The sequence below is a fragment of the Cucumis melo genome, chromosome 6 (genome assembly GCF_025177605.1).
Source record: "Cucumis melo cultivar AY chromosome 6, USDA_Cmelo_AY_1.0, whole genome shotgun sequence".
NCBI lineage: Eukaryota > Viridiplantae > Streptophyta > Magnoliopsida > Cucurbitales > Cucurbitaceae > Cucumis > Cucumis melo.
Window position 1 is genome coordinate 33,474,024 of NC_066862.1, and position 72,089 is coordinate 33,546,112.

Genomic DNA, 72,089 nt, shown 5'->3' on the forward strand with positions numbered 1-72,089 from the left:
TTAATGCACCAAACTCCTTATAAAAAAGGAATATGAGTTTGAAAAAACCGACACACCTTCAATAAAGAAAGTTCCTCTGAAGGTTAGGAGATTTTAGATCATTTTAGCCAACAAGAGCGTAGTGTAAAAGAAAGATCACCTTGAGAAAGTTTGAATCGTGTAAATAGTTAAACGATCGTGTAAGAATCTAAACAATTGTGTAGAAAATTTAAGAAGTCCTTGGGTTAATTACTAAATTAATGAGGTGGTTCCAGGTGTCATGGCATGCAAATATTTAGTACTTAATTAAGCAGGAGCTGACAAAATTAAATGTTTCTTATTGTTTACTTAAATATTTAATAACCAACGTAAACTCGCTTATTTTCATTAGTTACTTGCGATTTCCTTTTAGGTAAGTATTTTTTTAGAAAGAATTGAGTTCAGTATTAGCCTCGTGGGATGTGATATTTGGAATCCTAGTTTGCTACTTGTGACAATATATGCTTGCTCTAGACCTTACATGTCTATCACTGTTATCAATAATGCATATTTTGGCCATCAACAACCACGTCTAATAGCCAACTCCGACGATCATCTAGTCAACCGACACCAACGACCACCTCCATTAGCTATCTCTAATTCCATTAAAATTTTCGATGAAGATTATTTCCAATGATCAACTCTAGCGAGGACCATTTATAGTGGCCAACTTTGACCAATCACCTTAGGTGACTAACTCCGTCAATCATCTCTATTTGCATCAATTTCTTTTCTCTTTTATTTCATGTTTAAGTCTATATTAAATAGTCGTAGATCGAAATTATTGACAACGGTGTCCATGATAATATCAATAACTATCTCAATTTTACAGATATATTGTTAAATCATGAATATTTGTTGAAATTTAGTTAATTTCTTAATAAAATAACCAAACGTTATTGTCATACACTAACATTTTAAGCATACACCCACTAAAGAGAAAGTGAAAATTATTGAAGTAAAAGATAAAACTCAAATGACTTTAAAAGACCAAGAAAATAATAAAAATCAATTGAAACAACATGTTAAATATTTAATGTTGAAGGCCAATTAACTTGATTATTGAAGACATATATGCTCATATGGAAGTGAAGTAAAGAGGTTCAAAATATTCACAAGGGTAACTAAAAAACTTAAGGCTCATTATAGGTAATTAATAATACTTAATTGACAATGACAGATATTTAATACTCCTGACCTAAAATCAAGGAAAAAAAAAAGAAACTTTAATTATTAGATATAAAGTTAGGAAATATATTACTTTAAAAGAAAAAAAAAAGACCACTTTAGGTTAATATATATAAATATCCTTTTACTTTTTGTTTCCTTCCATTATATCCTACTTTTTTCATAAAATTTATATTTGTAAAGAATATTTGAAGCTTTCGATTTTGCATCTCAAATGAATGTTAAAAATATATTTGTAGAGTTGAATGTGAAACAAAAAAAAATTGGGAAAACAATTAATAAAAAATTCATAGCTTTTACACCGTAGAAGTTGGATTACATATTCCCTATCTAGGTTTAACTCAACCATTGCACTTATCACATATTTTTTTAAACCAATTCAACTCTTTTTTACATTACAAACACACCCATAATTATTACTAATTTAGTACTCACCCCCATACGTCAAACATATCTTTATGCTTTCAAGGAACATTATGATTAAATGAGTAGGAATCACAATATCATTCAATTTATTAGATTTTCTCTTACACAATTGTTGAAATTTAAGAAATGTAAGTATTTAAGAAATGTAAGTATTGAATTAAAAGGATTACTCGTAAGAGTGTATTTAGACATTACTACTGGATGAAACTTCACATATATTATAAGTGTTATGATTTATCACATAGATTGAAAAAGTATTAAAACTAAAAATAGTAAGAAGAATTTGAACTTACTGCCGATACGTATATTCTAACGATGAACGGAAAAAAATTATCTTCTAGCCTTTAATTCTGAAATTAAATATATATATATATAAAAGTAATGTAAATGTGAATTTAAAAATTACATAAAAAAAAAAAAGAATAATACTTTTTTTATGGAATATTGTTGAGAGAGTAAAAGTTTAGACTACCGATTTTGTTGTATTTTTTTCTAAATATTTGTTAGATAACAAATGACAGCGGCTAGAAAATAAGTTATGGTTTTATCTTAGTCAGGTTTTTTTCCTCTTACTAATATTGAAAATTATTGAGAATTGGAAAGATATTTGATATTTAAGGAAAGAAAATTAATGATGTTTGGAATAAAATATATTTTGTTATTGAAAATTATTGAGAATTGGAAAGATATTTGATATTTAGGAAACGAAAATTAATAATGTTTGGAATAAAATATATTTTGTGACAATTTAGAAAAAAATTTGATATTTGGGAAATAAAAGCACAACAACTACACTAAAACTAGAATTTTAAAAACATAAAGCATTATTTAATATATATTATAGTCTTACACTTCAAAATTAATATTAAAATAAAAAAATCGATAATGTGAGGAGGACACGTGCCCCCGCTGGCCCCTTAATAAATCTGCCTCTGCATGTATAATGCTTGAAGCATAATATAGTTTGAAAAAAAATATATTTGATAGCTTAAAAGATGAAAAACGTACGTATAAAAATTATTTACCATCGAAATTTTGGAATGTAGCCCTTACACGCTTAATATAAATGTCACATTATACAATCTAGCAACCACAAATAGGGTAATACTCAACAAACAGAGAAACAAAAATAACTTGTTGGAGTAGGTAACCCAATTCGGTAATACAACACCAACTTTTGGAGGCTAGTGTGCTTAGGAAAGATAATCCACTAATATAATAAAGTTCAGTGATTCCAACGTTGTATTTATCCGTAAACAATGAAGATTAGAGTGACATCCGTAGAGCCTAGATATGATAGCTCTAACTTTTTTTGGACTTAGGTTCCCTTAATTATATGAATATTAGTGATATAGAGCTTAGTGTCACGTGGTTATTTTTCTCATTTAACCAATGTGCGGCATAAAGGTTTTAGAAAGCACCAATATAAGCCTTAAAAGTTTTGAAGACTTAGGCAAAGAGTTGAGAAAGTTTGAAAGAATTGAGAATGCAAGTGTTTATTATGAATTCCCAAGGATTTCCAAGGATGCCTACAAATGGGACCCCTTAGGGGTATTTATACTAGTGAATGACTGACATTGTACCCCCGTTAACTGACTTAAAAGGTCGGCAAAATACATCTAGACATTTCTCGGGTTTTTATGACAGACAATGACCGACATAGTATTGTTCCTGACCGACATAGAAACTTTTAGAGGTGTCTAGGCATGTCTGGAGGGGGCTGGAGCGCACGTGAGGGTCTCTATCATGTCCATCAAGTGCGCACGTGTCCCGCTCGTTGTCGTGCCAAACGTCCGTTCTCGTAGCTTCTCGAATTTTCCAGAGGCATCTCGGGTCTTCCAGGCGCGTGTGCATCTGCTTGTGTCACGTGTGCACGCTCGCACCCATGCCATGTTAGGGTCGTGCACACTTAACCAATGCTCATGCGCCCATGGGTTCCAATTACCATATGTCACTTCCTTGGTGCATTCTTGTCTTATTTCCTTGGGCCTTCGAACTGTGTGGGACTTAATTGACTACCCTTGGGCAATGCTAAGGAGCCTTAGTCTCGAAAAATTTTGTGGGTCTATTTTTGGAGGTGACACCCTCCCCCATTCAATTCTGCAACGTCCCTGTTGCGACTTTTTTGAATTTCTTAATTTCTTCTTAGAATTGCCAAAGCATGTCTTCACGTTCCCAGCTAGCTTCTAACTCTGGCAGTCTTTCCCACACAATCAAATACTCAGTGTAGTTTAGAACTCCCATTTTTCTTATCTTCCTTAGGCTAAGATTTCCTTGATTTTTCTATCAAATTCTGTTACTACATCTGTGGGTGCTCGAGAGGTTTTGCTTTTGCTCGGATCCTCCTTGTCTTCATGAAATGATTTTAGCATACTTATGTGGAAGATGTTATGGATCTTCAGCTTCAGAGGTAGTTCCAATCTGTATGTTGCCCTACCTACTCTCTCTATGATTGATAATAGGCCTTCATACTATCGGACTAGTCCCTTATGAACCTTCTAAAGGGACTTAAATTAGTTTGGTAAAAGTTTTACCAAGACATTTTCTCCGACTTCATATTCTTTTGGCATTCTTCTTTTATCGATCCATTTTGTCATTCTTTAGATCGCTTTCTCGAGACATGCCCTTGATACATCCCGTTCCTCATGCCATTCCTTTGCGTAAGGGTTAGGTCCTTCATAAGGGACAACTAAGGTGCTTGGTGTGTTAAGCTATTCATTCATGATTATCTCAAAAGGACTATTGCCCGTTGACTCACTTTGCTGGAGATTATAAGAGAACTGGGCAATATCTAGGAAGGTTGCCTAATCCTTTTGATGTGCACTGACATAATGCCTTAGGTAGTGCTACAAAAAAGCATTTATTGATCTTTTCGTCTGGCCATCGCTTTGAGAGTGGAAGCTCGTGGAGAAATTCAAGTCTGTTCCCACCAATTTGAATAATTCGCGCTAGAATTTTCTAATAAAACATGGGTCTCGATCACTGTTGATGGTTTTCAGTATCCCTCATAGTTTTACCACGTTCTTGAAGAATAGCCTTGTTACTTCATCTACCTTTACATCTGGTGGGCATAGTATAAAGGTTGCGTATTTGCTAAATCTGTCAACGACCACCATAATGCTATTGAAGCCATGGGATTTAGGTAATGCAACAATAAAGTCCATTGTGACACTACCCATGGTTTTTTGGCAACTGACAAGGGCTCAAGTAATCCAGCGGGGAGTTGTTGTTTCCCCTTGTCTTGTTGACATATTAGACAGGTCTTGACATATGCTTCAATGTCATCCTGCATTTTTTGCCAATAGCATTTATCATGTACTAGGGCAAGTGTACGGTTCATACCTGGATGCCCAGCCCATAAGGAATCATGGCATTCCTTCAAGATATCCTTCCGTAGAGATCCTCATCTCGGTACGAATAGTCGATCGTCAATTGTAAGGAGGGTATTGTTATTCTTCCAAAAGCATCTAGTTTTTCCCTCCTTGGCTAACTTAAGTAAGTTCTTGGCCAACACATCGTGTTTCATACCTTCCTTGATCTGTTCAAGGAAGTTGCTTGTGGACATGCTCGTTGTAATGGCGCTTAGCTCGGCTTTACGACTTAGGGCATCAGCAACAACGTTTGCCCTTCTTAGTTTGTATTCTAGCTTGAAGTCAAATTCATCTAGAAAGTCTTGCCAGCAAGCTTGCTTTGGCGTCAGCTTCTTCTCGGTCTAGAAGTAGCTCGTGTCGACATTATCGGCCATGACTGTGAATCTACTACTTAACAGGTAGTGTCTCCAAGTCCTTAGGCAATGTACAATAGCTGTCAACTCCTTTTCCTGTACAGTGTAGCATCGTTCTGTGTCGTTGAGCTTACGACTTTCGAACGCTATAGGATGGCCTTCCTACATTAAGACTCCCCCGATTGTAAAGTCTGAAGCATCTGTATGCACTTCAAAGGATTTCATGTGGTCTGCCAACATCATCACAAGTTCTTTCGAGACAACTTATTTTAATCTGTCAAATGCTTGCAGACATTCCTTTGACCAATCCCACGTCTGATTATTCTTTAACAAGTTGGTGGGAGGGGCAATGATGTCAGAGTACCCCTTGATAAACCTTTGATAATAATTTACAAACCCTAAGAAAGATCGTAACTCAAGTACTTTAGTTGGGGCCTTCCATTCTTGTATCGCATGTACCTTGGCCTCATCCATCATCAATTTGCCTTCTTTAATTCAATGGCCAAGGAATTCGACCTCTTGTTTAGCAAATGAGCACTTCTTCAGCTTTATATATAGTTCATTGTCACGGAGTACCTGGAAAACTTGTTTCAAATGTTGGACATGTTCCTCCAATGTTCAACTGTAAACAACAATGTCATCCAGATACGCCACAACAAACTGGTTTAGAAAGGGCTGGAAGAGTTTGTTCATAAGTGTGCAAAATGTGGCTGGTGCATTGGTCAAGCCGAAAGGCATAACTAGGAATTCATAGACACCATACTTGATCACACATGCAGTCTTTGCTTCATCCCCTTGCTTAATTTTGACTTGGTAATACCAGGATTGCAGATCGATCTTATAAAACCATTAGGCATTTCCTAATTGATCAAAGAGGTCAGTAATGAGAGGAATGGGGTACCTTTTTTATGGTGATCTTGTTGAGGGCTCTGTAATATATGCAAAGCCTCAACAAACCGTCTTTCTTCTTTTGGAAGAGCATTGGAGCACCATAGGGGGCTTTTGACGGTTGTATGTATCCTGCATTTAGGAGTTCTTTTAATTGTCTTCGCAACTTCTCAAGTTTCGAAGGGGCCATCCAATAGGGAGCCATTGTAGGAGGTTTGGCTCCTGATTCCAGCTCAATCTTGTGGTCTACTTTCCTTCTTGAGGGAAATTTCTTAGGCTGCTCCACGGGCATGATGTCCTTATACTCATCAAGGACCTTCTGTACGCTATCTGGTACTAGGGACTTGTCAGGTTTGGCTTCTTTGGTTTCTATTACCCTCACGGTTGCTATATAGCACTCGTTCTTAGAGACTCCTCTTTTGAATTGCAACACTGACAATGTATTCACCGGCTTTCCTCTCTTTAGGGGAATTGTTGTCAATAATCCATCTATTATGGAAAGCGTGCATCGATCAAAGTCAAGAAGGGTCATAACCTTGTCCAAGAATCCTAAGCCAAGTACAATTTGAAAATCATCCATGGGCAGTACAATGAAGTCTAGTCTCTTCTGCCAATCACCGATCTTCACTAGAACTCCCTTGGCTACACCCCTAATGGCTTGTGCATCGGAGTTTAGTGCTTTAACAGTCCCAATCTCTTCGTTGTACTTGAGGACTTATCTCTTAGCCTCTTGAACATCCATATAGTTATGGGATGCCCTGTCACACCCCCTTCCGGACTACCTACTAGCTTAGACCGAAAGATGGCATGAAGCCGACGAACAACGCTTTTCTTTACTTGTATCTGTCGACTCTGCTTAAAACTTTAATGTGATGAACTTGTAAATCTAGTATATAAACTATTATACATGCAACAAAATACAGCGGATCCTAGACTAGTCAAACACATACATGAAGTGTACCTCAGAATTAACTGATTTTACGAGTAAACCTAAAGACACCTTAATCAAAATATAACCAACAAAAAAATTGACACCTTAATCAAAATATAACCAACAAAAAAATTTACACAACTGCAGCTTCTAAAGCTTATACAAACTGTAGAGTATCTATAACATACAAGGGTGTATATACATCATAACACAACAAACTCTATGCCCAACTCAAAACACGTACTGGCAATAGATAACGGAGCTTCAGTAGACTAAGGCAGTCTATCAGGCACTGGGAACTCGATCTCTACCTGGAAAATGGGTAAAACATTTTGGAAAGGGTGAGCTATGAAGCTCAGTGAGTGACTCAGTTTAAAACTATGAATTTAAAGATAAGAGCACATGAAAACTTTACACTTATAAATCTGTTTATACAAGTCGTAAATGTAAACGTGTAGTAGTAAGAATAGCTTCCTCAAATACTCAGCATGTTTGTCATTGAATTCTAGCAAGGCATATCAAGTATATCGAAGCATTTTAATTAACATGACAAATCTACGTTGTGTAAGGTACACCCAGTACAACATTTACAAGCTCTACGATGTAGTGGGGCCCACCCAGCACTCACGACAGCATCGTTGTTACGAAGTACACTCAACGTCAACAATGGAATCTAACCAGTGTGCACACAGTAATCTCTAGCCTGAGGCTCAAGATCTCAGTCATGTAGTTAATGAAAATTTCATAAATCATCTAAAAATATTAAAACATGCCTGCTTATAAATTTTACACAAAGCTCGAAATTTACTCAGCTCTTTCGTGGAAAACTGTAGTTCTTAAAACAAAACTTCTTACTAATTCATGCTTTTCTTAAAACATTGTGGTTTAAATACTTTCCAAACATTTAATATCTACGTGCTAGCATAAATTTCTTTAAGAAATCTAGTCTCCAAATGTATACTTGAAAATAGTCATGAAATTCAAATACCTTTCATGACTTCGTAAATAAACATTTATCGCATTCAATCATAATAACAGTTATGAAAAATATTTCAAAGTTGGTTTTGTCACTCACCGTCTTGGACTAGATCCTTGGTCTATAAGCTCAGTTTAATTCCTCTCGGCCTGTCAACAACCCTACCGAGTATTAGAACTCTAAACATTCTGGTTTTCTAAAGATATACATAACATGTCGCACTAAAGATGACGCTCACGAAAACAAAGCTTAAGAAATAAAATTCTATTTCAACAACTCTTTGAAATTTCCAGATTTCTAACATAAACTTCAAATGACTATAACTTTTTCAATACTTAACCACATTGAGTGTTCTTTATATCAAAATCTTCATTTTGAGGTCCTCTAAAACTTACCTGAAGATGTATAAATATGATTCCCTATGAATAAACTCAGATAACCTTCGAAATAGAACAACTTCCAGAATCGCGCGCACACAACCCCTTTAACTTGTCTCTACAATTTAACTTGTTTTTAGTCATTTTTGGTTTACAATTTCTTCATGAAAGTTGTATTAAATTGAATAAGCTTTCCAACCATACCAAATAGAGATCCTAACTCCACCGATACACTCTGAAATACAAGAAAAACCAGAGACCTCCTGAATTTGCGTGAAAACCAACTGCCATGTTTTCTTCATCAAAAAGCACCCAATGAATATTAGAATTTGCTCCAACTTCCTTCATAAAATTTGTTTGAAAATGAGTTGAATTTCATTAAATGTAAACCTCACCTCTTAATTCCTTTTGAAGAGTTCAAACCGAATAAAAAACCAGTGATGTGCAGAATGAACCAAGATTCAACCATGGATACACTTTGCTTGAGTTCTCCTTCTCTTCTTCATCCTCAAAATTCTAGTAAAATTCCTCTTCTTCTTCCAAACTCTCTCTTAAATGTTCTCTGCAAATTGAAGATGGAAAAGAATGGAAGATGGATGAGAACTTTTCTTTAAAAAATGTTTGGCAGTGAAGGGAAAAGAAGAAGAAAAGAAAAAGTGAATTTTCTTCTTATTTTATTTTTTCCTTTTATCCTTTCTTTTCTTTCTTTTCTTTATTTTACTTAACAAACCATTAAATATATAAATATATATATATATATATATATATATATATATATATATATATATATATATACACACTTAATTTCTATTTTCTTTTCTTTTTTTTTTCCACGTTTAAAGAAATTAAACCAAGAAAATATCGGGTTTACATGCCCCCATATCAAACATGGCTATGACCTCTTTTCCATCGATTTGGATGTTGTCGTACAAGAGACCTTTATTCTCAATAGCAGTCTCCTTTTTCATTACCCCGATCTATTGCAACGACCCAATTTGGGGTCCTGTTGCATCATCTACTTGCTTTGCCTTTTGGAATTTTGTAATGAGGGCATTCATTGCCTTTCGATTTGGACAATCTCTGATCCAATGAGGTCCGTTACAGATAAAACAAGGTTTAGAAGGTTTAGAGGACTCACCTCAGTATGCACCATCATTCTTGCCATGTTTCCACAAGAAGGTCTTAGCTTTTCCCTATCCTTATGGGCAAAGCTCTTGGTTTTATCATGTTTGCCTCCGTGTTTTTCTGAACTAGGCTTCTTCCCCTTAGATTGGGATGAATAGTCAACAAGCGTTTCTCCTGTGGCAATAGCTTCATCAAGGGTCTGGACATTGCGACGGTTTAATTCTATTTTTGTCCAATCTTTTAAGCCATCTTTGAACTGAAACAATGCTTCTTTTTCGGGTAGATCGTCTATCTCAAGCATTAGGATAGTAAATTCTTTTATATGATCAAGAATACTACCAGTGTGTCGGAGGTGGTGGAGCTTACCTCGTGTCTCTATTTCGGCATTATGAGCTAGGGACAAAATGCTTCCGCAAATTAGTCTTAAACTGCTCCCATAAGTGGATGGCATTTTGACTTTGATCAGTGTACTTACAACGCCACCATAGTTGTGCAACATCTCTTAAGAAGGTCAGGGCATTGTTTATCTTTGCCTCGTTGTCACGCACCCCCATCGTGATAAAGTATCTCTCGAGGCCAAATAGAAAGTTCTCTATGACAGTGGCATTTCTTACGACACTATAGACATCGGGTTTGGGCACCTTGATGTTAGGAGTGCCCAACACGGTGGGGTGTGTGCTCGTTGAGGGGTTATTACCAACAACATATTTGGAATGACATTCTACGCAAAGAGCATCTAACCTTATTTCAAAAGTGATAGATTTAGTGTGGAGTTCATGTAACTCACCTTCCACGAATGCCTTTAGGGTGGTCATCACGGATGCAAGCTCTTTCAACTCCTTTTGAAATGTTCGTCCCATGTCCTCAATGAGTTCCTTGACAACCGTGGTGATTTCCGCATTTTCTTGCACCAGTTCTTCAAAGTTGTCACTCAGCCTACCAACCGCAAGTTGAACATCCTCCATTCCTTGCTGAAGGTTGGTAAGGCGAGTGTCGACATGCTCCCTTACCGTCGGACCCTTTGATTTTGAGCATCGGGTAGGAGAATGTTGCTCCTTCCTTCCTCGAGTTGACCTGCTTAACGGACGAGGTATGTCCTTCTTCAACCGACATCTTACTATCAAGAAATATGAAGGTACTTTAGTTTGAACCTTTCCTCTGATACCACCTGTCACATGGTTATTTTTCTCAACTCTTTACCTACTTTTCCCTTTTCTTAAGCCCTTTTTCACTTCTAGCAAGTCTTCAAAACTTCTAAGGCTTACATTGGTGCTTTTTAACATCTTTTTGCCGCACGTTAGTTAAGTGAGAAAAATAACCATGTGACATGAGGCTCCTTCTAAGCTTATGAGACTCTCGCTCTCATTTGAAGTTATATTTTTTTCTTCTTGTGTATTCCTTTCACTTGAAAAAACACTTGAAACTTCCCTTAAGTGTACGATAACTCCCTTCCCAAATGATTGTACCTTAGGATCCCCCAAGATTGAGAAAATTCTATCAATGATAGACTAATATTTGGAAAATTTTAAAAATTAAGTATATAGAATTTTTTTAAAAAAATTATAAATATAACAAAGTCTATCAATGATAGAAGATAGATTCTTATGTTTATAAGTGATAGACCAATATTTGCAATAAGTTGATAAACTTCTTTCATTAATACACTTTGAGAGCTTTTTACTATATTTAGAATTTTTAATTTCTTTTTTACTATATACGTTAATATTTTGAATTTAATTACTATATTTGCAACTTTTTTTTTTATCCATAACTATCAACTATTATGCATTTTTTACTGAGGAACTTTGGAGTTATGTAATGATTGATAAAATTTATATTATGTGTGATGATGTAATACTTTTTATATTTTATGGATCAATTTGAACTTTTAGGTTACATTTTAATAATACCATCAATAATTAGATAATAATTATATTTACTATGAGAGAGTATTTTTATATCAATATATTGCTAAACTATTTTAAAAACTTAATTAAAACGTCACAAATATCATGAAAAATTAATAGTTTATATATAATAAAAAATTTCAATTTACATGAAGAAATTTAAAATTCACAAAAAAAATTTATATAGTAAATTTAACACAAATTTTGAGATAATAAAAAAAATATATCACTTAGAGAGAAGTTGATTATACAAGTTCATGTCAAAGAGATGTGAATTACATATATGTCATTTGAAGTATTACAAATAAAAGACAATGTTATTGCAGATGCAATAAATTTAGAAACCGAGCCTTCATACTATTAATAACTAGAAAATATTTTCTTTACTGTCATGTAAAAATATGCATTTGATTCTTCATTTATATTATTTATGAGATATTTTAAAAAATAATCAAATATTGAAACTATTAACGAAATATAACAAAATTCATTAAACTCTCTACGACTTATTAAATTTGTTGTTAATTTTATAAATAGTTTCAATATTTTACTATCCACAAAAATTTCCCTTTATTTGTATATCTTTTATAATTTCAAAATTGTGTTTAAGTGAAAATTTTCAAGGGTTTTTTTCAAAATAAAAAGACAAATTATTTACATTTTATAGAAAAAATCACTAAAAGACAAAAAGCGTAAAAATTTTGTTTATTTTCTTTTTACCATTTCCCAATTTTCAAAGAATACAGGAAGAATTGAATTTTTTTCTTTTAAAAAAGAATAAATTAGTAAAAAGTGGAGGATTGGTTTAAGAGAAAAAATGTTTTTCAGAATATTCATTTTTATTTAAATTCATTTTTGTAAAAATTATTTAAAATATATTTAAAAAATAATTTTATAGAACTTCTAAAAAAACTCTAATTTTTATTTTTCAAAACAACTTATCTTTAAAGTAACTAATCTCAAGCCATACTTAAAAATGTTGAATTTCATTTCCATTTGTGTGGTGGCCGGCACAATGAAACCACATATATACGTTAATTTAGCGGTTTTCTCATCACTATTCACTTCCAGGGTTTAACCTTCGCTTCAGTCTCTTCAGCACCCAACTATCTACACGCTGCCATGGGCGTGCTCTGTAGTGCTCCATTTTCAGACCCACTTGCCTGAATCGACATATAAAACAAACAAAGCCCTCAAAACTTTGGATTATCCCAAAAACCTTTCTAAACCTTTCAAAACGGCTCCTTCTAGCACCAAGTTGGGCAGAGTTGCAGGGAAGATGACTTTGGGAATCTCCACTTCCCAAGCCTCTTCGTTTAGAACTCATTGGCCTTCTTATTTCTTTCTAAGGCGGTTTAGCCCTGTTTCTAACTCTTCTATTTCCATTTGTGCCTCTTCCAAGGCTCTCTGCAGGTGACTCTTCTTTTGGGTTTTTTTTTTTTCCTTAATGGGAGGTTTTTGTGTTATCTTTTTGTTGTTAATGGGGGCGTGGAGAATATTTAGTCTTCTGTATGGGGGTATTGGCTGGATTTTTGTTCTCTGTGGGTTTCTGGGGTTGTTCATTCCGGACATTTGTCGAACGGTTTCATGTTTCAAATTGCGAAGTGAGTTTTTCCCCCCATATGCGAGATTGAGCTTGTGATATGAGTAAGAATATGTTTGGTGGGTGATTTCTAAGAATTTTTTTGGTTATTATGATAACGGTTTCTAAAAATATGAGCTCGTTGTTAACCTCCTATGCTGTTTATTTGTTGTTATTGTTGATAGAAGTCACTGTTTGAATACGGCTTTGCAACTAAAATGGGAATGATTCTTTCGTACGGGTTTTAAGGCATTTGAATTCACTTATGAAGATTATGGGTTGCCTTTCTGGGCTGTATTTTATCTGGAAGAACTTTAGCTCTTTCTCCTATATCGTTATCTAGCCCACAAAATTATTTGGTTTCCTCTATCAGGAGATTTTCTCTTCAATATGAGTGTGAGTCTATGATTGATGCTTAGGTAATAGAACTCACATTTAGCAGAAGTGACACTGGTAACTTTCTTGGGTCATCCATGTCCTTGTTTTAATTGTTTCTGCCTGTCATTGCACAGAAAATTGATCAAATATAGAGAGACTATGGTTGTGAAAAACTGTGATCTTAATGTTTCTGAATATATTCTTTTGCAGAACTGAATTTGCTTCCCTGAAGACTGTGGGTGGCGCTTCGCCAAATATGAATGTTAGTCATGCTTCCTTTCAGTTTAGACAATGTTCTTTCTTGAACACCACTTCATTTTCTGAAACTAGACAATGTAGCAAGGAGAGGCCATCTGTTCCTGTAATAACTTGGGGTGATTGTATTGTCAAGATAAGACAAGAGAAGCTCTTAGAATCTAGGTCTATGGGAACTGAGATCCTGACAAACAATGAGGAAGTAAAGCTAAGAAAAAGGGAAAATCTCACCGACTATGGGACTTCTCATTGTAATAACAATCCTCGTCCTCCATATTCTAAGGTCCCATCAAATTTGGGAATCAAACGTTCTAATACCAGTAATGTTTCTGATTGTATAAACCCTTCAACTAATATTTTATCAAATGGATTCAGAAAACAAGAACCTATAAATTCTAAACGAACTGAGAATGTTGTAACTATGGATAGGATGGAAAGTAGGGCACCTTTACTTAAGACAACTGAGGTTTCAAGTGGTCAATGTAATGGAGACATTAATTCTTCTGCGGGGAGACGGTCCATGACCAAGCCTGAAAACAATTATTTGCATAATCAGGATGTTCTTACGCAAAGTAAGAAAAAGTGTACCTCTTCTCAAATCAGAAAGGGATCAATTGTGCCTCGTGTACCAGATGTTTCACCTAATGGCAGAAACCAAAGTATCTCTTTGGGAAAGGCTGATAGTGTACTGAAAACTTTGAGATTTACTGAAGCTGCTAATGGGATAAAGGGGAGTGTAGATGTGGAAAAATTGTCTAAAGGGATCATCAATGGAAGTGGCACCAAGGTGACCGAAGCACCTGCAACTACATGCAAGCCAGATATAAAGGAGAGGCTTAATGGTGTATATGATAGTGTTCTTGTTGTTGATAGTGTGTCTGCTGCAACGGAAGTTGTTTCAATGCTTACTACTAAGTACAGGAATCTTGTGCATGCCTGCGATACTGAGGTGCTTAAATCTTACTTTATTTTTATTCTCTGCTCTATGTACCTTTATGGCCTTGGAATAGGCTTACCGACCACTAATTCCAACTTAACTGTATAATTACACCCAAAATCTGCCATGCCATGATGAGCACATGCCTGTGAAATTTTCTTCAATCTTTGTTCTGTTTTTCTATTTTCTTCAAGGTGGCCAGGATTGATGTGAAGCAAGAAACACCCATTGACCATGGTGAAGTAATATGCTTCAGTATCTATTCAGGACCAGGAGCAGATTTTGGGAATGGAAAGTCTTGCATTTGGGTTGATGTTCTTGATGGTGGCGGTAAGGAAATTTTGCTTCAATTTGCACCATTCTTTGAAGATCCTTTGATCAGAAAGGTATTTCCTTTTGTTCCTCTTGGACCCTTTTTGGAGATCATTGTAGGCCTTTTTTTTTTTCCTGGGACAAATTCACAGAGAACAAGAGTGCTTTTGCCTCTCTAAAATATGTAATATTCGGTAGCAAATATAAATCACGATTTTATTTTATTATTATTTCTTTAAAATAAAAATACTTTAAAGTTCATTTTCTAAAAGGTGATTTTCAATGGTTATGTAGTATAAAATTTGTAGAATTAATTTTAGTTGCAGTAAAAATGATGTTAAAGAAGGTATGCCAAAACGCAGCCTAAATACATTATCCTTGGACTCATAGTCAGCTAAATAGTCGTGAGACACAGGTAGATAGCTGAAGCTTAGTCTCCTAGACTTTGGCCTTTAAACATATTGTTGATAGATTGTATAACTGCTAATGCTTGGTATTCTCATACATATATTGAATGCATTATAATTTTATTTCTTGATAAGATTGGTTAAATATTCCTGAGTTGTAGGAAACAATTTTGTCCATTTGTTCACATGTATTAGTTAAATTATGAGAATGCAACATGTGCATGTGTGTGGTATGTTATAACTCAGATAGTTTGGCTTTGACCAAACCTGCCTTTCTATTAGGTCTGGCACAACTACAGTTTTGACAATCACATTATTGAAAACTATGGGATTAAGCTTTCTGGCTTCCATGCTGACACGATGCACATGGCACGGTTATGGGATTCATCGAGACGAGTGAGTGGGGGATATTCACTTGAAGCTCTTTCCAGTGATAGAAATGTCATGTCTGGTGCTGAATTGGGACAGGAAAAAGAGTTGATTGGTAAAGTATCCATGAAAACAATCTTTGGCCGGAAGAAGAAGAAAATGGATGGATCTGAAGGCAAACTTGTAGTCATTCCCCCTGTTGAAGAACTTCAACGAGAAGAACGGAAACCGTGGGTATCTTATTCTGCTTTAGATTCAATATGCACACTGAAGCTTTACAAGAGCTTGAAAAATAAACTGTCTAACATGCCTTGGGAGAGAAATGGAAAAGAGATTCCAGGTCAAACAATGTTCAACTTTTATGAAGAATATTGGAAACCATTTGGTGAACTTCTTGTCAAAATGGAAACTGAGGGAATGCTGGTTGATAGGTCATATCTTGCCGAGATAGAAAAATTGGCCATAGTGGAACAAGAGGTTGCTGCTAACAAATTTCGTAACTGGGCTTCAAAGTACTGCTCTGATGCCAAGTACATGAATGTAGGAAGTGATGCACAAGTGCGGCAATTGCTCTTTGGTGGCACCTGTAACAGGTGAATAGTCTATTTTAATAATTTTTTCGGTTCTTTTTTTCTTAAATGTAGATTCCGTTTACTTGTCTACTCAGATATCACATATGAAATTATGAACGTAAATGAAGCTTTGAGTCTACTATTTGTGGAAGTTGGCCTTAGCAAGTTGTTAAGCTCTTTACTGCATAATCTTATGCATTTTCCTCTTTTGATAACGGGCGTGTTTCTGATGCGTTGGCTTCAAACTTGTTGATTCTTTTAAGTTTTAAAAAGATGCCTCTTTTTGTTTTTTCCATTTTACAGGAAGAACCCTGAGGAGTTTCTTCCAATTGAAAGGACATTTAAAGTTCCAAACAGTGAAAAAGTCATTGAAGAAGGGAAAAAAACTCCCAGCAAGTTTCGGAATATCACTTTACATTGCATTAAGGGTAAGCCTTTTTCGACAGAAATTTACACAGCATCTGGTTGGCCTTCAGTGGGGGTGGATGCTCTGAAGATCTTAGCGGGCAAGGTCTCTGCAGAATTTGATGACATCACTGACGACTTGTGCTCTCACAATGAGGTTGACAATGATTTTGAAATGATGCCTCATGAAGAAAGCAAAGGGCATATGTCTGATAATGATACTGCTTTGAAAGAATTTAAATCATTGGAGGAGAGCAAGGAAGCCTGTCATGCCATTGCTGCTTTATGTGAAGTCTGCTCTATCGACACTTTGATTTCAAATTTTATCCTTCCCTTACAGGTGAAATTCTTTAACCAAGTCCCTTTCTATACCTGTTAATAATATCCTTTCAGAAGTCACTATAATTAATGGAACTTTACCTGATTTTGACCCTGGTGCTGGTGGAAGGAGAAGAATTTTAGAACGTAGGTGCAAATAACTTTGTTTGCCAATTATGAATATTATATGTTACCACCTATCCTCTTTAAAAAGTCGTCTTCTGGCTGATATCTTAGATTGGTCCGGGAGTTCCCTCATTTACATTTGAGTTTGTCATCCTTTGTGCAGTAAGGAAACAATAGACGTTATGATTTTTTTGTCTTTGATAGGGGAGGTTGATTTTAGGACTGAGAGGAGGAATTGGCATATTTGATGGCCTAACAGGCACCGGCGGATCTAGCATAGGCCCAGGGGGCTCGAGCCACCCCTCAACTTTATTGCCTTTATATAATATATATAAAGAAAGCTACTTAATTGTTAATATTTACCATTAGCTTAGTGTTTCTCTTTAGATGTCGTTGTGAAGATTTTTTGTAAATATCTAATAGGTGTTATTAGTGGTTTAAAAAGACCTCTTGTGTGTGTGCCTAGGATCGAGGTGCAGGTTTGGAATCTTGCCTTTAAGGCGAGGCTCACAAAAATAAGGCACACCTTAGGCGCACGCCTTTTGTTAAGCACCAAGGCTCAAATCCCTCCGCCTCGGAGCTTTTCTATTATAAAAAATAATTATGATTTTTTCTTTCTTCATTAACCAAAAAAAAAAAAGGAAAAAAAATCCTAAACCTAAATACAAAAATGCTTGTGTTTAGATGTCTGCTTTTTCATATTTTTCTTTCAACCATGCTTTCTCTTCTTAATATTGTACTTTTATATATAGTGTGCCTAAATAAACACCTGCACTTTTGTCTGCACCTTGCGCTTTTTAGAAAACTATTGCACTTTATTGCGCCTTGATGTTTAATAAACATATAAATATTAATTAAAGAAGAAAAAAGAATAACATTGGGTATACGTGAAAAACCCTAGATTAGGGAGAAAAAACCATGATACGGGTCTTTTGTATATAAGGGGATGAAATATTTATAAGCCATAAAGGGCCTTGACAAAAAAAGAAATAAACAAGGGTATAAAGATTACACAAATACCCTTGGTACAATTATTTTCAACAAAACACTCAATGTTATTTTACAGGATTGAAAAATCCTTTCTTTTGTGGTCCTCTTTTTGTGGAGTGTTTTCTTTATGACTATTATTATTTCTTACTTTTTTCTCCATGGTTGTTTCTTACATATGAAAAGAAGTGCATGTAGGTTTAAGAAGGAACTAATTCAGAGTATTGCATATTGCTGCTTCACTTGATTTAAGCACAATTATCTGAAGGCATGTTGATTTTGATCGATGAACACGCAGCTTTGAATTTCAAAGCATGAAGTCTCTTTCTTCTTTGATTGACTCTTATGATTTTCATTTGTTAGACTTTAAATTCTTGACATGATTTTTGACTTGTAGTGAATTGGTTGTTTCAATTACAGGGAAGCAATATATCTGGTAAGAATGGACGTGTGCACTGTTCTCTAAATATCAACACAGAAACTGGCCGCCTCTCAGCTCGGAGACCAAATTTGCAGGTTCATAGTTAACTTTTCTCACCATACTTGCATTTGGCACTGAAGAGCTTTGTGATGATTATCTGGAAAAGTTGGTTTGCTTCTTCACTTATATGGTATCACCTCATGGCTACTAGATGCTTAGAGCCTACTGGCTACCATTATCGCAGAGGACTAAATCCCACAACAGGCATGATGTAAAATATTAGGATTATTGCTAACTCTTCTTTGCATCGGTTCTCACTTAGCCTTCTGTGTATGAGTGAATCTTATGTTCATATATTGCTTTTAAACTATGACTTTAATGGGGACTTCAGTTGGCTATATTTTTTGTGCACTAGAATCAACCGGCTCTGGAAAAGGACCGGTATAAGATCCGTCAGGCATTTATAGCTGCTCCTGGAAATTCCCTCATTGTTGCTGATTATGGCCAGGTAATTTTGTTGATGATGAGAAAGGATTTGTATATGTAGTGTGTAATTTAGATTTGCCTCATCTTCCATCGCTTTCTTTTTTGTGATTCTTTGGCTTCAACTATATAATCCTATTTGAAAAGGGAACATTATTGATGGAAATGTAAATCAATTTTGCAGTTGGAACTTAGGATTCTTGCACATCTTGCCAATTGCAAGAGCATGCTGGAAGCCTTTAAAGCTGGGGGAGATTTCCATTCAAGGACCGCAATGAATATGTACCCTCATATTCGAAAAGCTGTTGAAGAAGGAAGCGTGCTTCTTGAGTGGGATCCTCAACCTGGGCAAGACAAACCTCCAGTTCCATTGTTGAAGGTAAACTGGTGTTTTAGCTAATTCCGTTGAATCTCCCGCTTCCAAATTCTTCACTATGTGTGTGTGTGTGTGGGGGGGGGGGGGTGGTTTGCTCTTTTGTTTCTCTCTGTATCAATCGATGTTTTTTCTTTTCTTCTCTTAAAATCATGTTTCTTCTTCAACACCAAGAACCAGAAATCTTAATTCACGAATTTCTGGATACTAGAACCACATATAATGGTTTTAAGAGCAAGCTAAACTACCCAACTATCAAACAAATAACAACCAGAACTAAAGGAGACCTACACCAGCCAGGTAAACATAATGAGTTAAAATACCCCGTGAACATTACAAGAAAACCCCTTTGGATATGACAACAGGGGACATCACCCACATATATTATTACCAAGGCATGCGTTCCACTAACTTACCATAGCCTAAGAATTGACGTTTTTGGCCTTCTTTGAATGGATATTCACAATTAGAGATCTCACATGCAGCTTAGCAAAATCATTACATTTACCATAGGTGATTGGAGTGGAAAAAAGAGGAGAAAAAAGACTCTTTAGTTAAATTTTGTTTGGCCATTCTTTTAGAACTAAAAACTTTGTGGTTGGAGTGGAAGTATTGAAAGCGATCAACAAACGAAAACACTAAATTACGTGGAAACCTGAGTATCGAGAGAAAAACCACGATTCTACTCTTCTTATTTTATGATCATTGTAAAAGATACGAGATGGGGAAATAAATAAAATTATACAGTGAGTCAAACAAGGAAGGAAATTTAGGGCAAATCTTCTTTATGGGCCAAGCCCACTAACTCTAACTTTATTATTATTTTAGGATATATGTAAATTTAGCACAAAATACCAATGTACTGCACAAAATAAATGCATAAATTGTCAAGTTAAAACTTAAACGGTTATGTTCCCACTCATGAAACTATAAATAAAAAAATAAAAATAAGAGAGAAATTTCAATGTCGGACAATTGTCCAGAATGTGTTCAAATGCATCCGTATCTGACTCGAACTCTCCTAAAATGGAGTGTCCAAGCTTCATAGATTGCAATGGCAGATGGATATATTTGCATTTTAAGATGTAGCAGTGTCTTATCCTTTTCTTTATTACAGGAAGTGTTCCAATCTATGTCTCTAGTTGTCTGAAACTATAAATAAATAAACAAAAATAGGAAACAAAACTTCAGATGTCAGACATGTGTCTGAATGCATCCGTGTCTGTCATAAAACACTTCTCCTAAAATGAAGTGTTCTTGTTTCATATATATGACAGATTGATGTATTTGCATTTTAAGATGTAGTAGTGTTTTTATCCTTTTCTTGGTCCAGCAAGAACAAGAAGCATTTAAATGATCTCGTACTGATTTTTCGACTTATTTATGTGAACATTTCTCTGACTTATTTTTGTGAACATTTCTCTGACTTATTTATGTGAACATTTCTCTGACTTATTTTTGTGAACATTTCTCTGACTTATTTATGTGAACATTTCTCTGTTTTTATGCAGGATGCCTTTGCTTCTGAAAGAAGGAAGGCTAAAATGCTTAATTTTTCCATTGCATATGGCAAGACTCCTGTTGGCCTTTCCAAAGATTGGAAGGTATTTTCCAAAACCTACTTCCTGTCCCAGTATCGTTAAGTTGCTAATGGCCATGGTTACCTCACCATACAGGTTTCCTTGGAGGAAGCAAAGAAGACAGTTAACTTGTGGTATAATGAAAGAAAAGAAGTTCGTGAGTGGCAAGATCTTCGAATGGCAGAGGCTGCGGAGGAATCATGCGTTCGTACATTGCTTGGACGAGCTCGTAGGTTTCCTTCAATGAAGCATGCTACTCGTTTCCAGAAAGGACATATAGAAAGAGCTGCTATCAATACTCCCGTGCAGGTATGTTCATAAACTTCCTTTCTCAGCTTTTTGTTATCCCACTCTCCAATATTTAATTTGGGCCACGAATGTCTCTGTTACAGGGTAGTGCTGCTGACGTTGCCATGTGTGCCATGTTGGAAATATCTAAAAATTCACGTTTGAGGGAACTTGGATGGAGGCTGCTTTTACAGGTTATTTGTCACCATCTTTAATCTTCCACTTTGGTAGTTGTTACGTTTCCTAATGCTAAAGGCTTGTTTCGGAGATTGTTTTCAAAATAACTTTCTGCTTTTGTTTCCAAAGCTGTTTGAAAGAATTCATAAAAGATTAGGATTTGACATTCAACTCATATTTACAAGCTGAAGCACTTTTAGGGCTATCATTAAGTGTAGCAACAGTTGTAAAATATTGCAAGTATACAAAATCTATCAATGATGGGCTCCTTAGGCTGTTAGTGATACTTCTTGGGGCCTAATTGCTATGTAATATTTATAACTGCTCCTTTTAATAAAAAAAAAACCAACTTCGGAAATAAAAGAGAAGACAACTTTTAAAACCATCGCCAAACGTGTTTCTGCTGAATTTAATTTTGTTATCTGAAATAGATTAAGAATCAGGTCCTAAACAAGGCCATAGGTTCTGATCGAGACAATAAGAGCTATTATAAATATTGTAAATAGTAAAAGACTTAAAAATAAATGAATTTAAGTCATAGTGACCTCCTATCTAAGATTTAATATCTCAAAAGTTTCATTGCTAATTGCATATAGTAAGGTAAAAATAGTTGTTCCATGAGAGTAGCCTAAAATGTGTGCAAGTCGGTGCAAAATAAAAGGCCACTCAAAGATATTTAAAAGAACTGAGCAGAGCTAACCTTTTGGTATGAGAAAAAACTGAAAACTGCCAAGACAAACCAACCAACAAAACAACTAAACCAAGATTAATATATTTTAAGTTTGAATATATATATTTTAATGGATTGGCTGACATATGTTAGTTTAACTGTTTCAATTAGTTGTTTTCCAATTTTAACTTGCATCCCTTCCCGCAACACCCAATTTTTCTGTTTTGCATGAATTAACACTTCTTCTGAAAGTCAGGTTCATGATGAAGTAATCTTGGAAGGACCAACCGAGTCTGCTGAGGTTGCTAAGGCCATTGTTGTCGAGTGCATGTCGAAACCCTTCAATGGAAAGAACATTCTTAATGTCGACCTTGCAGTGGATGCCAAGTGTGCACAAAACTGGTATTCTGCCAAATAGATTTTTAACAAAAGAATTTCTGACTAAACTAACAAACGTCAAATGCTCCATCAGTTCAACTTTTGGATGCCTTGTGAAGGTTGTTTATGCTAAGCTGATGTGAAATTTTCACCACCCTCCCTTCCTTGAGAATGATAATGCTGGTGATAATTGATCGTTGAAATGGGGTGGCTTGTGAGGAATGAATGAAGATTCCTATTTTTTCATCTGTGAGTGGCATTCTGTAATTTATATTTGTCTAAAGGTAGGCTTGTGCTTCAGTTTACAGCAAGGAATTTTTCTTTAGCTCGTTTTGGATGAAATTGTTCTGAACAGATGTCTATGTAACTCATCTCCAAGTGTAATATTAAGTAGTGATGAAATCCTTGTCTTGCGATAAAATGAAATATCATTTGATGTCTTGGTTAAAGACATGTCTTTAGGGATTGCTAAGGTGAGAAGAAAATATTTCAATAACATTTTTTGAAAAAGTGACGTGCAAGATGATACAACTTCGTTTGACCGTATTTAAGTTGGTATGCTTTTTAGTTTTTATGTTGGGGTTTAACGAAGAAATTAAGAAATGATAGGTTCTTAACGAGTTTAATGCAGTTAACTAAAATCAGGGTACTCCATTTTGTCTTTGTTATAAGTTTTAAGTCTAATGTTAAATTATTTTTTGTTTGGTAATCATTTTAATTTTATTTCTTTATGTCTTATAATGATTTGCATTTTTCTTAGATATAATGGTTGAATTCTTAACCGAATGAAAAAAGAAAAACAAATTTAAAAGCTATTTTTTTAGTTTTCAAACTTTGGCTTGGCTTTGAAGAAAGAAAAATGAAGGTGAAAGTAGTGTTTATTGATTTAGTTTTCAAAAATAAAATGGTTATCAAACGAAGTCTAGTATTAGAGTTAAGAAATCCTGGTTGACCGACCGTGAATTAATTTAATAGAAAAAATGACACAATAAACAAGTGATAATTATTTATATGAGCATGAAAGAAATAATATATATATATATATATATATATATATATATATATATATGAATATTATTGTAAAGAATAGAATTTCAATCATAGACTTTTATTATTGTCCACTTTTAGTAATAAACATAGACAGAGGTTATATATATTTTGCTCTCTGGCTTTTGTCCATACTTGTCTCTTGTTTGTGTTCCTTCTCCTTCAATAGTTTTTGTGGTTGGTGTTGGTGTTAGATGTAGATATGGAGAGCACCAACAATATTGATATGCTACAAAGCCTAAAGAGAAATGAGAGTAACAATATAATATGGTGTGCTCGGAGAGATCCTCACTCCACATCAACAACTAGCCTATTTTGTGCCACACATCGACAACAATATTTTAGCATATAAGGCAATATTATCTCTAAGCAATTTGTCTCTTAGATAAACTACATGCTCTACTCTACCAATATCTAAAATGGCTAGAAAATACTTTAGGTTCGGTTTTGGCCTTTTTGTTTTTTTGTTTTTTATTTTTAAAATTTTGGTCTCTAAATATTTTTTTCATCTTTAAATCTTAATATTGCTTTTATATCTAATGTTTACCCAATGTTACGAAAAAACTAAGTCAAATTTTGAAAACCAAAATAATAATGATAAATAATTTTTAAAAACTTGCTTTTGTTTTTAAAATTCGGTTAAGAATACAACTATTCTACTTAAATCCTAAACTCTAAATCATAAAATAATAATAATAATAATAATAACACAAGTAAAACAGATAACATAATATAAAATTATATTTTTTTCCATGTCATCTTGAAATAACACACGAGCATAAACCTCATCTTCAATTAAACTTGCATGTCATTTTTCCTTTACATCAACGAGTTGATTCTTAGGTAACCTAATGAAAAAATGACATTTTGTGGGAGATATAAATTTCAGTAGAAATGTTTGGATAAACTTTACTTGCTCCTTACTTGTTTTTCATATCTTTAGAGAAGTTGGAGCCCGTTGGAGGGCTTTGCAAGTTCTTTCTCTATTCTATCAAGCATTTGGAAGATGAGGAACGAAGTCTGGATGTCCAATGGTGTTGATGAGCCCAGGAAAAAGTTGTGTTTCGGATGTTCAGAGCACGAGACCGATGAGCATTTCAAGTTATGTTCGGTGGTGTCCTCTTCCTCATCAAAAGCTAAATTCAGACGTTTTCTAGAATTTAATCAATCAAAAGGGAGGCCTTGGGTGAATGGTGCATCACTCTATGGGATCTTTCATCGTCTGCATCTTGATATACCACTCAAAAGAGTAAAAAAAAAATGAAAAAATAGTGGGTAGATAACGAAAGTGCTTATGTGACACTCTCTCTAAGTTTTAGCTCCCCTCACTTCCACAATATGTTTCTTCTTGTATGAGATCCCCTCAATACACTATATTTAGGCTCCCTCTAAGATTGAGATCTCCTCACATTCACTATATAATTTGGGTTCTCCCTAAATACAATATCAATATTGAATTCCTCCCAAGTCTACAATGACTATCAAACCAACCATCTCAAGGACAAGCACAAAAATTTTCACTATAAATACATCAAGGTTGAGACTTAGACAATCCCTAAGCTCAAAATGTTCAAGCACACACTTTTCTAATGAGGCGGCTAACCCTAAAATGAATTAGCACACAATATAAATATGGCTAGCTAGAAATATATTTTTGGAGAAAATAAACATTATTTGCATGAGAATAAAGGCCGAAGATATGTAGGAGAATTAATGCTCCACGAAATTTGCAAATCAATCTTTCATATATGAAAATAATATTTTGTTGACGCAGTAGGCCCAATGTTTGTCGTTGAAATGTTTTTCAATATGTTGCTTAAATTTTGCCCTTAATAAAATCAGCCGACCAATGCATTAACTATCTCCTCCTTTGGCTATTTTTTAAGACAAAACAAACAAACCACTGAGAAACCAGATTAACACAAACCATACAACAAATCAATGGCTTTGACGTGGAAGCAAACCTAACCAAGCACGAGCAACCACAAATTAGCAAATGACAAACTAGCAACCACAAACCAAAGGCCAATAGGCACAACCACCTTCATTCTCCTCCTTTTGTTTGACTTACAAAAATAGCCAAAGTCAACAACAATTAACATCTCATCAAACCAAATGATGACAATCAAAAGTCAAAATCCTCCCATATAACACCGAGAAAGAACAATATTTAAAACAATCTTCTGAGATAGATCATCAACCTCTTTCTTAGCAGCAAGTCTTTTTCTAACAAAATATTCAACATCCATGTGACCAATAATAAGAATATAAGATAGACTAATTTCCATAAGTCCCTTAGAACATACATTTTTCATGCTCAAATCCAAAAATGTTTTATTGATAACAAAATCAACATCATCCTTTTTCATAATTGATATATTGGCACAAGCATTCAACACGGAAATATCTTCACACACATCATCATCTTGAATATCATATATAACATTTTTACCTACCAAAACACTATCAACAATCAACTTTTACGAACATCCCAAAATTAGAAGGGTAATATTTAAAAACAACACTAGCAGACACATCAAAATAAGCAATGTCATTTTTTAACAAGAAAAAAAACTAAGAAATGAAAAAAGTTTAAAATTTGGATTTATGTCTAGTGGATTACATGCACCAAGAAACTGTTTTTGTTCAACCTATTATCGTATATGAACTAGTTGACAATATATATTAAGTAACACTTTTTCCATGAGAACCCAGTTGTTCGAATTAGGATTAGAATAAACTTCTTTAGGGTATTTGGGTTAAGGAGTAAAATAATGAGGAGTAACGAGTTATAAAGTCTTGGAAGTCAGGAAACCTTGGAATCCATAGGCTAAGAAGTTGATAAGATATAAATTGACGTTTTTTTAGTAGCGAGACCCATCGATTTTTTGAACCAAACAAAAAGTGAAGTTCACAGCTTCTACTTCTCAACCCTCTCAACTCCATGAGCTAAACACACACCTAAATGTTAAGGTCGTTTGTGAATGGATTAAAGGCTTCTTTGAGTATTTGGCCCCCGTGTCATCCATAGTTTGTGGAGTTGGATACTCTTGAAGTTTTTTTCGTTGTTAATCAGCGTGTCTATTGACCTTACGAAGATCTAGAACATGGTTGACGAAATCAAAAGACTAGCACACCAGAGTGGGGAGCCATCTCATTCTCCTTTTGTCCGAGGTTGAACAATCTTAACTCATCGTATTATTTATAAAGGAGTGAGCTTTATTAATCTGAATCATTCTGTTTCTTCTGAGAGTTTTATTCCTTTTAAGATTCTAATTTTATTTTGGATAGTTGAATTTTGGTGTGCTCTCTTTGCCCCTTCTTTATTATACATTCCTTTATCTTAAAAAAGCCAAAAAGTTAAAAAACAAAAACTAATCAAAATTGTAACATTTACAATTTTATGAGCATGACATTTAAAATATCGATTTTGAAGTTAAGACGTTGTATTCTCACCATCGGTTTTTATCTCTTCCCATTCCATTAGAGTGATAGGCTTTATCTTTCATCACTGTCAAAATTCATCCAACGTCCAAGATCTCTTCTGCAAAGAGTTACCCACAATTCTCTCAGACTCATTGGCCCACCGGATACCGAGTGGATGGATAGAACCTCCAAGATTGCGAGAGCAAAAGCTCAGCCAAAACTTGCACAAACTCACCCATGGCTTCCCTCTCTTGTACTACCTCCATTAATCTCACCCCAAGATCCTTCAATTCTCGCCCCCCATTCAAATTAGCTTCCCATTTTCTTGGTCTTCAGTCCAACCTTCGATGGCTCTCACCCCTCTCCATTGGACCCTCCAATGGGTCTAGAGCAACTTGCTGGTTCAATTTAAGGCAAAATGCCGAGGGTGCAGGCATTTATGGCAGCCAGTCCCGAGATGATTTCAACAGAGATGATGTTGAGCAGGTTCTTTTACTAATTTCTCTCTTCTTTCTTTGTATTTTGTTTTGTGACTTTGATTGTTGAAGAGTGGTGTCTTTTGTTTAATTGCTGGTTTGGGCTGATTCTTATGGGTTTGGAGTTGAAATTGTTCTTACCCTCTGGCTGTTCTGTTTTCTTTTAAGTATTGTGAATTTTCAATGGCTCCTTTAGTGAAGATAGATGAAGAAATTTAAATTAGTAATTTTTCGTACCGATGACTCTCTTCCAGTGGTGTTAATGTCAAACTAACCTTTTCTTTACGTCATAAAGCACTTAATCGGTTGGAACTCAGTAGACGTCTCACTCATGTTTGTAGCCCTAACCTAATGCCATGGCAATCGAAATTTATATCGTATCCCTATTGCGATTATTAAACATCACCATAGGTGAGACATTCCTAACGTGATATACTGAGTTCTAGATGGTTAAGTGCTCTGACATTTCACATTAACGCCTCATCCGCACTGGTTAGTCGAAAGAAGAAGGTGTTTCTGTTATGAGATTGTGAGAAAGGACCTCCTTAAACATTATAACCAACCTCATAACTTGTGCATTTGTGTATCAAACTCTGCTTTCACATAAAGAAACTAAAACAAGGTATCACATTGCCGTTATGAAAAGTGCATAGAACTTCCTGCTTCCCTCAAACAAAACTTGCAAATATTACTGATTGGCCTTAGCCTTTAGGTAAGGGAAGAATCAAAAGTATTCCTTCATCCTTCTGCTTTAAAAATGTGCTAAATGACGTTGTCCATAGTTTAAAAACTCGACCAAATCGCATTTGTCTTACAGTCTCTCAACCCTTTTTAAGCACTCTCAGAGTCAATCCAAATAGATTCCTAGTTCCTAATATGTAACAAGAAGAGTGATACTATGAAAACCCACAAAAAACCCACAAACATGTGACTTGAGTTAAGATGACTCCCAATCCCACTGTATCAAGCTTTTCAAATAGAGGAATCACGATGAGATGAACAATAATATCCCAACGTGCTGCTATCCCAAATTAGATACAGAAGTCTACTTGTGGTGTTCTTAATCCAATAATTCATTATGAAATTCTTATATAATTTCTTAATGAGTATCTTAGAATTAATGTTACAACTTATCTCTTATTCTATATGATAGAATCTTAACATAAGTATTCATATTAAGAGCAAGATTATGTTGATACTTCTCGAATCATACCAAAAACTTGGAACCATGACATTAACTTCATTCGTGGAAACAAGTTTTGAAGGAAAAAGAAGGATTGACAAATGAACGTTATGGTTGTGCAGTATTTTAACTACATGGGAATGCTGGCTGTAGAAGGAACATATGACAAAATGGAAGCTCTTTTGAGCCAAGACATTCACCCAGTGGACATTTTGTTGATGCTGGCTGCCTCAGAAGGAGACAAACCAAAACTTGAGGAGCTATTGAGAGCTGGGGCTAGTTATGATGTGAAAGATGTAGATGGTCGAACTGCCATTGATAGAGCACTTAACGAAGAAATTAAGGATTTTATTCTCAAATTTTCTGCTAAAAAGGCATGATTTTGGTTGGAAGTTGCTCTGTTTTGATAGGTTCTAGAAAGAGGTTGTTTAAGATTTGTATTTTCACTGCCTTCTGATGTTAATTATATTGTGTTAAATATAAGCCTGTCTTTATCAATTAGGGAATGGCTTCGAGATGTAAAATCTTGGTTATAGATGTTAGGTGTTTTGATGTTCTCGTTAACTTTAAAATGGTGTTTAATCTTTTAAAAGCGATGGAAATTGAATTATCAAGCGTGTTTTGCAACTTTTTGTTTTTTGGTTTTTAGAAGTTAGGCCTACAATTTTTCTCAATTTTTGCCCATGATTTGTATTTTCTTATGTACTAGAATTGAGTTCTTAGTCAAAATTAAAAGTACATATATTTTAAAAATATATTTTTTTAGTTTTAAATTTTTGGTTTGATTTTTAAAAACATTGGACAAATAAAAATAGAAAACATATTAAGAAATCCTAAGATGAAAGGATTCTTTTTAAACTTTTAAAAACAACAAACCAAAATGAGGCTAAGCTGCTGTTTAATAATAATGACTTTGTTTTTAGTTTTTGAAATTTATATTTGTTTCTTCTCAATTATTCAACTATAGTTTTAGAAACACTTGAATTCATCAGCAAATTTTTTTTTTTTTTTTTTTTTTTTTTTTTATTAATTTGAGCAAATATCAATCTAAACATTAAGTTTGAAATTGTATCAGTTTATAAGTTTAATTGAAAAGAATTAACTGTGAAAACTTTGTAATTTTATCAATTATACTTAAATGAATTCAATTTAGGCTTTCAATTAAAATTTATCTAAAGATTGTCCATTCAAACTATAATTAACAATTTAAATTAACTTTTGTAGAAATCTATACATATATAAGAATTTATGCAGAGATGATTTTCAAATATATCATAATAAAGTATCATAATAAAGTTTTTTGATTAATTCACCGTAAAAGTTTATAAGTTTAATTGAAAGGAATCAAATATACGTTTTTAAAAATAGTAAAATAAATTAAAATATTTACAAGTTATAACAAAATTTTGGATTTTATCAATGATAGAAATTGATAGATTTCTATCACTGTCTATCAATACCACTAATAGAAACATATCAGTGTCTATCAATATTTATTATTGATATAATCTGAAATTTTGTTATATGTTGTAAATGTTGTCAAATTTGCTATTTTTGACAATTCTCCAAACACAAAGTTAGAGTTTAAATTAATATCATTATTATTTTGGAGTTTAAATGATACAACATCAAAATTTGTAATTTAAATTTACAATAATTATTAGTTAAGAGTTTAATTGTATACAACTACCAAAATTCAAGATAAGTCGATATTTGTCATTTTAATTTTAAAAAACTTGGTTTGGTTTTTGAAATCATCACTAGAAAGTAAATAACAATTCGTAATTGTTATAAAAGTTTATATGTGGAAATAATATTTATGGGATTAATTTTTGAAATTTCTTCGAGGAGTTGTGAATTTGTTCTCCAAGAAATTAAGATATGTATTTCTTTAAAAGAAAACTTAACGAGAAAGTTTTCAAGATAAAAAACGTCCAAATATGATCAAGAATGTTAATAAAACCATCGACAAGTTTAGAAAATGTGAACGCTATATATAATTCATATAATAAAAATGATAACTATGTTAAAATTATAGAATGCTCATTTTCATAGAGAATTCTAATCATATCATATGCGGGTTTAAGAAATATCAATTAAGTCGATTCTCGGCATTTCAAGATCATTTAGGGGCTGTTTAGAGAAAGGGTAGAGTTATGGGGGATAATGGTTATGATAATCCTAGGGTTATGATAAAACTAATGTTATGATAGTTTTTGTTTGAGGGAAGAGTTATTATTGGTAGTGTTATGATAATATATGTTTGGGAGAAGGATTGTGAATAGCAGTGTTATGATACTATGTGTTTGAGGGAAGAATTTTAACAGGTAGTGTTATGATAATTCTTGTTTGGAGGAAGGATTATGATAGTAGTGTTTTGATATTATTCGTTTGGGGGAAGAATTATGATTGTAGTGTTATGATAATACTTGTTTGGGGGAAGGATTATGGTAGTAGTGTTATGTTAATTTTTTTTAATTGAAAATAAATAATATTAATTTATATAATTATAATAAAGCATAATAATTATTGTAAATATGATTTTAATTATTTTCTCTATAGATCCCGTTCATTTCATAAAGTCGAGTTTTAAATCGTTATGTTGCAACTTCTTTCTTTCTTTCATCCTTGTGACGTTCACACATATAGTCTCACCTCGTTAAACAAATGGAAATAGAAATTTCAATACGACGTGCATGGATGAACAAGATTACTTCAAATATGGTTCACATAACAACAACATTAAAAAACACATGAAAAGTAAGAAAAACAGTAAACGTAGTAGACAGACAACAACACTATCAACACAGACAAATTAACGTAGCCAAGCACTCATGGATTTTCGCAGAGAATCACGGTGCAGTAGTCGAACTTCAGCTCATCAGGTACGTCAAGAAATGCTTTCATGTCGTCGACATTATGCATCAAGACACGCATACAGCGACACCTCTCGATTCTACTAAGTTTAGGGATGACCTGTAATTGTCGAATGACCTCCTGCCGTGTTGCGCTTGCATCCTAATTCCTTAAGATCGGCCAGTCTGCGATGTGGTTGAGCTGGTCATTAGCGTACTGCATGGCATTTTGAATTATGTTTGTGGTCTCTACATGCTGACCGACCCTCTTCCACTTTTACCCGCTTGAACCACTAGCCACAAATTTATTAGGTGACATGTTTAATCTCTGACTAAACATGGTAGGGATCTCCATATCATTGCCATCACCAGCACCAAATCCCTTGTACCCGAAAGGGACATTCTATCCCATATCCGAAAATGTCTCAAAGCACCCTCCCGTCGCATGATCTCTCCTAAAGATGTAGAAAAAGTCATCATAATGGGGAAAGGATCTATTTAGTAGGCCTTTTGCAGCAGGATGACTTTGTTCAAGTGTTAAAGTGGATGGAGTTAGTTTATCGTCGATTATAAATGAGCGAAGGAAAAGATAAGTAATAGCGTACCTTCATCCAATCGTTGAATGCATCCTTTTCGGTAATGATGCACTTTAATTCATCGTCCAACGAAACCACTGCAGGACGGGCCCCGCATCTCAGATATAGTATGGAACATTTTCTTTATCGTTTTGATACGACTATCAATAGTCGTGGTCTGGATGTTATGACACTGGCATCTTCTAAGCCATCATTCTTCAAAGCTGACTATGGTACCTGGGTCGAAAGGTGCCATTGTCGGACCGCCAACTACCAATGTTCACCAACTCCACAAGGCATTCCCACGAGGGTTGCGTCCTCCTCTATTGTCTACAAGTGCTTGGGGGCCCTTGAAAAACTTGCCTTACTAACAAAAAACATAATCATATTAGTCAATAAAGTAAATCTACGAATAAGCTACATAATAACATAAAAGAGTGTGCTTCCAATGAATTTCCAGTGTGTCATTCATATTAATGGTCAATAAGTACATTTGATATAACAAACACTGAATTGCTCAGACAAACATATTTTCAACGCTTTCACACGACCAATAAAGAAAACGTAAACAACGAACTACTAATTCAACTAGCCTTGCTACTGATCACGCAACTCCCAATCACTGAACATTTCTTCGGCTATCTCGTCCCTCCAGGCACTCCATTCGTTTGATGTCTCAATGTACTATATATCATCTCCTACCGTAGTCACGTATGTTGAATCACCCTCATCTACATCGAGTGCTATGTCGACGTTCGTCATTTCTTTGTTTATGAGGTTATGAAGAAGACAACATGCTGGTATCGTTCGACATTGGACTTGTACATGATAGTACGACTTTCCTCAAAGGATTGCCCACTAACCCTTTAACAGACTAAAAGCTCATTCAATTACATTTCGTGTAGACAAATGTTTCATGTTAAAGAACTCTTTTGCTTTTGATGATGGATTTTTCGCTCCACGCCACTCCTGGAGGTGGTATCTTTGCCCTCTGTATGGAGCTAGGAAACCTTCAGCATTAGGGTACCCAACATCGCATACCCTGTTGGAATAAGCTTGGAACATATATTTTTTTAAAAACAAAATCAAAGACATATCATTACAAGAAACAAGGGATGAAAGTACATGAATGCATGAGTTTTTATTACCAAGTATTAGGTGTGACGGAAATACCAGAGATACTATTGAAGTTATTATGTTTCTTAAATACACATTTTTATGATTATGAATTTCTAATGCTTCAAAACTAACGATGCATGTTTAATGGTATCATTTATTCATCTATAGCTTTATTTCACGAGTCAAAGATATTTTGAGATGCATTTTAAGTCGAAAAATGTATGCCACTTTTGCTTAAGTAACCAAAATTTTGTAGAAACACTAGTATATCTAGTATGCTTCCAAACATTATTTTCCAATGATTGTAGTAAAATTTGAGTAAAATTTTTTGGTTTTTATAAAGTTTTGTAAATTACATATTTAGAATATCGACACAATATTTAAAAAAATAGTTGTTACATCGCTAAATGGAGAATGTTTTTATTGTGTTTAGAAGCTTAAGTTTGGCAAATGAAGCATTTGTTTTATGTTAAATTTCAAATGTCAGTCTTATCTAATTGTCAGGTACTTTTTTCATGTCAATTCATAATTTTTACGGTGTTCAATGCGAGTTTGGTATTTGAGAAATTGATATTAATTTTTATTTTTCAGAAATTAAAGTGATTGGAAAATACAATTCTTCTTCAACACGACTACTTTGAATTTCGTAAGTACATGTTTTAATATATTTACGTTCATTAAATAAATTTATTCATAAGGTACGTGAACATGTGAAGTGAGACAAACATATTTTAAAAAATGAAGCAATTACATAAACAGAAATATAGTGCTAAGTATTGAATTGGTTGAAAAAAGAATAAATAATTAATGTTCATAAAATTACACATATGCAAATTTCCTTGTTTGACAGCAAAATGAAACCCAAAGTTTGTATTAATACAAACAATTTACAAAAAGAAGAGAGACTTAAAAATAATAAATAATCAATGTCCATAAAATTCCACATATGCAAATTGCTCTGTTTATGAGCAAAATGAAATCCAAATTTTGCATTAATACAAACAATTTTATTTACAAAAAGGAAAGTGGCTTAAAAATAATAAATAATCAATGTCTATAAAATTACACAAATTGCTTTGTTTGGGAGCAAAATGAAACCCAAATTTTGCATTAATACAAACAAATTTATTTACAAAAAGAAGGGAGGCTTAAAAATAATAAATAATCAATGTCCATAAAATTACACATGCAAATTCCCTTGTCTAGCAGCAAAACGAAATCCAAATTTTGCATTAATACAAATAATTTTATTTATAAAAGAAGGAAAAGTTTTTGTTATAAATGTATACAAGGAAGAAATTGGAAAATGGCATATGGGGAGCCAACAATGTTACCTCACACACAACAATGGAGTTAGTGAATTAATCTCTAAAAATAATGGAGATAAAAAAAAAAAAAAAAAGTTAGGCCGTACAACATATATGTGTAAGTAGGAAGGAAAGCAAAAGTTTGGGAGACGTACAATTTTAATAACCGAAGTACACACACAAGCATATACTAAAAAATGAAGGACGAACACATAGCTAAAAAAAGTTAAGTAAGGGAATGGGGAAGCCTCAGAGTAGGTAAGTTCGCTATTGTAGTTGAACTTCATTTTTAGTATCATGTAGAAGACAAATTATGCATTTAAATGGGCCGCACACTTAGAAAGAAAAATAGAACATTGTTTCCTAAGTCTGAGTGTCAATGTGAAATGTGTATGGAAATGCAAGAGAGAAGTAATAAAACAAAATTTGAATAATAGGCTAGGCCAAAGGCAGTAGGAAATATGCATACAGAAAAAGAGGGTCATCAATGTTATTACTAAAATTTATGTCTAAGTTGATGTATGTAGAGCAATAGAGGACAACAAGCAAATTAAGAACCAAAATAAGGAAATATAGTGCACATACCAATGAAGTGAAGTTGTGCAAAGAAGAAGTGAGGATGCAACAATTACAAATGTGAGACAACAATTATAATGCAGGAAAGTAGCAATTAATGATGCAAGATATATTTTTCAACCAACAAGATCCCAGAAAAAATGGTAAGATATCAAATCAGGCAAGGGAGAAAAGACAGTCAAATATATAGTACAACCAAAGAGTGCAGCATAAATGTTGAAAAAAATTGTAGTAGGGGTCAAAGTAATCAATGGCCAACACAAACAAATTATAGGCATCAGATGGACTTGAGAGAGGGGAGGCATTGACACTCCATTCATGCAAACAATACATGATAATGTTTTGTTCGGAACAACATGGAGAGGATGGAAATGACCAAATACATACAGAACACACAAAATTAATCGTAAGAACACATAGAACAAATAATTATTCATTATGTTATACACACATAAATGACTTCATAAGAACACACAAATGATTTTGAAAAAACAATTGCATTACAATACATATAGTTTGCAAATAAGTAAAGAGAAATGCATAAAAAAAAGGATTCAAACAGGGACCTCATTATCAGCTTAAATGGGAATTTTACAAACCGAATTGAAGACTGGTCACCCTGCCATGCTCCACCGTTGCCGTTACCCCTACCAAACTCACGTGTAGCAAGTGTTCTTTGAGGACTAGATCGGTGTAGGTTATCTGCTTCGAAGGTCGTTCGATCCAAATGAAAATCGATAACAAGGACATTGGAGTAGCAAGGCGACTTTAGAGCGTAAGGGAGAAATCGAATCGACATGAAAATAGCAAAGCCATGCAACAAATGCGAGAAAGGAAGGAAAATTTTTTTGGAGGCTACGCGTTTCACATAACCATTCAATGAAACTTCTTAAATTGAAACCCAAAAGCCTTTCGAAGGCAGCAATCGCAACCATCAACAAAGGTCTTTGGGTTTTCAAGATCTGAGAAGTCGAAAAGGAAAAGAAGGTTAGAGACGAAGATATAGAAAACAGAAGCCTATTAAAAGAGAAAAAAATTGGGGAAAACATTGATATAAACTTTTTACCGAGAAGAAGAGAACGATGAGACGAAAGGACAACGAAGACGAGGAAAGAAGAAGGTTTGACCATGGAGTACAAGAGGGATTGAGACGAGTTATGGCCTACAAGAACTGAGGGGTAACAGTTAGCTTTGTCTGTGGGGTAGTATACCTTGTAGGCACGATGTCCTACAGGATCACCACATGTTGTGTATCCTTCGAGATGACTAGACTGATATGTGTATCCGATGGAATCACTAGACTGATTGACATGTGCGTCCTACGAGACTACTAGACTGTTATGTTGCAGGGTATCCCTTAGTATGAAGCTAATTGTTATTACCATAACAAGACCAGTAGTAGGTCTCTTACTGGGTATATTACTCACCCTTTTATGTTTAACTTTTTCAGGTAAGGGTAATGTACGAGGCAGATCAGTGAGGGGCAAGAAGGATGCGTGAAGGCCATATGGGAATGTCTAGTTTTAATGCTTCCACTCAATGTCTTTGTTATTTTCGTTTTGAGGATTTTAATTTGAGTTCTGGTTAGAATATTTGTTCGTTTGTTTTGTTTAAAGATTTCATAAACTATGTTTTGAAACTTTTGAAATTGATTTGAAATAGGGCCCGTAGACGATTTTATTACATCTTGAATTTTAATTGAATTTTGAACAGGTTCTTTATTGAGTTTTTATGTTTTGATATTGTGCTTAGCAGTAAGTAATGACCTTAACTTAGACTAAAAATAAAGGGTTGGGTCGTTACATGAGTACAATAAAGTTGAGGTTATTACTACTTAAAGAAAAAAAAAATTCTTAAAACAAATTAGAAATAAAACAAATTTTCATAATCAAACCTCAAGTACTCATTTAAATCATAAATAAACTAATGCATGTAAAAACAAATCTCTAAAATAAAATCCTAGCTCGGCCCCTATCTAATTTTAAAAGAGTAATAGTGAAAACACAAAAATATTGGAATTTAAACTTATAACATAACGACGGAAACAAAACGTTTCCCTATGGCATGCCACGGTCACTTCTTGTCGTTCATCAGCTTTCCTCTACCTCTATCTCTACCTTTGCATGAAAAATTAAAGTTTAATGGTGAGTATAAAAATATACTCAATAAGGGACCTACTACTAGTCCCGTTAGGTGTTCGTTAGCTTCCTATTAGAGTCCTGTAAAGTAGTACGCCTAAACTGACACGTTCTCGAACACGTGTAATCTGTGATCCCATAGGAACATCTCTCATCTTCGATGAATCCAAAGGAACACCTAAGACAAAACTGGTCTTCGGTAAACACAAAGGAACACCTAGGACAAACTGGTTTTTAGTGCACTCGAAGGAAACGCTAAGATAATTGGGACGTGAGTGACCCCGTCGAGTCACTCATAAACATATTATCTCATACTTTACTGGTGATCCCATCGGACTACGCAGTCATAAAAAGGTGGTGATCTTGAGGGACATCCATGTGGGGAATGACTATAATAGATAAAACTAACAGTACATCTTATCCATACCATGTAGCATAACATAACATCATAAGCATGATATTAATATTAATCATAGCATTCTTAATCATGAGATTAATATTTCATGCATTAACATTAACATCATCAATCATCATTATCAACAATATAAACCCAGTCATAACTATCAGTCATCATCATCAACATAAACTCAGTCATAACTATCAGTCATCATCATCAACATCAATACATTATGCATTTTAGCTACATCAATGCATAACCAGAAAATCACATGCAAACTCTTAGCTTAATCCAAAAATATAATCCTGACAGTAAGGTCAAGCTTCCCAAGAGAAATCCTAAACAGTAAGGGTAAAATATACTAAGTTCAATAACTTAATTAATAGTTGCTTAAAGACCCAAGAATCCTATTAATTCAACTTACTCAAAGTTGAGGTTGAATTCTAATTTAACCTTGATTTAGAAAATTTCATAGCACAAATTCCCACTTGATCTAACTAGCCCTTTAAGAAAAATAATTCAGTTTAAACAAAAACTAAACTAAACAAATAAGAAGATGATGAATAGTGAGATTTCACATTTTTCGAAGAGGTTATTTAATAAAAATAATAATAATTAAAATTATTATTATTTTTTTCTTTTCTTATTTTCCTTGATGCAAAACAAAATTCAACTATTTTCTCTCTTCACACACACACGCACGCACCACGCACGCACGCAAATGGTTAGTGAAAACCATGATTAGATCATGCTACTCAAATGGTGAGTTATATCAAGACATTTGCATCACTATCTTTGGGTGCAAATTTTTTGGTGAGTGTTATGACTTATTTTATGTTTTAATAATTAAATATATTAATGCATCGTTGACTAGTGTTATATGTGTGTGATATAGAAACGTAGTAATATGCAAAAAGAGTGAGGCAAAAATTACAAATATAATCATATAAAGTCTTGCAAAGGTTACGTAAATTTAGGGGAAGAGTTGGTAAGTTTATATTACTATGCTCAATATTATTCCATGTTTATCAATTTAACGTTTAATTTATTTGTATAAAAAAAATAAGGAAAATTACCATCGATGGTCGATTGAGTTACCATTTGAAAACATGTCTGACTACTAGTGGGTAAAGATTGAGAATTCATGAAAAAAGAGGGTGAAGAAATTGTAGTGAAAATCGTAAGTAAATTTTATTACTAGCATTTCAAAGGTGTGAGACATACTTACAACTTATAACAATTTTTTTTAATGATTTGTTCAAATTATAGGATGAACTCCAGAAAGATGTTGATAAAACATATAATGTTTTAGATAATATTTTAACTTAAGCATTGGGAACACCTGTACCTCAAGGACGTGTGAGAGGTGTAAGCGAATTAATTACACATTTGTCCTATTTTCATCACAAACACATTTCATCAGAAACCAGAGAAATTAAAATTATTATTGATATAGATACCAACTAGAAAAAATAGAAATCACAGATTTTATCAAAATACAGTTAAATGGCCAAAAAGATGCTTAGTTGAAATCTCATAAAAAAATTAGAAACAAGCTTAGATGCATACTCTAGTGCAATCAGAATATTGGTGAGAAACAATTGTTCTTAACGTCCATCCACTACACGAAAAAAATCGATTTGGTAAATATTATTTTAATTCAATTTTTTATATTGTTTTTCATGATTTATTCGACATTAGTTATAAATTAAGCATGTGAAAGTAATTTTTTAAAGGAGACCATGTAGTCTTGCTGTTAAAAAGGTTGATAACATTGTTGCGGCAGAAACTGTTTTCGAAAGAATAAGTGCAAATAAAGTAGTCTATGGAGTACAACTTGGAGTGGGGTGATATGCGAGTTCTCGTTGAATTTTCAAATGACTTCAGTTCTCTGCTACCGATATCGATTGTTGGAAGCATTTATTATATATATGATGCAATTGGCTCACATGTCCCACGGCCAAAGCATCTTATAACTATAAATTTTTTTTAAAAAAAGTAAATTTTAATATTGAAATTTGAAATTTCGCATTAACATGTTTTCATTTTAATTTTCAACACTTTTTATAGACATCTGGCAAAAGAATTTCATGAGTTAGAATCAATGAATTAAAATTGCAAATAGAGCATGTAGGGAAGGAAATGTAAGATAGAATATCAATTGGGAAAGTAAGATATTCTATCTTACATTTCCCAATTGACATTAAGGAGATTTTTTGGTATAGATTTAATATATAAACGTGATGAAAGAAAACATTAAACAACTTCTTCTGATGGAGGAATTAGTCCAATTGATATTTAGTGATCTTGGGTTATATGATGTAAGTGCAACGTCTTAAATTTATTTTCATTATTTTTTTAGGTGCATATTTTGAATGTTGTAAGTTTTTTTTTTTTTTTTTTTTTTTTATGGTAGATACTTCTATGAATCTAACCCAAGTATTCTTGAGAAATATGCATTCATGAATCTTGGACAAATTACAAGTGATTCAGGTAGTATTGAAATATATGGCTCGATACCTATGCAATAGTTTGGTATCAATCATGAATAAACTATTGATACGTCAGTTTAATTGTAGATAAGTAAGAAAGCAAGTATTATTATTTTTCTTTTGTTTTTAAATTGTAAATATTTTTTATTAACTTGATTAAAATATATGTTTGTTATTTAGATATCATTGGATATTATTTATTATATCATCGAGAATGAACACTCGATTCATTAAAATATGGTGTGTAAAACGAGTTTAAATCTATAGTCACAACACGTATTATTTAAGGGGATGTTTAGCCCATGGATTTGGAATTAGGAGGGTTTGGCATTTGAAGCCAAACCCATGTTTGGACCACGAGAATAAAATTCCTGGGATTAAGAAACTAAACCCATGGGTTTGGAATATGTTCTTTTTTAAAAAAAAAAATTGAATGTCATATGTGTTTTAGAAAAATTTTCACTTCAACCTCCTACCATTAATCATTGAAAACTGTTGATAACAAATGTTAGCCAACTTGACGATCAACCATCATGACCGATCATGGACCGATCGATGGTCACGAAGATCGGTCATGACTGATCAACGATCACGATGATCGATCATCTTAACTATCGACTCCAGATCATCTTGATTATCGCTTTTGGATCGTATTGACTATCGATTATCGACTGTCGGTGACAAATCATTTTAATTGTTGGTGACTTACAACTTTGGACGTTTCTATCGTCAGGTGAACATCTTGATCGACGATGATCAATCGTTATCGTTAATTATCGATGTCATCCCTCTTGTCATGATGGTCAATGACCAATAACCATGACCCTTGGTGATTGATTGTCATGATGATTGACGACCAACCAATTGTCTTAATTAAACATTGGCAATCGTTGAACGTCTTCACCATTGATCAACGACCACTTCACCAAGGCTTCTTACACTCTTTGCCATGCGTTTGAATAGTAAACAATATTCAAGTCCATAGAATACCTTTTTCTTTTTCTAATTCAATCTAGAATATTCGTCGGCCAACTCCGAACACCACCCTTGGTGATCATTGTCGACTAAATATTGGGTGTCATTTCTGACAACTCCGTCGGTAAGCTTTCGACCACCAACTTTGACAACTGCTGCAAACCTTAAAAAATTAATAAAATGAATTTTTGAAATTTTTTTCTCTGAATCATTTTCCAAATACGCCTTTGATTTAATCACAATAACATTTTTTAAAATACATATTTTTCATACTTCAATTTTCTTTTCTTCTTGAGTTTTTTTTAAAATTATTATTATTATTATTAAATCATCTTTTTTAATTATCTATTTTCTTTTCCTTGTTTAAAGCTAATATGTTTTCATTTTAGAAGATTTTGTTTATTTTGTCATATTTTTTTAAGTGAAAATAGATGAACTATCTATTGTGATCTCAAGTATATATAAATCAAATATTAATATATTGGTAACATGATAGAAATTTTAAATATATATCACATGTACCATGATTTATTTTTTAGTTTAATAAAATTTTTCAAACTATAACTAAAGGTAACTCTATTTGATTTTCGCTTTTGTGTGATCCTTTTGATTATGTTTATTTTGAAACCTATTAAACCCTTTTAATGTTGCTTAACTGAAATTTTCGTAAACACCATTTGTAATATTCATAATTAGATCATTCATATTAATGCAAGTGTAATCCAAATTATTGTTATTGAATATTAAAAATTTTCATTTTTACATTATTATCATGAAAAATTAATATAATTAAGAAATTGAATTAAAAGTACTAAAATATGAAAAAAAAAGTCAAGTACAATTAAAAAAAAAAAACTAAATTAAACAAAACAGATTAACTAAACATAGGAATTTAAAACCAAAACCTAAGTATAGACATCATAAATCCAAATTTCCAAATCCTGCACCCCAAACACAGACATTTATAATTTTCAGGCTTCAGAACCCCATCAAATAAGCCCACAGTCATTCAATTCCCAGGAATTTCATTTCGAATTTGCGCACAAAATGCCTTCTAATGGTTATGTCACATTAAGTGTATATTTATTATACAAATTACAGTTTGTTATATTTTCTTTGTTTCTTGTATGCATATAGTGTGTTCGACAATTGAACAATACAGAATATGGATATTATGTTAAGAAGTTCATGCAAGACATAGTAAGTAAAATAGCGTTGCAATTACATATGAGACAACAACCTTACACTAAATCTGAATTGGATGGGTTGATAGTTGATTATTGTGACTTTCTAGGATACTACATATGATACATGTTCTTTTATTGCAATAAACCGATAGTTTTTATATTTATAGGTTTAGGTATATTGTGATACGATAAATAATTTATGCATGATCCTACTTATCAGATACGATTTTTTTTGTAGAAACACTGGTCTATAGTTGATCAATGAAAATTAATTAGTTTATTCAATAGATGTCTAGTAAGTTTCATGAAATACATGTTGTGTTTCAATTATATGGTCTAATGGTATGAATTATAAATTTGTGATTGATGATATTTTGTATTAATTTTTAGAAGTTGTGAAGTTAGAAGTTTCGAATTATTGAAGTTATTGAGTTGTGTGAGTTCTATAGTTTTAGAGTGTGGCAGAGTTGTGCATGTTATGTAGTTAAATCGAATCTGGAGTAGTTGTTTAAAGTTGAGTTTGTTTGAACCAATTAAAAGTAATTTCAAGTTGTTAGAACCAATTAAAGTAATTTAGGTTTTCCTCGAGATTGAAAGATTAGGAAATTTTGGTGTGCAACAACAATTCTATCATTGAGTTTAAAAAAGAAAATTTCAACAATTGTGACCCTCGATCAATTAATTTAAGAATAAAATAAGATTTAAGAATCAAAAGCCATATTTGATTATTGGATTAATCGATTCAATTTATTGATCAAAATGTAAGACTTACAATAAAAAACTATTTCTTGTTAAATGACAGAAAGATGTAAGAAGCAATTTCACACAAAAGAAACTTAGAAAAGATTTATCAACAATGGTGTTAAACCACAATAGTAATTAAAAGTTAATAGCAATCAATTGGGTGATCAAGACTAATTAAAATTTATTTTCTTTCTAAAAAAATCAAGTAAGCATGCGTCAAGATCACAATTAAGCAATTGAAATTAGACAACTCTCAAGAATTGAAGCATTGTTTAGGATTTGTATATATTTGTATATATATTATATATATACAAATATTTAATTTATATCATATATATACATAGTATAGTATATATATACGGATGTGTATGTATGTTTTAATATTTTAGATGATATATGAAATTTTTCATTAACTACATGATTGAGATCTTGAGCTTGAAGCTAGAGGATACCGTGTGCACACAACTATCGTGAGTGCTTGATGAGCCTCACTACGAAAAAGACGATGGGAGTGCTAGGCGAGCCTCATTATATTGTAGAGTTAATAAACAATTTTAATACTGGGTGTTCCTTATACAATGTAATGATGTCATGTTGGTTGTAAATGCCTTGCTAGCTTTTATAAATATACATTTTGAATATTTGAAAAAGTTATTCTCTTAAAATATATATATGATTAACGCTTTATTTATGTATTTGTTTATTTAATGCTGATTTATCACATGCTCAGATTTGTGAAATAATAATTTAATAACCAGTCACTCACGAGGCTTATTAGCTCACTTTTAAAATATTTTCTCACTTTTCAGGTAGGGTGGAGCTCCTGATGCTCGAAACTTTACTATAGTCTACTACTAGTTTCACATCTGCTTTCATGCCTCCCACATCAAACTCGAGATCTTTACATTATTCATCAGTGCAACTCTTTTGTTTGCTCTACGTTGTCAACATACAAGCTCTAATCCTTTGTATGGCTGCATTAGTGGTTGAACGAGCTCAGGGCCTAACATTCTCTGCTCACCAACCTTGCTCCAAAAAAGAGAAGATATACAACACCTACCATACAGAACTCCTTACAAACTCTAGCACACAAGCTCGCAACATATCCTCTAAAATTTGGTTTAAACACTCTATTTGACCATCGGTCTGAGGGTGAAAGGCTGTGCTGAAAGTTAATCTCGTGCCCAAGGCAATTTGAAGTCCTTTTCAGAATTTTGAAGTGAAATAAGCATCTCTATAAAAAATAATTGATACACACTCCATGCAGTCTTACTATCTTGGTCATATATAGGTCCCTACTTACTATCAGTGTAAGTGGATTTCCCTGAGATAAAATGAGTTGACTTCGTGAGCCTGCCAACAACAACCCAAATCACTGTATAACCCTTCAGAGTCTTAAATAGTCCTATGATGAAGTCCATAAACACATTCTCCCACTTCCATTCTAGCACACCCAAGGGTTTCAACAAACCTATTCGCTTTTGTCTTAGTGCCTTAACCTACTGGCACACCAAACATCTACAAACGAAGTCTGCCACTTCTCTCTTCATATTTTGCCACCAATGAACTCGCTTTAAGTCCTAATACATCTTTGTACTGCGAGGATGCATAGAAAATGGAGAACTATGAGCTTTAGTCAAAAGCTTTGTCTTAATTGAACTGTCTGCTGGCACGCACAACCGTCTCTTAAACAGTCCATCATTAGAGGATATGGAGAACTCCTCATCTTCCCTGCTTCTAATAGGCGACACTTCTCAACCAAATATGGATCATTTAACTAAGCAACAATAATCCTTTATCTCAAAGCTGACTGCACTGACAACTAAGCCAAGTGTGAGGTGACTTCTCTTACTGAAACTACAATCTCAACTCTTTCAAAGTCTCTATGCAATGGAACTTGCTCAGTGATGAGTGTTGCTGAATGTGATACCTTCCTACTAAGAGCATCAGCTACCACATTTGCCTTACTTGGGTGGTACAAAATCTCACAATCATAGTCCTTTACTAACTCAAGCCATCTTCTTTGTCTCATTTTTAACTCTTTTTGAGTGAAGAAAGCATTTCAAGCTCTTATGGTTAGTAAAGATTTGTATCTTCTCGCCATACAAATAATGTCTCCATATCTTTAGTACAAAGACCATTGTTGCCAATTCTAAATCATAGGTAGGGTAGTTTTGCTTACGACTCTTTAATTGATGAGAGACATTAGCAACTACCTTACCATGCTGCATCAACACACAACCTAGTCCTTTCTTAGAGGTGTCATTGTAAATCACAAAGCTTCCAGATTCATCTGGCACTATAAGGACCGGTGCAGTAACAAGCTTATACTGAAGATTCTGAAAACTACTCTCACATTTTGGGCTCTAAACAAAATGAGTCCCTTTTCTAGCTAATCCTTTGATTCAGTTGGCTAGAAAACTATAATAATAACCTGGTAAACCTAGAAAACTATGAATCTCACTGATTATAAAAGGTCAAGGCCAACTAATAATAACTTCAATCTTTATTGGGTCTACAGAAACTCCCTCAATAGATACTACATGACCAAGAAAAAACACCACCTTCAACTAAAACTCACACTTAGAAAACTTAGCATATAGCTTATTGGCTCGAAGAGTCTCTAAAACCTGATGTAAATGCTTCTCATGCTTAGCCTTTGTCTTGGAGTAAACTAAGATATCATTAATAAAAATTATAACAAAAGTGTCTAATGTTCATCATATCCATAGTTACAGCAAGAGCATTTGTGAAACCAAAAGACATTACAATGAACTCGTAATGCCCATATCTGGAACGAAAAGCAGTCTTAGGAATATTACTGTCTTTAATCCTCAATTGGTGATAGCCTGAACGTAAATCAATCTCAGAGAATACCATGGCTCCTTGTAACTAATTAAATAAATCGTCAATTCTGGGTAGCGGATATCTGTTCTTAACTGTCACCTTATTCAACTCTTTGTAATCAATGCAAAGATGTATCGACCCATCTTTCTTCTTCACAAACAGTACTGGTGCTCTCCAAGATGACACACTAAGTCAAATAAAACCCTTGTCCAGCAACTCTTGCAACTAGACCTTCAACTCTTTCAACTCAGCTAGGGTCATTCTATAAGGAGCTTTAGATATGGAAATAATGTTTGGTTCTAACTCAATAGCAAAATCGATCTCCTTGTGAGGTGAAAATCCTGGAAGCTTATCGGTGACTGTAAAGGAGACGTGACCGACAACATTGTCGCAGAAAAAGTGGCGGTCGACAGACAAATAGAGAGATTGGCTTGGATTGGTTTCAGCGGGCGACATGAATGGATGGAGACGGGATGATGAAAAAGATGGAGGTGGCAGTGGATCTTGATTTGCAGTTGAAGGTTTGGTAAAGGTAAAAATTAGGGTTTTTCAATGAAAAAGAAAATGAATAGTAATGCACTCCTCGAGGTCTATTTAAGAAAAATAATAATAATATTTTATAATTATTATTTTTCTTTTCGTTTTTCTTATTCTTTTTCAAAAATAAATCTAAAAAATAATATCAATCCAATTTAATACCAATCCAATCTCCTTTTTATCCTCTTTTTCTTTTCTCCAAAAAATAATATCAAATATTTCTCTCTCCTCAATCACATCCACTTTTATCTTCCCAAAATAATATATATTTCCTTAAATAATTATATTATCTTCACAATATAATTATATTATACTTCATAACTTAATTAATTATATAATCATATATATATAATTACATATAATCTCACCAATTTAAAATCGATCAATAACATTCAACTTAAATCAAATCTTTCAAAACTAAAAGTTCCAAATTTCAAAGATATTTTTTCCCAAAAATATCTAATTAGTTCTAATATCTACCAAATCAAACAATTTTTAATAATATCTCAAATTATCTCCAATTAACACCTCAATAAATCTAAATTAACTAAAATTATTCCAAGATAATTAAAAAATTAAAAATTACCTTATTTTGGGGCGTTACATGAAGAATTTAATTGTGTTGTTTTCTTATCTTTTAAAATTCGTCCACGATTTGTAGGGATGTATCTTTAACATAATTTTAATCACGACCATCTAACCAAATGAGGAAACTACTTTATGGAGGTTACTTGAGTTATTATGTATTTTAAGATAGTCTTATATTTGAGCAGAAACCACTTGCTGTATGAATGTATATTAACTATTGTGAATCAAAATAATATAAATCATCTGAGCTGTAGGCAGCTCTTTAGACGTAGGTGATATTTGCCGAACTGGGTTACCAAAGTTTTCTGTGTTATTTTCTTTTGTTGTCCCTCTAACTATTACAATGGTTAGATACTTTAGAATTAACTAAAGGTTTATTTGATTATCTCACACCGTTTTCATATTGTATATTAAAATATTATTAGATTGTTTAATTTAATATTCATCTTTAGTTTTACTTTAAAACTCGAAATAGACATATGGGGAACAATAAAATGATACAATGTTAGTTTTACGAAGTCAAGCTTACATCCTACAAGTAATAATAGAGTATGAATTTGTAAAAAATGTCACAAAATATTAAAGGTGGTGGTTACATAAACGTACAATTATGTGGTATAGTTTTTACATTTATATAGAAATTAATTAATCGTTGTCATACTCTTTTATATATTGATTAACCCAATTACATAATTTAACTTTTATCTTTGATTAAGAAAAAAGTTGGGATTGAAAATTGTTGTTGTTTATATATTTTAAATTAAAAAAATGATATTTAAACACTGTAAAGCTAATAATTGAGTTAAAATACATACATATGTCGAGCGTCACAGGGGGAGAGTCATTTTTGGATGATTCTATCACTTGCTAAATTTTAAAATTACAATATTACCCTACATATTAATGTCAATTTTAAGTTATTGTTTTTAATTTATAAAAAAGTGTCACACCCCGGTCTAAGTTTTCCCCTCTAACCTAGAACGTGGTGTGAATCTACTCCTTAAACTCATTCCTTTCATATATAGGATTTATAAAACCTTTTTCAAGAAAATTCTATAAAAATTTCGGCAGAACCTCCCCTAAAATATGGATTAACCAAACCTGTAAAAGGGAAGAAATTTTTACACTTCCATATAATTTTATATAACTTCAAAACTCCACAACACAAAACAAGTGTCTCACCACACACTTATCCAGACAGTTTCAAGGTTTCAGTAAAGTTCAGAATTTGACTAAAAAAAATTTCATACAAAATGATTTCGTTCTAAAGAGGGATCTCCTATATAAATTGTTGGCCTCACTCTCGCTACATCTAATCACTCCATGATGCATTACAAAAAAAAAAAAAACTACAAACATACAAAAGAATAATGGAGATCTACGACTGATGACGAGAGATCAATCAACACTCGGCCTTTGTTCACTACCTGAGGGGGGAAAAAACATTTAAATGTAAGTTGAATACTTAGTGAGTGACAAGTTGAATGTCGAATACTTAGTGAGTGACAAGTTTCTTAAATATAAAGCTCATAAAACATGCTTAAAGAGAAAAATTATAAATATGAAAAGCGATATTAACTCATACCCATTAGTCCATCAACAAACCTATAATCCATACAACCATGGCAAGGCATCTAAGGATACGACCAAAAATAGCTCACACATGATAAAGCATCATGCGGCCAAAACTAGCTCACGCATCCGTAGTACCCACTATGATATCAACCGTCAACCAATCGAACCAACCATGATAACATACTAAGTATACGATCCAGGAATAGCTCACACGTGCTCCATATCCACAAGGAAACACGCGGCCAAACGGAGCTCACGCACACTTAGCACCTACCATAGTAACTACATATCGCTCCTATGTGCACATAGAGCCACACCCAACCATGGGGTAAGCTAGGCCCGAAGCCATATCACAATCCTCCATCCATGTCCTCACCTAGGCTCAGGTTCTTGGATCTTCGGTCACGGTCTCTTCAACTCCGGAATCCCCTGACAACCGTAGGTGGCGCTATGGAAACACATTCGCGTAGCCTTTAGGGTAATCGCCAACATTTACCATAAGCATCGGTTTAGTATGATTCAAAACAAAGTATAAACTAAAAACTTGAAACATGATTTTATAAAAATCAAGGCATACACATTCTCAATGTATAAACACATTGTTTAAACAACAACAAAAATGTGGTCATGTTTTAGATCATGGTAGTTTCCAAGCAATGTCAAGAGATAACGTGTATATGTATAAAGAAAGCTTAAAAAATAAACCACTCACAGTCAGTAACTCGATCCCCCAGGGTTATACGCTTTCCCCACTTCAATTTGGCATGAAACAACGATTAGGGTCTATTAATTATCTTCAAAAGGGAGACGACACAACAATCTTCAACATACTTTATAAGGCCAAAATCAACTTGTTTTAGTTCCTAAGGTTCTTAAATTCTCAAAATTTTCCAGATTCGCAACATGAACTTCAAATGATCATAACTCTTTCAATACTTAACCAAAATGAGTGTTCTTTATGTCAAACTCTTCATTTTGATGTCCTCTATAATTTACATGAAGGAAGAAAAATATGATTCCCAATAGATTGCTACAGAATTGGCCCGAAACAGAGAGTGTTCAAAAACGGAGTCTTCTGCTATCCCCTAACTTGTTTATAAAATTAAGCTACTTCCAATCATATTTAGCTCACAATTTCTTCATAAAAGTCTTAGTACATTGAATAAGCTTTCCAACCATACTAAATAGAGATCCTAACTCCATTTCTACACTTCTAACTACTCAACACAACAGCGTCTTCGCAAATTCACGCACGAAACCTGAAATCTGTCTTCTCTTTCTATTTTCAACCTTTAACCTTCAACTCTAGGAAAAATCCAATGAAATTATTCCAAAACTTTCCAAAGACTTAACAAAGCACCCATAACTTCAACGGAGAGCACTCTAACTACCTTCAAATTTCAAATTAAGCATCCAACATCACGGCTATTCAAGAACTTAACAAAGTAATCTAACTTCAATGAAATCGCTCCAAGAACATTCAACTATTGAATCCTAGAATCCATAAACCATGGTTTGCTTAATATTGGCACAAAAAATCAGTGGAGTCTAAAGACCCATTCAATAAAGTTTAAGATCTTACCTGAAATGTGCCAAAGCGTCCGATTTTGAGCTTCCGAATGGCTAGACTGCAGTTTAAACTCTTCCAAAATTTAATCTAGCATCAAAATGTAGTGGGTATGATGAAAACCAAGTCTAAACTTATTGGGTATCAACATTTACTCAAAAAGACAACTCAAACCACAAAATTCTTACTCTAAAAGGATTGATATGAAAGAAAAATAGACGCCAGCGGCTAAATGATCTCCGGTGGGTTACCACGCATAGCGGCCGAAGGAGAAATGTGGTGTAGCAGCTGGCTTGGTCGAGTAGCACATACGGAAAAAGAGGCGACAACTTCAGGAGGCAGCGACGAGCGGCTGAACTGCAAGGGGAGTCGTTCTGTCGCGGTGGTGTGGACGAAAATAACGGGCGACAGCTTCGGAAGGAGAAGATCGGGAACGAAAAGGGCGACGCTGGTCGGAGCTTGGGAAGAAGAAGAAGAAAATATCAAGAGGGGGAGGGTGTCATTTTGTCTAGAAGAATCAAGAAAAAAAAAAAGAATAAGAAGAAAAAGAAGAAGAAGACGAAGAAGAAGAAGAAAAAGTTATTTTCCTTTTTAAAAAAAAAAAACTTAAAAATAACAATGGAATGACAAAAATGCCCATTTCTTTAAATTTAAACTTCCTTTTTACCCTCCTCCATTCTATTCAATACCCATACAGAACCAATTATGCTTTAAAACTCCAGTAATGTAGTTCTAAAATTTCCTTATTACACGAATTAATCTTAAGGAGTATAAAAGTATTCCAACTTATTTTTTACCATTAAAGAAATCTAAAATATATAGATAAAATAAAAGAGAATGGAACGAGGGCTTACAAAAAGTCACCCACATGTATTGTCATTTTATTCTATTAATACTAATTTTAAGTTATTTTCATTTAATTTACCTTTTTTTAAAAAATAATGAATGTAAACGCCTAACCTCTTTTTATGTTGTTCGTAATAAATAATCATTCTAATTTCTTATTTGGTCTGTAATAAATAATCATTTTAATTGTGCTTTCAATATTTGTTCCATTATAATATAATAATAAACAAATATAAATTTTATAATGAATAGAGAAGGGAGAAAGTCGCCCATATATGGGAAAGTAAAGAATCATTATGTGGGTGATTATAGTGTTTTTAGAAATCATTTAAAATGTCATTTCCCATTCCAAATGTCAGTTTATGCGACCAAGTGGAAGCGTGCCACCTAGACATTCAACGCATAACTCCCTTGAGATAAAACGTTGAACGCCTACTAAGCAAAAATAAATGTAACTGTAACGATTCAATTTCTCATACTAAGCTAAGATCATCACTATTAATATCTAAAATAAAAGAGAAACCTGAATTTGTAAATGAATAATTTCAATTACTCATTAATGAATCATAACTTGAAAAAATAGAAATGAATACTAAAAAATTTAGTCCTAGTTTGGGCCCTATCTAACTTTTAAAGAAAAATAACATAGAAATAAATCATGAGTTCGATAAATTCAATAAAAGTACTAAAAATTCAAATACTGTAAACATAAAGGTAGAAACATAAAAATTTTCCATATAGCAAGTCACAGTCACTTCTTGTCATTCGTCAACTTTCCTCTACCTCTACCTCAACCTGAAAAATTAAACATAGAAAAAGTGAGTATAAACATTAGTAAGAAACCCACTACTAGTCCCACTAGGTGTTTGTTACTTCTTATTAGTATCCCGTAAGGAGGTACCCAAAACTATTGTGCTCTCGAACCCACAAAATCTAGTAATTCTATAGGAACATATCTGGTTTGTCGGTAAACCTGTAAAAACACCTAAGCATCGAGTTGTAAGTGATCTCGTAGGACCACTCATAAACATGACATGACAGACTAGTGGTCCCATCAAACTCACACTCTAAAAGGTAGTGATCCTGATGGATACCCATATAGGTACAACCATAACAACCAAAGTTAACAAAACTTCACGACCTTAGCATGTAGCATATCATAAATATCATAACATGACAGAAATATTAATCATACAGTCCTAAATCATGTGGTTAATATATCATGATTCATAAACATAACAATCATCAATATCAATCCCCAATATCAATAATTCATATCAATCGTCAATATCAATAATTCATAACAGTCCTCAACATCAACACATTATGCATCTTACCAACATCAACACATTATGCATCTTACCTACATCAATGCATAATGATAAATACATACAAGCTTTTAATTCTATTTTCGAGGTCTAATAGTAAAATCTCTTACCTGAGATTAGCTAAAACAATAATTCCTTGGTTGATAGTTAATCCCCAATTTACTCAGTCCTAAACAACAAGTGAAATTAATAGCTAAATTAATGAATTTAATAGTTGATTATTGACCTAAAAATCATCTCAATTCAATTTACCCAAATATGAGATTGAAACCAATTCAACCTTGATTGGAAAAACTTCACAACTCTAAACCTCAAACTAAAGTTTAGGAAAACGAATCTAAGAAAAAATAATCTAACTTTAATATAATTCAACTTAATCCAAAAATAAATATTCTTAAACCAAAAATCAAAATTTGATGGGTATATCTAAAACGCAATTAAAACTCATTAAGAATTTACCCAAGTGCCTCAATGGGAGAAAATATCTGATGGCTTAGCTTGAAAGGAAGGAGAACAGATCAGCTTAGGCGGCTTTGGCAAAGAGCTTTGACTCAGTTTAGGGGAGATTTGGCTTGGATGGTAGAGAGACAACTTGAGTTTCAAAGAAGGTGGCTCGAATATGGAATCGATCGACATAGATAGCTCAGATAGAGGAGAAATGTGGCCAGACGGTTTACATGAAGGCGAATAGCATCCGACGATATAAAGAGACGGTAGAATGCAAATGACAGGGTTGGAGATAGTGGACGACAGTGGCACCTGGGGTTTACTAAGGAAGAAGTTGAAGAGATGGGAAAGAAGGAGAGGCATATAGTCCAATGCCATTTTAAAATAATAACAATACTTTGTTATTACTATTATACTTTTCTTTTTCCAATTCATTTTCAAAATAAGTACAATAAACTTCTCTTTCATCATTAACTCCCAAATATCCTCCACATATATATATTCATTCTCCTTCATTTAACTCTTTCTATCACATCACCCCTTGTAATTTCCACATATATATATATATACACACTATATTATGTATATAATTATATGCATCTCTTTGTATGTATATAATATATGTACAAATATATACAAGTGCAAAAGATTGCTTTAGCCCCTTAGGCTTGGACTTAGATCAAGTTGCGACCTTCACTTCTTATGATCGTTTTAAGCCTAGCAAGCTCAATGATGATGACGAAGTATCTAGATCTTTTTCCTATATTCTTTAAATAAATTGGAAAAGAGAATCAAAATCTCTTTAATCTTTTTTGCTGCAACACTTCAATGTATTATAGAGACGAAATTTCAAATATAATCTACCCTTTAAGAAGCTCTATGTGTGTTAAACGAAAAAATGTGAAGATAATTTTCTTTAAGTGAGAAGTAAGTTACCATATTTTAAATTAAAAAATGAAATATTTTGGATGTAACAAAAAATTTTGAGTCTGGTCACTAAACCTCGTTAGGTGACCAAATTGATTAAAGAAAACTTCTTTATTCCTCTAGACCATCAATTGGCAGATGATGGTTACAACACTATATATGTGTGTGTATGAAAGAAGAGCATGTGGTGTACAAGAGGAGACATTGAGGTGCACAAGGGATGTGCTATGAGACATAAGGTCAATAACACCTTTTTCGTTGAGGAATTGGGTTGAAAGTTTCTCTTATTTTAGGCTATTTAAGGAGTTAGTGATATGGATTAAAGATAAAGTGATATGGATTGAAACCTACAAGTTGCATTAGTGAACATTAATTATTTCTAATTAATTTACAACAATTTTATTTTATAGTTATTTGAACTTTTTTAAAAATAATGTGGTTTATAAAAATATTGTCGAAAATAGGGTCATCCGAAAAATATTGTCAAAAATGGGGTAGTGAAGTCGTGTACCCGGTACATGACTTCCATAAAATCGTGGAACAAGTGTACGATTTGGGCCGGCTTCGTGTACCTGGTCCACGACAAATGACTGGTGTCGTGTACCCGATACACGACTTCTGACTGTACTCGTGTACCGTGTACACGATTTTTGTACAGGTGGCAGTCAACAGTCACGTTGACTGCCATTTTGTCGGGTAATGGGAAAATCGTGTACCACGTACATGATTTCCGTACGTGTCAGATTGACAAATGGCAGTCAACAGTAACGTTGACTGCCGTTTTGTTCGGTAGTGCGAAAGTCGTGTACCGCGACACGACTTCCTTCACGTGAACCGTCAGGTGTCCTTCATGCAGAAAGTCGTGTAGCACTTCCACGCCTATAAATACCCCCTCACCCATTGTTATTTCCTCATCCTTCCTTCAATTCTCCAAAATTTCCCCCTCACTTTTTCTTTTTTCCCTCTCTTCCGAAATTATTCTCCATTTTCCACTTCTCCTTTGCTCTTCAACTATCTCCTCTATCTCCTTTACCTTTCTTCTCCATCCAACTCCATCAAATTGTGAGGTAAGTTTTATTATGTTTTATATATTTATTTATTAATTATATATTATTTTTAGATATTTATATATTTGTATTTATTAGTTATATATTAGTTTTAGGTTGTTGTATATTTTTAGAATATTATTGGAATAATTATTATTAGTTATGTATTGTTATTAGGTTGTTAAATATATATTTTTCTTTATTAGTTGTATATTATTTTTAGGTTGTTATATATTTTAGAAATATTATTGAAATAGTTATGTATTGTTTTTAGTTTGTTATATATTAAATAGTTATTATTAGGTTGTTTTTATGTTGTTATAATAACGGTAATGATGATAATAATAATAGTAATATAATAATAATAATAATAACAACAATAATTAAAATGATAATAATAATAATAATAATAATAATAATAATAATAATAATAATAATAATAATAATAATAATAATAATAATAATAATAATCAACGTGCATCTTCTTCTTCAAGACACTAATTTTGGGATGTATTATAGGATTTTATGATGTAATTGTTTAATGATGCAATTGTTTGATGTAAATGCTTCTATGTAATTTTAGAAAGCTTTAATGAACTACTTCTGTATTTTTATATATACGTTTGGGTATACTTTCATAATAAATGTAAATTAGGGTTTAATGTATACTTTTGTTTTAGTGCAATTATATAATGGTCTTGCTTTTCTTCTTCAAGTAATTAATGACATTATTTTTTATATTATTTGCAGAATGGATCTTGGTCCAGTTGATGATAGCCATCTATATCTATAGGCGACCCATAGATCACAAAGCATATGGGATACCTCCTCCACCGTCGTGTTGAGTTGTCGGAGGAGAGAGGCAGCGTCTCAGTGCACCATCCCCTTCGACCAGCGTATTGCACCCTACTTAGAGGCTGCTGGATTCCTCAGGGTTTCCCAGGTTAGGTTCATGCAGTTAGATTGGCATTTAATTACTGCATTGGTCGAGCGTTAGAGACCAGAGACCCACACATTTCACATGCCATGTGGGAAGTGCACGATCACCCTGCAGGATGTTGCAGTACAGTTGAGGTTGCCAGTGGATGGGGAGCCTTTGACAGGATCATTAAGGTATAATTGGATGCTTATCTGCAATGATTACTTGGGAGTCGTACCGCCTGACATGAAAGGTCAGCGACTGAGTCTTCCGTGGTTGGTAGAACAGTTCGAAGAATTGCCACCAGATGCTGATATTGTGAGCGTTCAGAGATATGCTCGTGCATACATCATGCAGTTGATTGGGGGCTTTCTTTTTGCTGATAAGTCAAACACCCTGGTCCACTGTATGTTTCTTCAATTCTTATTTGATTTCGACCAGGCTGGTACGTATGCGTGGGGCGCTACGACCCTCGCATGGTTATATAGGGAACTCTGCCGAGCGAGTAATGCACAGTCTTTAGAGATCGTTGGCCCATTGATGTTGCTTCAAGTATGGGCATACGATAGATTCTCCATTATAGCTCCACAGAGAACGTTGCAGCATTCAGATGGTCAACCTTTGAGTTTCAGGTACTATTTAATATACATGTTTTTTTAATAGAATTTGCACTATCTATAATTTATTAATGGTTTATTTCACAAATTAGATAGAGCGGTCTTCAAGCTGCATCTGAACAGTCAGAGAATATGTTGCTCATATATCAATGGACATTTGATCGGCTGAGTTGGTCTCAGGTTAAATATAATACAAATGTTCTATCACTACAAGAAAATGGAGCATTTCTGATGCCGAAAAGGGCGTCGGCATAAAGAACGTCGGGAATAATGGCTTTTCCGACGTCGTCAACAACGCGTCGGAAGATGCGTCGGGAAAAAAAATCTTTTCCGACTCACCACGAAAGCGTCGGCAAGAATACGTCGGGAAAAGGGTAAATTAATTTTAAAAAACGAACTATTCCCGACGCCGTGAACAGTGCGTCGGGAGCGGCGTCGGGAATAGGGTTTTTCCCGATGCCGCATGAAACGTTGGGAAAAATGTTTAATGAGCGTCGGGAATTCCCCTTTTCCCGACGCATTTTGAGAGATTTCCCGACGCCACGTCACTGCGTCGGGAAATCCCCTTTAAAATCGTTTCAGTTCTGTATTTTACAGAATCGAAATCGAGAGGGGAAAAGAAAGGAGAAGCCGAGATCGTCGTCGCGATTTCCATCGCCCTTCCGCCGCCGTCCGTCGTCGCCCTTCCTCGCCGTTGTCCCTCGCCGCCGTCTGCCACTTTAGGTAAGTGGAAAATGAAAATTTATTTAGTTTAAGTTTATGTTTTAGGGTTTTTTTTTTTATGAAAATTAGTTTAGGATTTTCTTTTGGAATAGATTTTTGTTTGTTAAATGTATTTTTGTATAGTGTGTGTAATTTGTGGTTGAATTGAAATTGAAATTTGAAATTTGAATGGTTTAGGATTTTTGTTTTAGAAAATTGAATTGAGGGGGGATTTTATAGTTAAATGAAAATTGAATGGGGGTTGAATTGGGGGAGGGGGTTTATTGTTAAATTGAAAATTGAATTGGGAGGGGGGTTTATATTTGAATTGAAAATTGAAATCGGAGGGGGGGGGGGGTTAATAGTTAAATTGAATTGGGGGGGGGGGGAAGTTAATAGTTAAATTGAATTGGGAATGTAATATGTGTGTTAGGATTTGTTTTGGCTATCCTGCAATTATGGTAGCTTTTTTGTTTTGAATTTCTTTATGTTTGGGATGGCTATCCTGCAGTTATGGTAGCCTTTTTTGTTTTGAATTTGCTGGTTTCAAGGGGTGGTAGTAGGATAGCTTGAAGTATTTTGTTGTTAATAATTAGGTTGTGTTGGCTATCTTGCAGTTATGGTAGCCTCTATAGTTTGGAGGGGTTTGTAGAATGCGAAGATATTTTCAAGTATTTTGTTGTTAATAATTAGGTTGTGTTGGCTATCCTACAGTTATGGTAGCATCTATAGTTTAAACTTAGTTATTGAAAAGTAGTGAAAATTCAGGGGAGTAAGTTATGAATGTGAGAGAGTGAGAGACATATGTTTCTAATCAAACCTATTTATGTTTTAGGGACTTAAACGATGGATAAGGGTTGGATGAAACTTAGAAATAAGTTATCCCTTGAGTATAGACATGGAGTGACCCAATTTTTAGAATTTGCCAAATTTCACGTTGATGCTTACGGACGATTGAGGTGTCCATGCAAGAGATGTTTGAATTTAAATTGAAGCTCATTAGAGGGTGTGGAACGACATCTGATGACTATTGGAATATCCCCCTACTACACAGAATGAGTGTATCATGGAGAGTCATTAAGCTATAGAGGTACAGAAAACTTTGAGGAAGGAACTAGTAGTACACAATTTAATGAAGAAGGTGATATCTTTGGTATGCTAAATGATTTACAAGCCCCTATTGAACATGAAGAGGAAATAGAGGAATTTCGTTTGGAAGATGAAATGATGATGAATGTTGGGGTAAATATAGATGAAGATACAACAAATAATATATTTAAGGACTTATTGAATCAAGCACGTAATGAGTTGTACCCCGGTTGTTCTGAATTTTCGTCGTTGAATTTTTTGGTTAAATTGATGCATGTGAAAGTTCTAAATGGTTGGAGTAACAAGTCGTTCGACATATTATTAGAACTCTTAAGAGCAGCGTTTCCAATGTGTAATAGTACTATTCTTAGTTCATTTTATGAAGCAAAACAAAAACTTCGTGACTTGGGCTTGGGATACAAGACTATTCACGCGTGCAAGTATGACTGTGTATTGTATTGGAAAGAGTTTGCTGATTTGCAACATTGTCCTACATGTGGCGAGGCTAGCGATGAGGAATTATAGTGACAAATTAAACCACGTATGCACATATTTATATCTAGTTTATATATTTTAATTCTAGCTATGTGTTCGTATTTGGTTATTGAATGTTTGTTTTCTATATGTCCTAGTCATTATGTCATATTGACGATCAAATTTTACGGAGATGGACGATATGTTCCTCCAATTTGAGGATGATTTAGATAACATTGCGGGAGGGTCGTCATCTGTGGGCGACAATACGGGTGAGTCTAAGAATTTTCTTCATTTTTAACTTACAAATATTTCATGTAGGGGTTTCTAACTTTATATGTTATTGTCTATTTATTGAGCAGGGTCTTCTTCTCAACAAACGACTCCGACTCCTAGGAGACGTGCACAGTCTCGACTCTTGGAGTTAGAGCGCCATGTTGCAATAAATGGGCGCATTCCGATGACGATCGCCCCTGAAGCGGAGAAGCCTATTTCTCCACACGCCGTTCGCTTCAGCCAGACGATAGGCGTGTGCGTGCGAAAGACATTTCTCGTCCGCTGTCTTAAGTGGGTGGACGTTGGGAGAGAATACATTGAGGTCGTCAAGGGCGACCTCCAGGTAATTAAATGCACTACACATTTATATATGATTTCATTTGAAACATATCTTAACTTTAACCAATCTAATGTGTTATGTTTGTAATTTGTAGCGATTGTTTGTGCTTGATTTCAATGATCAAGCCATGAACAGGTTTGTTGAGCATCAGATGCTCACGACCTTTAAAGAGTTCCGGGCCGACTGTCATAGACATTTCAAAAAGTACAGCGACCCAAAGGAGGCTCGTGCCAACCCACCAAACGCATTGGTTGGACGTGATGAGAATTGACACTTCCTCTGCGACCATTATATCATCCGTGCATTCAAGGTATTTGTCATGATTAATTATGATAAAAAGTTTTAATATGTATAAGAAATAAACAATATAATTGTTTTAATGCAGGAGCAATCACGGACAAACAAGGCTGCTAGACAGAAGCAGCCTTACAATCATAGTAACGGGTCCAAGTCGTTTCTACAACGACAGTATGAACTCGCTGAAAGAAGAGGGCAGCCGGTCGATTGTGTGGAATTGTTCCGAGAAACACACGTTCGAGCTGGGATATTCGTGTCGCAGGCCGCCGAGGATGCGCATGTAAGTTATACCCTTATTAATTATCCACTTTTATTATATATTTTTGCGCATTACCTAACATAATTTTTAAATTTGTTGCAGAATCAAATGCTGGAACTCCAATCCCAGCCTACCCCAGAGGGTAGTCAGCCACTCTCTGAGGATGAGATATGCGATCAGGTGTTGGGTAGACGACCAGGCTACTCAAAAGACCTTGGTTGGGGACCCAAGCCGAAGGCCCGCAGAACGACAAGTGCAAGCAGTTCGTCGACATCTTGTTCGCAGTCCACAAAAAAAGAGATTGAATTACAAGCTAAACTTCATGAAGCTTTGGAACGGATTGAAGTACAAGATAGAAATCACCAAGCATTAGCTTCACAAGTGGAAGCTATGAAAAAGATGATAGAAGAACTAACTCGTGCACAACAGGGACCATCACATGATCCCTAGCTCTGCGGTACGTCGTATATGTCTCTATTATGCACGAGTTAGTTATCTATCATCTTTTTCATAGTAGCGAACCCCCTATGATCATTGTTCGCTACTCCCCCTCTTTCCTTGCTACACTGTCCATCTCCCTCACCTTGAACGTTCTGTGTCCATTCACTTCTTCAAAATCATCAGTCTCCATCTCCCTTCTCTGTTTCGAAGCGTCAAAAACCTACCTCTCTCTCTCCCTTTTCCCTTCTTTGTTTTGGTACGTCGAGTCCTTGTGTCAGTTCCCTTCGGATGCTCAACTTTTTCACTAAAGAACTCTACTGGATGACCTCCTTGAGATAACACAACTTCAATTTCAGCTCCACAAGCATCCATAGCAGCTTCAAAAGGATTGTCAAATTTGAGTAGCTTTAAGACTGGATGGCTGCTGAGTTTCAACTTAATAACTTCAAAGTTGTCTTGTTGGTACTTCACCCATAATCCTTTCTTTAAGCAATATGTTGTGGGAGTTGTGATATAGCTGAAGTTCTTTATGAACTTTCTGTAATAGGATGTCAATCCTATAAACACTTGAACTTCTTTGATGGACTTTAGAGTTTGCCAATTTGTAATAATTTCTATCTTTTCTTCATCCATTTTTACTTGATTGTTACTGATGATGAAGCCTGAGAAGTATCTCTTTCATATTAAAGGTACATTTCTTGATTTCGAAGTATATTTTATTCTCCTTTAAAGCTTCAAATACTAGTTTTAGATGATAATAATGATCTTCTTCATTTTTGCTATACACCAAAATATCATCAAAAGCAACAACAAATCTATTTAAGAAGGAGTGAAGTACTTGATGCATTAGGCGCATAAACGTGTTTGGAGCATTTGAGAGGCTAAAAGGCATTAGGAGCCATTCAAACAATCATTCATTTGTTTTAAATGCAGTCTTCCATTCATCTCCAAGCCTAATACGAATTTGGTGGCAACCACTTCTCAAATCCACCTTTGGAAAAATAAGAACTCCTCTTAATTGGTCCAACAAATAATTTATCCGAGGCATAGGGAAACGATACTTCACTGTTATTTTGTTGATGGCTATGCTGTCAACACACATCCTCCAACTACCATCTTTCTTTAGGGGTTAACAAAAGCTCTTCAATGTGTTGGTGTAAGATGACATACTCATTTGGATTCATTCTATAATGAGGAAGATGAAGAAGTGAGAATCCTGGAGCAAGATCAACGTTGTGTTGAATGTCACATAAAGGAGGGAGCTTGGATAGTTCTTATTTGATGCTTGGATATTGATCCAACAAATCTTGGATTTTTTAAGGCATATTTTAAAAAGATTCTGTCGAAGGATGGCCTACAATAACAAAACCTAAGATATCAGTCTCTTTTTCTCTATCAAATTGCTTACCACTTACAGTGATAAAAATATGGTTGCTTGGTAGCTTTGTGTTGATGCCTTCTTCACTCTTAATGCTCATTAGCAGTAGGAGTATCTTCTTGTTCATCCATTGGAACTCATAAGTGTTCTCCTTTTGTCAATAGATTGATTGGGTGTCATATTGCTAAGGTCTTCCAAGTAAAATGTGACAGGCGTCCATATCTAGAACATCACACACAACTTGATCCTTGTATCTTTCTCTAATTGATAATGGCAATAAAAAAAAAAATTCATTCACTTGTGTGACTCCCCCTTTCTTGATCCAATCAATCTTGTAAGGGTTAGGATGGGGCTCTGCTTTAAGATTAAGGGCAAAAATCAACTTCTTGGCTACAAAATTTTCACTACTACCACTATCAATAACCACATTGTAGAATTTATTCTGAATGTTGCATCTTATTTTGAATACGCTATGCCTTTGTTGGTGGAAATTATCTCTTCTTGGTACTATCAAAACTCTTGAAGGATATAAGAAAGTCTATACCCATCATCTGGTTCAAAAGCCTCTTCTTGTTCAAAAACATCTTCTTGATCATTGTTCGAATTTTCTCCTTTGTTCAAGAATGCTATAAACATTCTTCGTTGAGGGCAAGAATTGAAGAGATGTTTGTTTGACCATATCAGAAACACTTGCTTAAATTAGGTCATTGATAGGGATTCTCCACTTGCTTCTCAGGATTAGTCTTTTTCTTCTACCCATTCGGATCAAGAACCTTTTCTTTCTCTCATCCTTTAGTAGTTTGTGGAAGAGAGGAATTGTTATTCATTGCCAGAGATCTTCTACCATTCGAATTGTCCCATGGATTTGACCTAATAGGTTTCTTAAAGCCGAACTCTAATAATTCATCAATAGATTCTACGTAAGTAATTGTATTAGATAAAGTCAAAAAAGGTTGAAGCTTGACCTTTTCCTTGATGCTAAAGCGTAGTCTACTAACAAAACGAACAATCAAGTGTTGTTCATTCTTCATTAAGTTCGGGTGTGCTCCCAAACAATGGAATTCTTCAATGTAATCAGCCATGGTTCGACCTCCTCATCGACAACCTTAATGCTGATTATAAAGAGTTTGTTCATAGTTGGAGGGAAGAAATCTCACCTTTCTAAGCCTCTTCATTTCTCCAATGCAATGATAGGTCTTTTGTCATTTCTCCTTCTATTAACCCCAATTTATTCCCACCATGTCAAAGGTCCAACCTTTAAATTCAATGCCACTAGGCGAACCTTCTTTATTTTGGGTGTATTCATGCAGTTGAAGAAGTTTTCGATATTCTTAAGCCAATCAAGGAAGGTCTCAATTTTTCTCCTGCCATCATAGCTAGGTAAATCAATCTTCATCTTGTATTCGGTTGGTTCTCCCTTTCTATCCCCACACTCGGGTTGAGATCTACTCTCTTAGTCGTCATTCATTCTTTTTTGCTCTTCATTCTCCGAAGAACTCCAATTTTGGAGGTTTTAATGGCAATCTTGAAATCTTGGAGGAGGTTTTTGGAAATCTTGATTGGATCTTCTTCGTTCTTGAACTCCATATCTTTTTTCTTGATGGATTTGTTCCAATCTTTGACGTCCAGCTCCACAAATGCCATGTTGCCCCCATTGTTGTACTAATTCTTGTCATTCTTCACACATTACTACAATTTCTCAATGCTAAACACAAAGAATTAGGATCGATAGATTACAAGAAGGAAGCAGTCGAAATATTAGAAGCATAGTGTTCTTTTAGAGCTCGATAATATTTCGCGATGTGCCTTTGCATTACAACTTGGAAGTCTATTTATAGACCTCGGATTTCAAACAATTGAAATTTAAAAAATTAAAAGATAAGATCAAATCAGAAAGGACAGGACACCTTATCTGATAAGATTCTTGTTTATCCAAAAATACTAAAGCTAAATTAATTTATTCAAATGAGAAAATAAATGATGGATAAGAATCCTCTTCGTACAACTATAATGTGGAAATTTTTCTTCCATTTAATAAAGCACTATAATTTCATAACTTTAATTATTATACATCTTTATTAACTGCCATATTTATTATACACATATTGATTATTAACATTATTATTATCTTTATAATAAGTAAGAAGAAATATATCATATTAAGACTTTGTTGGCCATTGTTCCATAGAGAAATTGAAGATTTTTCCATATTTGTTGTCCTTTCTTGTAAGTAGTAAAGCATGTATCCATTAATTGTATTCCCTACGGCGGATTACTGACTGACCAACGGACTCACTGTGCTTCATCATTGCGACTTACGGTCGAGACCATCAAACGTAGTTGAACACCCCATGAAATACATAATTTCATTTTAGCTCTTGAACTTGGTAGTTATTGGCGCTTGTTATCTTCAAATTTTTCCTGGATTTCTGGATGATAGAACAATATTTACAAAGTAAACTAGAATTTTTACAAAAGTTTACTCATCAAGTACACTAGAGATGAGAATGTAATTTTTATTTTATTTTATAATATATATATTTATATATATACAAGAATATGTACAGAAAGCAAATATAGTAATTTTGAATAGAAATCTTCTTTTAAAAGACTCTATATTGAATCTATTTTTCTTTTGAAACAAGTTTTTGGATTCGGAGCTCATATAGGCTGTGAGTCGAAAAATGGATCGTCTAGATCATATTCTAGATTTGCTTATTATTCATCTTCTTGTATGGAAGAAGATGTTGACTTTTAAGATGAAGAAGCATTTACTGCCGTTAATAATAATCTCTGGAAATCTGCATCAGTTGTGGTCTGAGCAAGTGTTGCAAGAAGCTTTGATTTGTTATTTAAGAACTCGACATTCTTCCTTTGATCAATGTTTTGTAGATATCCGTTCTCTGCGAACCATTCCTTTATGTGTTTGATGGTGACATGCTGAAAATTGTATTTTTTCCACCATTTGATTTTAAGATTCTTAACCAAAATCTTGTATTGAGGAAATTATGCTGTGTTGTAGCTCCAACAAAATATCCATGGAATTTGAAAGTAGGGTAGAATCTCATCGAATTATGAAAAGAATTCTTTTGGTAGAATATCTTCTGTAAGACCAAAATTATTCCACCATCGAATAAACTATAAGGCAAAATTAATTTTGTAAGCGTTTTGACAAAAAAAAAAAACCGTGAGTGGTTTCTATTTGAAAACCAAAATACTCTATACTATTCTTTGATGTGATCTTTGTAGGAGTAAATTTAGGAACGAAAGGTCTTGAAAGAGATTTTTATTTAAAAATTTCTTGATTCCAATGAGTTGGATTGATTGCTTTGAAAATTTTAAATTTCGAATAAGCAATTTTTGAAGGATCGTTTTTGTCTGAAACATAAGTTATTTCTACAGACTTTGTGTCTACTAAGGTCTTCAGAAATTTACTCATAAAATTTTCTTGTTTTTCTAAGGTCTTCAGAAAGAAAATTAAAGTCCTTAAGAAAGATTTTTAAAACTGTCTCTTCTAAAGTGAGACTTTAATATTCGGGTTCTATGATAGGATCATAAACAACGATAGGTTTTTGAAAATAAGATTTGATCTCGTGTCCTGGAACAAATCGTTTATCGGAGGCGATAACCTGAGAATAAGTTGTAGGAGGAGTAGAAGACTCCCCATTGGATGAAGGAGAGGTAGGAGGCCTCATTTGAACGACTCCGGCAGAAGGACAGATAAGATTGACCAAAGGCCTAGGTGGAGTTGATGACTCCGTGGGAGACCCAATCCGTACGTCGAAATATCTTGATCTGGATCGGGTTACCATGGTAAACCCTAAATCCATTGCATATTGATCTGCATTCATAGGTGAGGGTGCAAAATTAGAAGAAGAAGATGGGTGATTGCCCTTTGAAGAGGTAGAGTTTGTTCTTCCTCTAGCACTTCCCTTTTTTGAACTCATTTTTCTTTTAAGAGAGTTTTTTTAAAAGAGAGAAAGTTTTAGAGTCAGAAACTCCCTTGATAGATAATCAGCTAAGGGGTTTTGTTCTCCTTTTATAAGCACAACTTCAAACCAAAGTCAGATAGTATGGCTTGCTATCTGACAAAAATTTGTTTTGAGATAAGATTTTGTACATCTCTTTCCAACACTAATTTTGAGGCTCTAGAATCGGTTTCGATAATGAATTTTTTATTAATCAATTCACCTTGAAACTTTTTAATACAAAGAACTATTGCAATTAATTCCTTTTTTACTGTTGAGTAATTTCTTTTTTGTGTCATTCCAAATTCCTGAATGAAATTGGATTATTGATTCGGTCTTATCTAGACACTGTTTTAGGATTCCTCCATATCTGTTATCAGAGGCATCAATTTCAACGATAAGATTTGCTTTTGAATTAATTAAACTGAAGTAAGGGATTGATTTGACTAAAGACTTAATATTGTAATTGAATCGTTTAGGTATGTTTGTCAAACCACGGTTTTGGATTTTTCTTTAACCTTTGGTATAGTGGTTTGCAAATAGGCCTAATGTTTTAAATAAAATCAGATACATAATTTAAACAGCCCAAAAACCTTTGAAGTTGGGTTTTATCTAAGATTTGGTCAGGAAAATTTGAAACAAACTCAATTGATCTCTGAATAGGCTTAATTTTTCTTATATGGATTTCAAAACCCAAAAATCTTATTTTTATTTCAAATAATTTGACTTTTGTTAGAGAGACTACCAAACCATTTCTTTTTATAATATCTATAAAAATATTGATATGCTTAAAATGTTTTTCTATGCTTGGAGAAAAAACTAAAACATCATCAATATAAATAATTGTAAAATCTTGAAAATTATTAAACATATCATTCATAATTTTTTGAAATTCTATGGTGCATTTTTTAGCCCAAAAGGCATTACATTCCATTCGTATTGTCCGAACGAAACATTAAAAGTCATTTTATATTTATCTTTTTTCGAAAATTTGAATTTGCCAAAATCTGGACTTTATATCAAATTTTGAAAATATTTTTGCATTAGCAATTCTTTTGAGTAAATCTTGTTTATTAGGAATTGGATATCTAATCCATTCCCAAACTTTGTTTAAAGGTTTGTAGTTGATTACTAACCTTGGAACACCACGCTCCTTTTCGACGGTGTTGTTGACATAAAAGGCGGCACATGACCATAGACTTTTTGAAGGTCTTATTAGATTTTTATCTAATAAGTCTTGATTTCTTTCCTGCAATGTGTTAGTAAGTCTGAATTCATTTGAATCGGTCTAGTCTTTGTTGGGATATCCGATTCTTTGAATTCTTTGGAATATGGAAGATCAACTATGTGTTTTTTTTCCTTTCCCAAAATGCATTTGGTAAATTGGAACAAATTTCTTTTTTAATTTTTAATTGAATTTCTTTTATTTTATTTTGTATTGAATTTTTTTTCAAATTTTCTTCAATTCTTTTGTAATCAATTTCTTCTTTTAGAAGACTAATTTGTTTTTGTTTTCTTTTTATTTGCTGACTTTTCAAAACATTAATTTCTAAAAGTTTATGAAGTAAAATTGGAGTGATAAATTCAAAAATCAATTCTTCTCCAAATTTCTTTGTTACTAATCCTTTTTCTGTTATCGTTAAAGGATATAATTGAGTAATAAAAGGTGTCCCAAGAATTAATTCTTGGCGAAGATCTTTATCTAAAAGAAAATAAGTTTTGAAACAATGTTCTTTATTACAAACATGTACTTTTGAAAGTTTAAATTTGATATTAAATTTTTTTCCATTTGCTCCGATAAGAACCTCTGTAGTTTTTTCAAAATATTTTGTAGTAATTAAACATTTTTTAATACAATTTTGATCGGCACCTGAGTCTATTAGTGCTTTTAAGGTAATTTTGAAATCTTCTATTTTTAATGTAATTGGACAATACCATTTTCGAAAGCTTATTCTTGAAATTAAATTGATTTCAAAATTTAAATTACATAAGAAATTTTTTTCTTACATCTAAATCTCTTAAATTATCATTTTGTTTCATTTGAGAAATTTATTTTTTAATTTCTAAAATTTCATACTTATATCGAGAAATTTCTCGTTTTAAGCAATTGATTTCAAATTTTAAATCATCAATAGAAACTGATGTTTATTCTTTTAGAGCTTTTAAAATTTCAGAAAGACATTTTTCAGGAATTGTTTTTCTTTTTGGAAATGGTTTTGAAGATGACTCATTCGTTAGAGAGTCTCTAAGTGTTTCTAAAATATTTCTTTTTAATTCTTTATTTGAAACATGGTTAATAGTTTGAAATAATAAATCATGTTCAGAAGTTAAAACATTTATTTCATTTAAAACACATTTGCATGGGTCTTTGATACAACTACATGCTCTTGGCCCCTCATCTGAGGAGGATTGGCTTGAAACTTCTGAATTGGTTTCATTTGCAATTTTTTGCAAATTAAAGTTAGAAATATAGGATGAATTTGAAGAATATTTTTCTTCTTTTATCTCATGGATTCCTATTTATCTCATGAAATATAGGATGAAGGCATACTGTCCTTTTCTGCATTTGCTTTTCTGCATTTGTAGCAAAAAAACCTTTTTATTTGATTTGCCTTCTTTTTTAGCTTCCTTTTGCTTGTTTTTAGCGGGCTTTTTGTAATTTGAATATTTGTGATATCTCTTAGGGGTATAAGGTTTGTTATACCTTCAAGATTTTCTATAATATGTGGGTTTCATATCATAGTTTTTTGGACAAACTTTTCTTGAAGATAAACTGGTTCTTTGACTTTCTCAAATCCATATTGAAAACAAAAAGTCTTCATTTCTTTCTTATGAAGATTTTAATGCTTTTGAACTTTGGTTTGAATTTTTATCTCGTTGTAGATATCTAAACCACACTCTATAATTTTAGAGGTTAATTGAGCATAAGTAAGGTTCTCCCAAGATATTTTCTCGGGGTATGCTTTATTAAGAGAGTTGTAGACACGTTCTGCCATAAAACTAGGAAGTCCATCAATGAACATTTCTTTCTAGTGTCTAGCATTGCAGTCCTTGAAGATATAAATTCTTAATAAGAACATATCCTTGTACCATCTAAAATTTCCCATAGAGGAGCACTTTAGATTTTTTATTATTTTCCTTTGATTTTCTACATTAGTGTCACTTCCTAGGCCAAAGTGTAGGTTAATTGTGTAGAGAAGAGTTTCTATAACGTTCTCTACTTCTTCTTCCACCTATTGAGTTATTGAAGTTCCTTCTTCAACTTTAATTGTCCTTCTAACCTTTGTCTTATGTCATTTTATTACTTCTTTTTGTTCAGAGGTTAAGGCATGATCCCACCACAACTTGAGACTTCCACTAAATCCATTAATTAGAAGTATGGCAGCTTCTTTATTTGAATGACCATTAGATTCATAGGCTATGGCACAAGTCAACATATTATTTAATATGTCATAGATTTGAAATTCTGAAGTTCCATCAAGGTTCCAAACATATGTAGATTCTCCATTGAACTCAGTATTTTAGTGAATATCTTTGTCTTTGCTCTAAATCTTCTCCTAGAAATGAATATCGAGGATAGAAATTAATTTGATCTCTCTTATTGATATATCTTCCAAAGTTTATTTTATTGATTTGTTTTTCTTCTTTATTGATAGAGAGATTTTCAGAATCTTCCATGAATTGGGCAGCATCTTCTTCATTAATGGCATTGATCGAACTTTCGCCCTTTAAGCTATCTAGGCGTTTGTTAATCTCATCTAGAAGGTTTTGTTTCTGGGTTCTTATGTTAACATTTTCCAAACGTTGGAAGAGACTAGGAGTTTCTTCTGGAGAAGGAGGATTGATGATTTCTTCTAATTTAAAAACTTGGCTTTCAATTGAAGAAAACATTATGTTGGAATAGTTATTTTGAACTTCGATACTTTTTATTTCCTTATTTGTAGGAGCCTTATGCTCTTCTGATTCTTTGATGATTTGAAAGGGTTTTGCAATAACATTCTCATTATAAAAACTTTTGAACTCAACATCTTTCATTGGTGGAAAAGCAGCTTTGATTTCACCTCTTTGAGTTTTCCATTATTCTTTTTTTTTATATATAGTACAAAGATGGTCAAATTCTTTTCTTTGGTTAAACAATCTAAAAAATACAATATGTTCCTGAAGTATTTCAAGGGTTTTAAAATACTCTTCGCTGAACAGCTTCCTTTATGTTTTAGAGTAGTTTTTGAAAAAAGAAATTCTTTCAATGCGGTTTTCTTTTAGAGATAAATTCCTTTTGAAGGGATTCTTTGTCAAGCTCAAACTTTGATTCTGAAATAATTACATTTAATTGAGAACTAGTATCAATTTCTATTTGGGTTGGAAAGTTAGGAAGGTTTTCTATATAAATAATATTTGGTATTCCTTGATCTATTTTGACAGATCTAATTTTGAGATTAGGAATCGACTCACTTCTACTAGAGGTACTTGGTTCTGAACTCATGAAGTCTGTAGAATTCATGTTTTCTTTAACAAGAGGGAACCCAGGTGATTCGTTTTAAAATTTGATTTCTACTTTTTCATCAGGATGCTCAATGATATGGAAAACTTCTTTTTCTTTCTTGTGAGGGACAAAAGCGTTGTCTAAAACCTAACGGGATTTTTTGTAACTTCGTCCCAAGAAAGGAGTTTTGGAACACTAACAGATGATTTATTGAGATTTGTTTCAATCAACATAGTTTTTTCTTTAGTCGAAGACAATAAAGCTTTTTGATGCATGGTAGTAGTCAAAACTTTATAAGTGACTTTGTAAACAAGGGTTAATTTTTGAACTCCTTCAAAATTTAATCATTGGCCAGTAATATCTAAGCTCAAGGTTTTGAGAATATGTGGATCATCAAGGGACACCATAAAATTCAGAAAACAATTAAAATATAGAGGGTCATTGGCCAAATTTGATTCAATTATTCCTAGTAAAGAATTTGAAAAATCTTTGTGACGTTTATCGCGTAAAATTGCTAAGACTGGTGTATCCAGTCTGTATCTGAACATTGGAATTAAAGCTACTAGACAGCTCCTATATGAAGAAATGAAAATTCTTTTTGATGCTTATCAATATTATTTCTTAAAAATAATTGTATGGAATCAATTTTTCCATAAACTGGAATTCTTCTTTCAACAATTTTTACACAAAAATTTTCTTTGAAATTGAAAGTATTTTGAAAATAAATTGTTTTTTAATCAAGTTTGTGAATTCCCCAATTGAGAAAATCATTTTCTATTTTTGCAATACGAGTTGATTCATTTGTCACATCACCTTCACTAGAAGAAGCAGTATGTTGCTCCTCAATTTCTTTTTTAGTAAGATTTTTTAAAGAAGATTTAGATGATAAAATTTTCTTCAGGAAATTAGACATTTGAAAATTTTAAATTCTCATACTATAAATATTTATTTTTTTATATTTTATTAAATCTAGAAATAAAATTTCTTGGATCAAGAATCTATACATGTATGTGCTAAGAAGGATTACTGTTGACCAACGATCTCATCGCACTTCCTTGCGTCTTACTGTCGGGACCACAAACTTAGACACGGACGTATAGGCGGACGTAGAATCTAGATCTTCGAAATTGAATCTCTTGAATTCAAGAAAATTTGAAAAATAAAATTTATTGAACAGAACTAAAAATGACAAAACTCTTCTCCCTGGAAATGAAATTTGAAAACGAATTGAAAGGAATTTGAACTTTTATTGATGGCTCTAATACCAATTTAATGTAGATTACCAAGGTTTGTTTTGATTTAATATATTCTTCCACCCAATAAGAGGGAAGATCTTTATTTAAAGGAATGTTTAATACATGAGTTAGTTAATAAGTATGTAATTAAACAATCTTTAACCAAAAATAGCTAATAAATAATCTAACAACCAACTAATAGCTAAAACAAGTAATTAAGAATTTATTTATCCTCTTTCCTTACACCAATAACACATAGGGGATGTTTGGTGTATACACTCGAAATCAAATGCATGAGAATTAAATGCTCGTGGGCTTATCTGATGAGATTTTGATGCCTGAGAATTAGAAATACCTATGTTTGATGTGTAGGATTTGGAAATTTGTGTTTCTGATGACTGTGTTTGGGATGCTAGTTTTGCATTCCTAAGTTTAGCTAGTTTATTTAGTTTTTTTCTTATGAATCGTACATCCTAAATTTGATCATGTGTCAATTATTGAATTGAAATGTTTTTTTAAATTTTGTACCTCTGATTCAATTTCTCTACTCTATTGAGTCTTCATGACAATAATGTAAAAACGAGAAATTTTAACATTCAATAACAATAATTTTTATTTACGTTGCATTGACATGAATGGTTTAATTAGGAATATTACTATCATGCCCTATCCCGCTAATCACTTCATGCGACCAGAAAGAGGTGTGTCGCCTAGACATCCGACGCGTACCTCTCTACGAGATAACGAGTACGCGGAACTTCTTAAACTAATCCCCATTGTAGAGTTCCAACTTTGAACTCGGGAGATCTTTACAACTCAACACAACGA

The 72,089-nt window shown here is 33.5% G+C and overlaps 4 protein-coding genes and 1 long non-coding RNA gene across 5 annotated transcripts; 4 read left to right on the top strand and 1 right to left on the bottom strand.

Annotated features, from left to right (window-relative positions):
* The first annotated feature begins 12,577 nt into the window (after positions 1-12,577).
* LOC103501625 (DNA polymerase I B, chloroplastic/mitochondrial-like) lies at positions 12,578-23,027 on the top strand. Its single transcript, XM_051085709.1, has 12 exons — positions 12,578-12,973; positions 13,731-14,724; positions 14,907-15,098; positions 15,714-16,393; positions 16,676-17,117; positions 18,629-18,724; positions 19,045-19,137; positions 19,297-19,491; positions 20,997-21,089; positions 21,162-21,374; positions 21,458-21,547; positions 22,457-23,027. Exons 1-12 carry the CDS (start codon positions 12,840-12,842, stop codon positions 22,616-22,618), a joined length of 3,384 nt encoding a protein of 1,127 aa, XP_050941666.1. The 5' UTR covers positions 12,578-12,839; the 3' UTR covers positions 22,619-23,027.
* A 4,059-nt stretch (positions 23,028-27,086) lies between these two features.
* On the top strand, positions 27,087-29,211 carry LOC103501599 (protein LHCP TRANSLOCATION DEFECT). Its single transcript, XM_008465213.3, has 2 exons — positions 27,087-27,537; positions 28,833-29,211. The coding sequence occupies exons 1-2, from the start codon at positions 27,289-27,291 to the stop codon at positions 29,088-29,090; spliced, it is 507 nt and encodes a 168-aa protein (XP_008463435.1). The 5' UTR covers positions 27,087-27,288; the 3' UTR covers positions 29,091-29,211.
* An 18,942-nt stretch (positions 29,212-48,153) lies between these two features.
* LOC107992010 (uncharacterized) lies at positions 48,154-50,690 on the bottom strand. The gene is made up of 4 exons (XR_001764402.2): positions 50,378-50,690; positions 50,205-50,279; positions 48,633-49,093; positions 48,154-48,474 (listed from the first exon to the last, which is right to left on the bottom strand). It is a non-coding gene; the product is annotated as an uncharacterized LOC107992010 (long non-coding RNA).
* Positions 50,691-55,804: 5,114 nt separating this feature from the next.
* Positions 55,805-57,046, top strand: LOC103504519 (serine/threonine-protein phosphatase 7 long form homolog). The gene is made up of 2 exons (XM_051085619.1): positions 55,805-56,334; positions 56,917-57,046. Exons 1-2 carry the CDS (start codon positions 55,805-55,807, stop codon positions 57,044-57,046), a joined length of 660 nt encoding a protein of 219 aa, XP_050941576.1.
* Positions 57,047-59,312: 2,266 nt separating this feature from the next.
* LOC127149783 (uncharacterized) lies at positions 59,313-60,190 on the top strand. Its single transcript, XM_051085710.1, has 3 exons — positions 59,313-59,510; positions 59,586-59,777; positions 59,859-60,190. Exons 1-3 carry the CDS (start codon positions 59,461-59,463, stop codon positions 60,127-60,129), a joined length of 513 nt encoding a protein of 170 aa, XP_050941667.1. The 5' UTR covers positions 59,313-59,460; the 3' UTR covers positions 60,130-60,190.
* Positions 60,191-72,089: the final 11,899 nt, after the last annotated feature.

Excerpts from the sequence above, each read along its gene's own strand:
- LOC103504519 (XM_051085619.1), top strand. The coding sequence starts at position 55,805 with ATGCCATGTGGGAAGTGCACGATCACCCTGCAGGATGTTGCAGTACAG. Across the intron at positions 56,335-56,916 it reads GGTCAACCTTTGAGTTTCAG|AATCGAAATCGAGAGGGGAA; the intron begins GTACTATTTAAT and ends TGTATTTTACAG.
- LOC103501625 (XM_051085709.1), top strand. The coding sequence starts at position 12,840 with ATGACTTTGGGAATCTCCACTTCCCAAGCCTCTTCGTTTAGAACTCAT. Across the intron at positions 12,974-13,730 it reads TCTTCCAAGGCTCTCTGCAG|AACTGAATTTGCTTCCCTGA; the intron begins GTGACTCTTCTT and ends ATTCTTTTGCAG. Across the intron at positions 21,548-22,456 it reads GATGGAGGCTGCTTTTACAG|GTTCATGATGAAGTAATCTT; the intron begins GTTATTTGTCAC and ends TCTGAAAGTCAG.
- LOC103501599 (XM_008465213.3), top strand. The coding sequence starts at position 27,289 with ATGGCTTCCCTCTCTTGTACTACCTCCATTAATCTCACCCCAAGATCC. Across the intron at positions 27,538-28,832 it reads ACAGAGATGATGTTGAGCAG|TATTTTAACTACATGGGAAT; the intron begins GTTCTTTTACTA and ends ATGGTTGTGCAG.
- LOC127149783 (XM_051085710.1), top strand. The coding sequence starts at position 59,461 with ATGAGAATTGACACTTCCTCTGCGACCATTATATCATCCGTGCATTCA. Across the intron at positions 59,511-59,585 it reads ATATCATCCGTGCATTCAAG|GAGCAATCACGGACAAACAA; the intron begins GTATTTGTCATG and ends GTTTTAATGCAG. Across the intron at positions 59,778-59,858 it reads AGGCCGCCGAGGATGCGCAT|AATCAAATGCTGGAACTCCA; the intron begins GTAAGTTATACC and ends AATTTGTTGCAG.